We start from the raw sequence: 72,089 nt of genomic DNA, 5'->3' as shown, positions 1-72,089 counted from the left end.
CTAAATGCCAGGAAGCTCTAACAGTTTCTTCCCTCGAACAGCTAGACTTTGGAATTCCCTTCCTGCTACCTGCTTTCCTGGTCGTACTGATATGCAGAAGTTTAAATGTAACATAAACCAACATCTTATTAATCTTTCCTAGGCATGGTCCCAAATACGTTAACGTGGCAATATACTTTGTTAACGTGAGTATATAAAAAAAAAAAAAGGGAAGAAATGTGCCTGACAATGTAAGTGAATAATTTCCCTGAGACTCAGTCTGTCTCTCAGCCATTTTAATGCTAAGTGTTTAATAATAACAGACACTTGATCTCAGCCAACCATATAAATTAGGATAAACTAGAAAGAGAAGGATCAGAAGAGGTCATCCCCCATAAGATTTTGGAGTCGATTTTAAACTCTATTTACATGCATGGAAGCATGCCCTGGGTGCAGTCTCTTCAAATGTGGCAGCAGTACTCCATCTTGGAATGTATCTGACTCTTATACAGTTTTCTTCTTCTTTTTTTTTTTTAGCAGTAAATGACATAAATTGGGTTCATATACCATAGAGCAGACAACGTAAGCATACCACTTATTTTCTCTACCTCATTCCTCTCTCATCTTATCTGCAATTCAATTCAATTAATTTGACAAAAAATAAAACAAGCATGCTTCGATTGCCATCTAGGGAAAAGGGTGGTAGAAATTTACACAGAAGAGGCTACAGTAAGTCACAAATTTTGTCTTGAATTGTTGCATTTTCTTGGTCTTTTTACTACATCTCCTAGAAGATCATTCCAAAGTTCAGAGATCCAGATCAACAAAGTGTCCTTCCTCTGATTCAATTAAAATCAGCGGTGAAATAGTTTCTCGTAACGCCCGTGTAGATCAGTTTCGGGTGCGAGAGTGAATGAGAGGATCGTCATAGCCATCAGTGTTGGGACGATTAATTGGGAATCGGAAAAATCGGAACTTTTTTTTATTGAAAACATGCGTCTATTTTCCGATACTAAAAACGATTCCTTTAATTATCTTTTTTTTTAATTTGATTTTGTTTAAGACAAAATGATTCACTGCTGGTAGTAATAATGGTATAAAAAAATAAATATTTATTGATTTTGAACCACAAGTAAAACCAAAATCTATAGATTACTCCCACAAATGTGCATATATTTTCCCAAACTTTACGTTTGAGAAAATATATGCACATATAACATGGTTTTTTTAATGGTGATCAGGAAAAAACAACAATTTTATAGTTAAATATTTGGAGATTTATAAAGAATCGGAATTGGAATCGGTAATTGTATCAGAATCAGGAAAAATATTGGAATCGTCCCATCACTAATAGCCATTGAGAAGATTGTAGGCCGAAATGAGATCACCACTTAATCATTAGCACTCAATTATCTGGAACATACTAACTCATACAAAGTTTGAAAAAAGCATGAGAAAAGAAAAAATTGTTAGCAGCAGCAATGAATGTTGTTGTATGTATAGATTCTTGATTGGATAAAAGCTTAAGTTAAGTTTCTTTCAACTAATCGGTTTATATTACAACTGTTATCTTTTCAAGGGAAACATTTAAACATGGCTATATTTAAAATTATTTGTGACCAGCAATAATTCTTCAGATGGGCAACTTTGGGCGAATACTGCTAATTTATTGAATAAATGAATATTTCATAAAATTGGATAATTTTCAGCTTTTTAGTGATTATTTGATATACATGTGTTTACTATAGATTTAATATAGTACCTATTTACTATGCTTCCCCACGGGACAGAGTTAGACACCAGGGTCGTTTTTTAACGTGGAGAAAAGGTACAAAAATAAAAATTGTCTCAGTCGTGAAGGATTTCTCCTCCACCGAAAGAGAACAAGAAATATAAGTGCAGCAATCTGAAGAACAGATACTACACTTTGATCTTGTCCCGAAGGCCAAGTTCCAATAGTAGATTATAGTATTATTGTTAATTGTTAAAAAAAAAAAAAATGAATGCAAGAAATTGTTATTGAATTACTCTGTGGTCAAAGGGAAGTAACTGCTACGTTGAATTGAACTTTTTTTGATTATCTGATCTTCGTGTCGTCTGAGCTGATCAAAGCTTTCCTGAAACGTTTGGCCGAAGCAGCTTTTGCTCTTTTTAGTAATAGGAGTTTATTATAAAATACACGATTAGGCGTATCTTCACAGCGTTTCTCAGGATTTATTTTACTTTTGTTTGTTTTCTTATGTTTTTCCCCATTTAACCAAAATAATTTGGTTAAAAAAAAAAACAGTAAAAGAAACAAAAAACAAAAACAAAAAAAAACAAACAAAACAAACAAACAAAACAAAGCTAAAAAAAAAGCAAACATATACACAAACAAATAATAAACAAACAAACAAAAAATACAACAAAACAAAAACAAAAGTAACATAAATCCTGGTTAATGCTGGGTAGGTATGGTGGTGGGAGTGGTCGTCGTCGTCGTCGTCGTCGTCGTCGTCGTCGTCGTCGTCGTCATCATCATCATCATCATCATCATCATCATCATTATCATCATCATCATCATCATTCCCTTCATAACCGAGGACTACTCCCAGAGGAACAGAAGGGATGCCAAAAAAGAAAAAGAGGAATACATGATCTATTAGACATAGACTAAAGAATACTGAAGGAGGTTAAAAGTGGAAAAAAGAACTTAGCCATGGCATGGAGAGACTATTAGAAAGCATATGATAGAATCCCACAAGCATGGATAATAAAATGCCTGAGAATGTACAAAATATCAGGTAAGATAATCAATTTGATAGAAAATACAATGAGAACATGGAGACTTGAAATGACAGCTGATGGGCAACACACAGCTGAAATCAAAATACAAAGAGGAATCTTACAAGGTGATTCTCTACCACCATTACTGTTCATTATAGCCATGATGCCCCTGAACAATATATTAAGAAAATGCCAAGCCGGATACAAGTTCACTAACAAAGAAGAAAGAATGAACCACCTAATGTACATGAATGACTTGAAACTGTTTACAAAAACAAAAACAGAACTAGAAACACTAATAAACATGACCAAAATCTTTAGCCCGGGGTATACGTGTGGAATTTGGTATGTGCATTGCTGACCATGAGTAGGGGAAAACTAGAAGCAACAGAAGGTATGGTACTACCCAATAAAACAGAAATGAGGGCACTAGGTGAACATGATAGCTACAAATACTTAGGAATGCTGGAAACAGAAAGAGAAAATTGGAAAGGAATACCCCAGAAGGACAAGAAAACTCCTTGAAACTAAACTATTTAGTAGAAACCTAATTAAAGGAATAAACACTTGAGCAGTGTCACTAGATACTCTGGACCGTTTATAAGCTGGACCAAAGAAGAACTAAGGAATCTCGACTAGAAGACTAGAAAACTCATGACGATGCAAAATGCAGTACACCCAAAGGATGATACTGATCGACTATATGTGAAAAGAAAAAACGGTGGAAGAGGGCTGGTCTGTATAGAAGACTGTGCAAATAAGACAAAAAAAGAGTTAGAAAAATACATAATGCAGAACCCCAAAAGATTAATTACTGCAGCAAGAGACACGGAAGAAACAAACAAGATCCTTATTAGATGAGGAAAGAAACATGGGAAGAGATACAGCTACATGGATGATTCATAAGGATTACAAAAAAGGAGACTAACAAAAACACTTGAAATGGCTACAAAAAGGAAACTGAATCACTAATAACAAGATAACATAGTTAGAACCAACCACATCAAAGCAAGGATTGGCAAGACACAAGAAAACAGCAAATGTAAACTCTGTGGACAAAGAAACAAAACAATAAATGACATAATAACTGAATGCAACAAACTAGCCCAAAAAGAATATAAAAATAGACACAACCAATTGGGGAAGACAGTACATTGGCAATTATGCAAACAATTGCATCTTGAACAAACAGACAAATGGTACAAGCACAAACCGGCAGCAGTACAGGAAAATGAAAGTCACAAGATCCCATGGGACATGGATTACAAACAGATAAACCCATCCAAACAAGAAGACCAGATGTCATAATTGTTAACAAGGAGGAAAAGTCCTGTCAGATTGTAGATTTTGTCATTCCAGCAGACCAGAGAGTGAAGATCAAGGAGACTGAGAAGTGGAGAAAATACATGGAACTGGCTAGAGAGCTCAGAGTGATCTGGAAAATGAAGAAAGTCAAGATAACACCACTAACAGTAGGGGCTCTAGGAACAATACCAAAAAAACTTTGAAAAAAGAATGGGCAAAATTGGAATTAGAGGGATGACTAAGAAGATACAACAAATTTCAATAATGAAAACTGCAGAAATATTAAGGAAAACCCTTGAATGTGGAGACTAACACAACACATAAACTACACACAAACTGGACACAGAAACGGCTACAGATACAAAACACAAAGGAACATCACATGGAATCATGAAAACTGAAACTGTATAATTGTAAGATACTGCCCCCCCCCCCGCCTCTTTGTTTTTTTTTAGTGACACTATAAGCAGACACCACACCAAATGATAAAAGTCAAGGAGGATGGAAAGACCGAGGAGAGAAAGCACTAGCCAGACCTCTGCTGGCTGGGTTCAAAGAGGACTAGTACTTTGAGGAGACTTATTGCCACCCAAATTACAGTGAAGACTAATAGCCGCCAATGAGAAGTTATTGCGCTTAACATAAATTTTAACGACGTTTGAAAAAGGGTCACCATTTTGTTCGGTCCCCTTTTTGGGACACCTCCGAAATTAGAGAGAGAACAAGAGTGCTGAAAAAGAATGATTGGGGAAAAGAAAACATCGGTTATAATTAAGTGCAACGCGACTTTAGGATTGATGATGTTTTATAAAGGTTTCCCTGATATAAGGGTACAAAGAGGATGGTACATTTCTTCGATAAAAGTCTTTACCCAGGGAAACTGGTCCGTCGCATGTTGACGCTTCTATCGTTTCCGCATTTCTGAGAGAGATTTCTTCTTTGTATCTCCCTCCAAGACAGTCCTCTATTCCGATTGGCTGAAACCTCTGGTGACGTTGAGAGAAGAAAGTAAGGGAAAAGTAGAAGAGTTAGGAGAAAGAGAGAAATAAGGGAAGCATACTATAGCAGCATCATAGTAGTAGTTCACTACACGAGTCCCCCTCCAAATAACAGAGTTAAGTACCCTCCACAGAATTATTAAATATGTGTATTGCCTAAATTTGTTTAAAAATAAAATACTCATTTTTCTTTTTCCATGTTACTTTCCTACCAGATCTAGACTTATATATGTCAGCAATTTTATCTTCAACTTTATCGGTATCATCTGTCTTAATAAGTTTATCATTAGTAGTACCGTCATTTGTTTGTGCCTTCTCAGTCGGTCTAATTTTATTAGTACTAGTTGGTTCTATGTACGGCTTTAATCTATCTATTGATGAGTGCATGAGTACTGTTGTTCATATCGATCTGATAATGCTTATCTGATCGAGTCAAAACTTTATAAGGACCTGAGTACGGTGCTTCTAATGGTTTCTCGATCAACTCTGAGGCATACTTTTTCACAGGAAAATAAACCTTTCGGTATAAATGTTTTGGGACTGTCATGGATATATCCTTTTCCGTTGTTGAGCACATCAAATTGAGACATCCATTCACACAAATTACGTTTGTACTGGTTATTAACTGGAGTTTCTCCTACTCTCTACTCGTGTATCAACTGCTGAGGAATCAATATCGGAGCTCCAGTAACAGACGTAAAAGGGGAAAAGCCTGATTCATTAGGGGTGCTACGTATACCCAGCAGAATCACTGGTATCACTTTCATCCATGATTTTTTTCGAGCCATTATTGCCACTTTAAGGGTACGGTTTGCTCTTTCAATCATCCCTTTACTTTGAGGGTGATACGAAGTTGTCCTCAATCGGTAAAAACCTACTACCTTGGCTAATTCCTGGAACAATTCGCTCTCAAACTGACTACCTCTGTCAGTTACAACATGCAGTGGGACTCCAAATCGAGATATCTATGCATTGATAAACGCTTCTGCAGTTATCTCAGTTATAGGCTGTACTTCAATCCAGCGAGTTGCATGATCGATGCAGGTAAGCAAATATTTGTAAGGGCTCAGGTAAGGGTCGAACTCATTGCGCGTTAAGGGCAAGGGGCCCACGATATCGATATGTACCGTCTGGAAACGTGCAGATGGTAACTCAAATTCTTGGACTGCAGACTTTGTGTGTCTGTGAACTTTTGATTGTTGACACACTACACATTCTGCGCAGAATTGTTTAATCGTTTTATCTAAACTAGGCCAAAAGTATCTGGACTTAACCAGTTTTATAGATGCTCCCGTACCAGGATGCGCCAAGCTATGTAAACTGTTGAAAATAGCTTGACGAAATTCTTTTGGGATAAACGGTCTGGGGTACTTAGTTGAAGTATCGCATAGGACTGAGCCGACTTCGCTTGACACACAGTATTCTTTCAAATTAGTGTATGACTTTATTTCGTCATCACCTTTTTGTGCCTGGGCTATTTCAGCCAAGTCACATGCATCAATCTGCACAGCTAATGCAGACCGAGACATACAGTCTGCAACTATATTCTCAGCTCCTTTAATGTACTCCACGTTAGCAATATATTCGGCAAGCACTGATAAGTGTCGCTGTTGTCGATCTAACTTTGCTGGTGTCTGACTATAAAAGGCTCCGCATAATGGCTTATGATCAGTGAATAATATCACGTGACGACCTTCTATGAGGTGGCGGAAATGTATCACTGAAAAATAAGCTGCTAGTAGCTCTCTGTCAAACGTGGAATACTTGGCTTGGTTTTGAGAAAATTTCTTGGAAAAGAAACCTATAGGTACTGGTTTCTTATCTATCAATTGGTGTAATGCAGCACCAGTGGCGTATTGACTAACATCTGTAACTAAGTGGTATTCTGTAGCTGAAGACTGTGGTGAGCTAACGCCGTAATTTCCGATAATTTGCTTATTATTGTTTTGAAGGCGTTAGTTTCTTACTCATTAAGCTCGATCTTTGCTTCAGGATCCAACCTCATCCATTCGGATAGTGGTAAAATTATGGATGCATAATTAGGGACTAATTTGCGGTAAAAACCTGTCATCCCCAGAAATCTATGTAAGCTTTTTGAGTCCTTAGGTATCGGAAAATTTTCAAAGTGTTTGATTTTCTTTAAAGTAGGCAACAAGCCTTCTTTGCTTACGTGAAAACCTAAGAAATCTAACTCTGGTACTCTGAATACACACTTATCTAAGGAAATCTTTAAATTGTTATCACTAAGGATCCTAAATACTCTATCTAAATCTTCCTTGTGCTGTTGCTCACTTTCGCTAAAAACTAGTATGTCGTCTAAAAATATAAATATGCAATTTAATTTTAAAAATATTTTATCCATAAATGCTGAAATGTAGCCGCAGCATTCTTTAAACCAAACGGCATGTAATTAAACTCAAACAAACCAAAAGGTGTCACTACTGCTGTCTTAGGCACATCTTCAGGGTCTACCTTAATCTGATGACATGCTGCAGTTAAATCTATTTTGGAAAAATATTGTTTATTAGCTAACTGTGTGCAGAAGGAATTTATATTTGGTACCGGGTAGCAGTCTGTTTTGGTAATGCTATTTAACGCACAGAAATCACTGCATGCTCGATATGACCCATCCGGCTTCTTCACCAAGTGCAAAGGGGTTGCCCACTCGCTACTGGAAGGCTGGATGACTCCCATATTTAGTAACTTTTAAAATTCTGCCTGTGCTGCGTCTAACTTAGGACCAGAAAGTTGTCTGGCTTTAGCAAAGACTGGTACATGGCTGCCTGTATCAATCCTGTGATACACTCCACCATAGTCTTTGTTTGTGTCGCTATGTGGTGAAAGCACATTATTATATTTACCTATTACTTCGGTAACATAATCTGCTAGGTCTATTTTGTTAATCACTACAGCCTCAGTTCCCATTACTGCATTGACTGTAATTTCACGCTCCGTTATGTTATCACGGATGGATCTATTTTTACAATCCACTATAATGTTAAATTTGTTTAAGAGGTCAAATCCTAACAAAGGGTTAGTGACATCTGCGATGACGAAACTCTATTGAAAAGATCTTCTCAAACGGGATATCTTAACTTCAAGGTTTGTCTGACCATAGCATTTTATGGTTTAACCGTTAGCGGTAGAGATATGAACAGGAGTTGGCTCCAGACTAATTCCATTTACTACAGAATAAAATAAGGTAAAATGGAAACACTGGCTCCTGTATCTATGATAAAAATGACTTTAGACGCTCCTATTTTAGCAGAAACTTCTAATAACCGCAGCACTACTGGAGCAAACGCAGTCCACCTTTCTAGTTTTCCAAATCACTAGGGGCGAGAGAGGAAGGGCGTGAGTTAGGCAGAGTCTGTAAGCTACTCTTTTTCTTTGGCCACTTACACCATGGCTTACATGTACGAGCCTCCTCCACGAAATATATATGGGCTCTACATATCTTTGGCCGCTGTTTCCTTCTATATGAACATAGGCCAGCTGGAATGGTTTCACTAGACTGTCTGGTGATCGTTTGTCTGAGCTCGACTCTCAACCGCCTGAAATACTGACGTATTTTCTATTAACGGCATCAAGTTGTCGGATAGTCGACCCAACTCTGTTAACGGCATTTAAGTGTGCGCTGCTATTACTGGGGCGATTTGCTTCGGAAGTGCATGTATGAATTTATGGTGCACTATCTCGTCACTTGCCCCTATTCTATGTGCTACCGTTACCATCTCCTGGAGGTATAATGACGGACGACCAGCTAATGTAGTGGTCCTCATCAACTTCTCCAGGAGTTCAGGTCTGGTCTTTTCATATGCAGACAACACAGACTCCTTTAACTTCGCATAGTTTAGCGACTGCAGAATTGCTGGAGGTATATTTGTTACCACGTCAGGCGGCAATGCACTGATAACCGTATAGAACTTAGTATCATCGTTCATAATGTGTCTGAGATGGAATTGAGCTTCTATTATCCAAAACCATCCCTCGACACTCGTCTCCATAAATTGTGGAGGTTTTACGCTAACCTGTTGTGCATTCATTATTATTATTATTATTACTAATTATTATTACTATTTATTATTATTACTATTATTACTACTATTAATTATTATTATTATTATTAATTATTATTATTCCTATGATTATTATTAGTTACTATTATTATTATTATTATTATTTTTTATTATTATTTATTTGTAGTTGCGACTAAAGGAAATGGCTGGAGTGTGATAAGCAAGAAGAGAGAAAAGTGAGTACTCACCAGAGGTTAATTTCAGCAGGTGCTTGGAGAAATAGCGTCAATTAAAATTTATTTATTTTTTTTTTTATATATATATAAATATATATATATGTGTGTGTGTGTGTGTGTGTGTGAATATATAGTCAATGTTCTTAAAGAAAAAAAAACTGAGTTCGTCGATGCACACATGTGTTCCAAAATTAGCTTCACACACATGCGTCTGGAAGGTTCCTTTTTTTTTGTGTGTGCGGGTGTGTGACCACACGTGTTCCAAAATTGGCTTCACACGTGTGCATCTGGAAGGTTCCTTTTTTTTGTTGTTACAGAATAGTTTTAAGACCAGATTTTATTTTAGTCATTTATCTGGTGAGAATCACGTAAAAAAGTTTTATTTTTCTTTCTTTTTTTTTTTACTGCTTATTTTTTGTTTGTTTGTTCGTTTTTGCCTTATTTAGCATAAACCGTTTCACAAAAATAGCAAAAATATATAGATTATCAGCATTTCTTGGAAAGCGGATTTATATATACTTTTTTTGTAAAGTTCTACTGTAGTTTTAGAAAAGCCTTTTCTTTTCTTGTTTTACTCTGTCACGTTCTCATCATTTTCGTTTTTTTGTTTGTTTTTGTTCATTGAAGATTGCGTGTATATATGCACATCGGGCGTTCACCAAATTATGGCCGTTATCATAAATTTTAATGACGTTCGAAAAAGGATCACGATTTCGGTTGGTCCCCTTTTTGGGGCACCTCCGACATTAGAGAGAGAACAAGAGTGCTGAAAAAGAAAGGTTATGGAAAAGAAAACATCGGTTATAATTAAGTGCGACGAGACTTTAGGATTGATGATCTTTTATAAAGGTTTCCCAGATATAGGGATACAAAGAGGATGGTACAGTTCTTCGATAAAAGTCTTTATCCAGGGAAACTGGTCCGTCGCATGTTGACGCTTCTATCGTTTCCGCATGTCTGAGACAGATTTCTTCTTTATATCTCCCTCCAAGACAGTCTTCTATTCCGATTGGCTGAAACCTCTGGTGACGTTGAGAGAAGAAAGGAAGGCAAAAGTAGAAAAGTAGGGAAAAAGAGAGAAATAAGGGAAGCATACCGTAGCAGCATCATAGTAGTAGTTCACTACAAAGTCAATGGTGAGCTACTGTTGCGATAATGCAAATTCTTTTGCAAAGGTTATCAAAAGAGGTGGAGAGTATTAGAAGTCTGGGGAGATTTGTTGTCACTCAGACTCCAGGGAACACCACAAGTTGTTCTCAAAGAGCAATCTTTGATGATGGCTTGCGTGATTACTCCTAGTGAGTAAATGATGTTAATAATAATAATAATAATAATAATAATAATAATAATAATTTTTGTTAATTAAATGTAATTATTTATCATAAAGTATTGTTTGATCATTAAATTATTAATTTAACAAAATTATAACTAATTGTTGTTAAACGTAAAACCTATTTAATCTCTATTTATAAAAAAAAATATTAAATGTAAATAGATTTCAGAAAATACATGAGCATTTGCTAAGAATTTTAAAGCCAGAAATTACTCCCTATTCGACAATTCAAATGCTTCCAAATTCTTTTTCAATTTTGAAGGGCCAAAAAGTAATTCATTCTCAACAAAATATTAAAAATCTCGAAATTAATTACTTTTTATTGGGGCTATTAAAAGTTATTTTTGGTAGTCTTGCATCTTTCATTTAAATAAATAATCGATTAAATATTAAATAAATAAAATAATTTGCGGGGTCATTATGAAGGGAGAAGAGTAGAAAGATGTTTGTTAACATTACACTTGAACTTCTGCATATCATTGCAGTTGGGAAAGCAGAATCCCGGAAGGGAGTTCCAAAGACCCGCAGTTCTGGGGAAGAAACTATTGGAGTAAAAGGCTTTCTTGCACCTAGGGATCTCCACTGTAAAGGGATGAGACTTAGTAGCTTGTCGGGTTTGTCGGGGGTAGTTACGTCGGGAGGTACAAGTGTTTGCAGTTCGTCAGAGCATTCACCATTAAAGTATTTGTAGAACAGGCAGAGGGATGCAACATCTCGTCGATGGGACAGAGGTTGAAGCCTAGATGACAGTTCAGGACCTATCAGGTTGGCGACTCTTTTTTGAACCCTGTCCAGGAGCGAGAGACAAGCAGCAGATGCACCAGCCCAGATGTGACAACAGTACTCCATACATGGGCGAATTGTTGCCTTATAGAGGTATAGGATACTGGCAGGCGTAAGTAGTTTTCTAGCACGGTAGAGGGAGCCAACCTTCCTTGCAGCAGCCTTGGCAATGCTCTCAATGTATCTATTCCAGTTCATATTCCCTGTAAACGTTAGGCCGAGGAGTTTAAAAGAAGTACTTTCAGATATTGTGAATTTATTTATCAAATTAAAAAAAGAATGATAAATTGGTTCATATCAAATCTGTCTGTATTTATTATTATTATTATTATTATTATTATTGATTGATTGATTATTGATTTATTAAAAAATACCATGTAAAACAAAAAAATTACAATTACCTCAATTTGTCAAGGGGAGGCAACCGTTTCTTGTTTTTAAATCTGAGGAGTTGATCTGGCAAATCTGTGAACAATGGACACGATAAGTTTTCTTTGATTGTGAACATTCACACATACATTACCAAACAATCATCATGATTATTAAACAAAACCTAATAATGAAACAAAAATAGCAAATATTCATAAAATGTCGGTTTTTTTTTTTTTTTTTTTTTTTGCGTTTTTGGATAGATCGTTAATTAGTGTAAGGGAGATAACTCCATTTTTCTAAAAAAATACATTCAGTTTTTTCTTACTAACATTTGCGACGCTTATCAATGAAAAACATTTAAAATTACAAAAACATTAATAACAAAAAAAAAAAAAAAAAAAAGCTGACATTTGGGCTTGACGATGAATGCGCTGGAGAAGTCACTTCTGATTAATTACAAAAATGCCCGGGAAAAGTCACTTCCGATTAATGTTAAGAAAAAAATTATTATTTTTTTTTTTTAACTACTTTATTTAATGTAACAAAGTTTTACCGTTACAAAAATGCTTGGAAAAGTAATTTCTGATTAATTACAAAAATGCCTTGAAAGACTCACTTCTGATTAATTTGAAAAATGATGTGTTTTTAACTACTTTATTTAATGTAACAAAGTTTTAAAGTAGTTAAAAAAGCAAATCATTTTCAAAATTCATTTTTCAAATTAATCAGACATGACTTTTCCAGGGCATTTTTGTAATTAATCAGAAGTGACGTTTCCAGCACATTCATCGTCAAGCCCAAATATCAGCTTCTTTTTGTTGTTAACAAATATCAACTGCTAGCTAAGAACTGCGACTTCACTGCCGACAAAGTAAACAAACACCTCGCTGAGTTATTAATTGCCAACATGTCCATACCTGAACTACAAAAGGAAGTATTGAACAAACCAGAGGATTACAAAATCAAAGCGTCTGTTAAACTAGCCCTTTCACATAAGGCATCAGCAGTATAAGTCAGCCTGCTCCAACAGCTACAGGGCTCACCACAGATAGTCACAATAAACTGTAGTACATACCAATGACAAGGGAGTGATAGAAAACATGGACAGGATTGCAAAAATTGTGGATACAGTTACAGTTTTGGCAAAGAACACTGCTTTGTCAAGAATAACACATGCAACACATGTAGCAAAATAGACCACTAGGCTACAGTCTGCATCTTAAGGAAGCACAAGACTAAGAGACAAAAAAGGCCCAACATTTGTAACCAATTGAGACACTCACAATGGGAGCTTAGCATGAAAGTCAACAATGTCGCCAAACATGATAACATAAACACAGCAATAGAAAACCTCACCTTTAGCTTCATCAAAACCAACAGAGAAATATTAATAAATATGAGCGGCCCTTTAAATGAGGCATTTATTGATTTAAGCACCAAGTTGATGGACCACCCACTTCAACTTGAAGATAGATACAGAGACACAAGCAAGCACACTGCCTATTCACATATGCAAGATGTACCTCACCTGTATAGACGAAGCTGGGAACCCAATGCCCGGATCACTCACCTCAATACAATGCCTACTAATAACCTACAACAACACCAAGATAAACTGTTATGACACCACAGATATTAGGTTCAAATACAAAAACTCTCCATGGCTAGATACCCAATTCTATGTAGTCGATGTACTAGACACAGCCATATTGGGCCTGCCAACATCAGTAGCTCTTAGAGTAGTAACAATGAACTCTGCTATCTCAGTCCAACACAAAGTCATCAACAGTGTAGCTGACCTAATGCACTTCTACCCTAAAAAATTAAAGCGTATTGGTGAATTTCAGAGGACTCACAAGCTTGTTGTTAATCTCAATGTATTATGTCACATAGATCCACCGAAAAGAACACTCATAGCCATGCGTGAAAAAATCAAAGCAGAACTTGACAAGATGGAATCACAAAGAGTCATTCGCCGCATTCAACAACTTAAAAACTGGGAAAGCTCTCTTACTTATGTTACCAAATGTAACAACACAATAAGAGTTTTCCTAGATCCACAAGCACTAAACAAAACTTTCATACAACCATACCACCAAATTCTGACTGTCAAAAAGCTCAATCATTGATTTGTAATAGCAAAATTCTTTTCAAAGTTGGACGGTAAGTCTGGATACTGGTCTATAAAAGTCGTCTGTGAAAGTCAGCCACTAACAACTTTCCAAACGCCATTTGGAAGGTATTGTTTTGAATGACTGCCATTCGGTTTGAGTGTCAGTCAGGATATCGACTGACTCAAGATTGACAGGATACTCGAAAAGTGCACTGAAGAGGATATCACCATATATGGGTCGACAGAACATGACCACGATGAAAACCTAAGACATTTTATGGAGGTTCCTACTGAAGAAGGCCTCACCTTGAACTTGGAGAAATACAAGATCAAACACCAGGAAATCTTTGGAAACCTGTATACACAAATCTAGCAAAAGTACATAACCTACAGGAGATGTCAGAACCGTATAACAAAACAGAATTACAACAATTTTGGGGTGTGATGACATACCTATCTCCCTTCCTCAAGGACTTCAGTTCCAAAACTGCCATGTTGCATGATCTATTACATAAGGACTCTGATTTCCAGTGAGAACCCCACCACCAGAAAGTTTTCAAAGAACTAAAGAGTGAAGTATCTGAAACATCCCTGAATCACTATTTTGACCCTAAATTTCCAATCTACATGGACTGTGACGTGAGTATATGGGGAATAGATGCAGCTCTGCTACAACTGAATGCAGATTGCAATCTATCGTCTGTCACATATGTTAGTAAAAGCCTTACACAAACGGAACAAAGATATGCATGCATCGAGTGTGAGATACTGGGCATCATATTCAGCACACGCCGATTTCACACATACCTCTATGGTCACAATTTCCAAGTTGTCATCGACCACAAACTCCTCACTATGATTATTGACAAACCACTCACATCGGCCCGATATGTCTGCAATGAATGCTAATACAACTCCAGAGATACAATTTCAAGCTCAGCTATAACAAGGGATCTGACAACATCTTGGCTGATTGACTATCATACTTATCACCACTTCATAATGTGGAAATAAAAAATAGACAAAATACTGTTAGAAACTCGCTCAATATATGTTACTGTGACATGGGCTGACATATATTCGGTGGGTTTTTAACAGTATTTTGTATATTTTTTATTTTTAACTCATTTTCCCAAACTTACCATGTTCAGCAGAGAGTTCGGCACCATTTTAAAGTTTCCAATACTCGGTAAACACTATATGTTTTTCGAGCTGAATAAATATGTTACATTGAATAAAAATACAAAAAATTATCCAGTTAGGTAGAAAAGTAACTTATCTTGTCTTTGATAACATTTATTTGTTATATATTTGTTTTTTTGACAACTTTTCGAATCTATGTGTACAGTAATACAAACCCAATTATTATTATCTTTTTAAAATATTTTTTTTGTACTTGTACAACATTTGAAACTAGATCGATTAGGTTACGCTTTGGGTGACACACACACACACACACACACACACACACACACACACAAACAATTGTTTCATACACTTTTTTTTAATAGTTGGAGTTTAGTTTCATACATGTTTTTTTTTTTAAATTAGTGTTTTTGAGAATCCTTTTATTTTTTCTCGATTTTCCAGAATTTTGCAGACGAATTTTATAATTTACTCAAATCATAATCGAAAATTGTTGCTGGCAGTCTTGCAATTTGATTGGTTAAACACTTCGCCAGTTTTCGGCTATTTACGTAAACATTAAAAAAATGCCAATGATGAATTGGTTTTAGCATTGTTCACCAGTTGTATTATTACCATTTTTTTTTTTTAAGTTATGTTTTTTTCCTTTTAAAAGCGAGAGTGGGTGTTTATGCATTTATTATACCACACTATTTTTAAATAGCGTTTTCAAGTTAAATTCAAGTTTATGATATCTTTTCTTATTAAATTGTTAGGTGAATATACAGAATAGTTACAAAAACACCTTCCCCTCTCCATGTTAACGTTATTATTTAAGCACGCTACAATAAGCGCATAAGTACAGAGTTTAATTTTGTGTGATCGCCTCTCAGCTCTTGTAAATTGTTAATGTATTTTACTCATGCAATATGGACAGTGGACACCATATTTTTTTCCTTTACTGGTTTCCGGAAGAAAAACAGAAGAGGAATGATTTTGAGATTTACACCGGCAGTGTATTAAACCGGTGTCAAGTACGTACGAGCACTAAGACAACATGTCCTTTCTCTCAGGTAACATTTTAAAGTTATTACATAATGATAATAATTAAGATATAGATATTTCTTATAAACAGAGGAACTCAAAGCTTTATACGCGACGAGTATACTGTTATTGTGGTTATCATCCTTGATCATTATATCTGTCTTTCTCTTATCGCTCTTTTTTCATCCTTGAGAGTTTCTCTTTTTAGCAGATGTATACTACAAAACAGGAAACTGCCTCACTCTCTCTAAGTGACCCTATATCTTCAGCAACTCATAAAAAAAAAAAAAAAAAAAAAAAAGCTGATCGACTGTTTGACCTAGTTTCAGTGTTGTTTTTGAAACAACTACCAGTAACAAAAAATCTGAATAATAATTAAGTAATGGCAATCTTGACTAAAGCCGAATGCAAGATAGCTGTCGCGACTGATGTAAAAAATGGAACTGAGTGCAAATTTTAGCGAAACGAAAGCGTGTTTTAATTTTTAACTACTTGTACTTATGAATATGTTAATGTAATGAAATAACTAAGAATTTTTTTTTGTTTCAACTAGACTGTAATTTCACATAACATTTTAATAAACAAAATATACCGTAAAAATTGAATTTCATCGTCAATTCTCCGCATAATTACCAAAACAAAATGAAATGAAAAAAAAACTAAGCTCTTGTTCTTTTTTTTTTCAAATAGGACTGTAGTCTCACATAACAATTTCATAAACAAAAGATACCGTAAAAGTTGAATTTCATGGTCCTTTCTCTGCGTAATTATCAAAAAACAAAAAAACAAAAAAAACAATGAAATAAAAAATAAAACAAAAACAACGAAATCAAATAACGTCAGTATTGAATTATGACCGCATATAGGTCAAGGGAGATAACTCAGCATGACGGTGTTATTTTCAGTTATCGCCTGACTCTTCCATTTTTGTTTATGTTTTGAGTTTTTTTTTTTTGAGTTTCGTTCTGTACGCTCTAGAATAAAGTCTCTCCGTTCGTTCAAACGGTTTCGTGTGATACACCTTATTTACTGGCGTGGTGGCAGCAGTTTATTTACCCTCATTCGCTATTCCGAAGGAATACAAAAAAAAAAAAAAAATTCCTTTTTTCTTTGAATAAGGACTATATTACCCACCAACTAATTGGGCGACCGCCTGAAGGAATTATCGTGACGAGACTGCAATGTTGAAGCGTCTTTTATCCATATATACCAGTTGTTCAAATATATCTCAGTCAGTATGCCTGCACACGCCCCTAAGCAGTAGTGCCTAGGAAATAATGAGGCTATCTTTTCCTTTGAAGTGTGGAGAAGTAACTTCGCATATGCCCCATTCCTTGAGACGAACTGGGAAAAGAAGTCCCATGATCATCCACACCAGGGGACTTCACAAATGATGGTATGGAAATACCTGATGTCAACAGACTCACCTCTATCCAAAAGAAAATATTGTAGAGATGCTGTTGAGACAGGGGGCAAATTACTGCCCCAGCATATCATGGAGTGCCATTGTTAAGAACGCAACGTCATTAACAAATGTTTGGCAAACCATAAAACAATATTATGGCTTCCAGACTAGTGGCTATCACTTCCTGGACTTTGGTTGCATGAGGCTTGAACCAGACGAACGCTCAGAAAGGTTATTTCAGAGACTTGCAGCCTTCATTGATGACTCCTTACTAAACACTGACACCAATATACTCCATCTTGACAGTGTTCCCATAGAAGACAAAGAAGTAATCCCTACATTAAAGAATCTAATAGTCCTCACTTGGTCACACCTACTTCATCCAGTCCTCCCTAAATTAGTCAAGCAATGTTATGGAACAAAGTTGAGATCACGCACATTGGCATTAATCAAGCTTGAGATCTCCCTGGGCATTGGATCCTCTACTTGAGCAGTTGGGAAATGAGGCGTCTGTGAGCCGGACATTTACTATTCTACTTCGATATATTAGGAAGCCTCAACCAAAGAAGACTTGTCCATCGTGTAGTCAGGTTAAGTGACCGAACACAAACCACTTTTTGAGTGAATACATCTACCTTCCTGAATCAGATCATAGATATATGACCAAGGCTTGCTAGATCCTTCATATCTTCAATGATGAGGAACCCATTTGTCCATAGACCTTAAGCAATTTACATATAGAGAATGAAAATATGACAACCTCACAGTGAGTGAAAACTAAACGACCCCCCTACATTGACATGTTCTTAAATTATCATTCCGTACGGATCATTGTGGACAGTGGTGCCACCGGGAATATGATTCAACACTCAACAACCAAGCACCTGGGCACTAAAATCACAAAAACTTCCCAGTCTGCCAGACAAGCAGACAGATCCTCTCTCCTCAATCTGGTTCGAGAGATCAGACTTATTCTGGAGAGAGGGGACACAATGTGCTTTTTTGAAGGCTTGGTTATTGAGGATCTTGACACTGAGATAGTTGGCAGTGTCGCATCCATGCACAGTAATGACCTGTCAGTGAGACTCGCTAGATTTGGCATATGGATTGGCGACACACAATTCAGGTATGGCTCGACTACATCCCCTCCCGACACGAGACTGGTCAAACGTGCTTATATTTTATGTACTCCACCCCAACAAACCATAGTGTGGCCTGGCAAGTACTTGGAACTTTCCATGCCCAATGATGAGGATGACGATTTGCTATTGAACCTCATTAGGATTCAGGCCGTGTAGTATCAGTTAAACCTTAGCTTCTACCCATAATCACAAGGAATGTAAGAGGAAAAGTGCGAACCATAAAAAATACGTAGACCGCAACACATTTGTCAGGCTATATCCCTGTTCATTTCAATAACAACAACAACAACAACAACATCTTCGGGCATGGTGAGTACCTACCCAACTTCAAGCAAACACCATGACAACATCGCTTCCTGTGTGGTCATCGACCCAGATGACATGTTATCCTCTGCAGAGAAGCTGAAATTTCAACAGATCAATTCCGAGTTTTATGAAGTTTTCGGAGAGGATCTACCTGGGTATAACGGCTCATTTGGTCACTTCAAGGCTTGCATTAACATGGATCCTACTCAGCCACTCCAGCTTTGAGGCCAGTTCTCAACCAGCCCCAGATTAATGTCATTTCTGTCAACTATTTGCCATTTTCAGGTGTCTGACCAACATCTTGCGCGCAGAGCGAACTTGCTTGCTGATTTTGCCAGCCGTAATGTTCTTGAGTGCAAGCACCCAACATGTCAGGTCTGCTCTTTCTTATGGGTGCAGGAGAAGGTCGCTGTGTTTAAGACTTCTCTTATGGAGATAATTAAGGGGTCATTAAACCTCCCGTATGCCAGCCGTCTTGCATGGAAAGAAATTCAAATACCAGTACCACTGATTCTCATGAAATTTGTACACATAAATATTTGTATACAATTGCTAAGTTCAATGAAAAGTAAGTAGGGTTAGTGTTAGCATTAGTTCATACAAATCAGTAGTACTGTTATTCATTTATTTTACATTAATAAAATTATGATATTAATCATTACGTCCCTTCTGGAATTTTCGATTTTATTCTGTCTTTGGTATTTAAAAACACCTTGATTGTTTTGCGAGTGTCTTAACAGACAACCAAAATGGTGACCCTTGAAGACCATTAAAGAATACATTGGATACTAAAGGTTTTAATATCATAAAAACTACTTGTCAAGGATAATTTTAAATGTTGTATTCGTTTAAAACAGACCTGAATATTCCTAAAAAAATCAGCTTTTGAAAAGTGAGAGTTTAGTTGATGCACATCGGCAATTTAACCATATTTTTTGGTACTTATGCAGAATATAGACTATGCTGAAATAATAATGTTATTATTTAGAAACCTATTCTTAATATAGGGAGGAGACAGCATTTTGTAACTATTCCATACAATTCATTAAACAAAAATTTAACTTGAAAATCCTATTTTAAAAAAATAGCATGGTCCGTATTCTGCTTAAGTATCTTCTTTCTTTTAACCGGTCAAAGTTGTACTGAATCCAATGTAAAGTTTCTGTTTTTTTTAGCCAAACCCATGCACACAATTACGATTTCCTTTTATATAATAACTAGCAAGGAGACCCGACGTTGCCCAGGATTGAATGATGATCAACGGATATTTCACACTGCTATATTTTTATTGTCATTGAAATCCATGAAATCGCCCAGGAGGAAGTTTCACATGTCTCCATGCAGTAACTTAGTCCAAAATATGTTATTCTACATTGCACTCTAGAGAACGTACTGTTTCTTTTATAAAATTATTTCATATAAACTTCTTTCCAGTTAACGAAAAAAGACATTAAGAAATTTATGTGCAGTGTTTAAATCTACAGACCACGTCATGCAAAAAAAAAAAAAATGTACATGTTCAAGTCTTATAAAATTCTTTGCAGTTAATGTAAAAAAAAAATTAAGAAATTTACATGCAGAGTTTGAACCTACAGACCACGTCATGCAAAAAATAAAAACACACACTATTAACTTGCCCACAGTAGAATTTTCACAGCCCGTTGTTCTATTATTGTTGCTAAGTGACGACATGGAAAAAATGGCTTTACCGATGATAGATGAATTAAAATAACTGTTTTGATTATCGGTAATTATTGAGGGAGTTATTCTGAGACAAAACTTAAGATTACTCCCAGACTTATACACTAAAGTTCTGTAAACTTTAAAGAAAATCTGTTCAGCCGTACCGAAGTCTATAAGGAACAAACTCACACACACAGACAGTTGCATTTATATAATTGTAGAGATAATAATGATAATAATAATAAAAAGATAACTAAATAGAAATTCAGGGTTTGTTTCACAATCCACAGAGATTCAAAAAAGTGATAAAAAAAAAAAATCAAATATATAACAAATGTTACCAAAGGCAAGATAAGTTACTCTTCTACCTAACTGGGTAGGTTTTTAGTGTTTTTACTTAATATAAAATGTTTCTTCGGCTCAAAAAATGAGCAATGTCAACAGGTATGTGACTATAATAAAAAATTGCCACAATGCATTTGTTACGCGGCCATTTTTTCTTGTGGTCGCATAACAATTTACATAGGCACGGCCAAAATGGAAAGAGGGAGTAAGTATTTTTTGAGAGTCTTTCTTTAAAAATTTACCAAAAATCAAGTAATTATTCAATCAATATAAAATTTTTGCCGATTATTAAGTGAAGAATGAACTTTATAATGGTGTAATTTTTTTTCATAATCGATATTTATATATATATTTTTTGCCTACAAAACCCCCCTTCTTTATTTGTGGGTACAAATATGCTTAAAATAATCAGCCGAAACTGAACAAAATATATTGTATTGTGGGGAGGTTGAGGATTGTAGACAAAACAAACAAACACAAAAAATAACTGTGCACATATCAAATTTTAAGGTTGAAAATCCAAATTTTGAATGTGTTTTATTTTGAATGTGTTTTATTTTTCATCTTTTGTGTTTTGAAGTGTGAAATTCATTGAATATGTTAATAATAATTATCTTTCAGATTTTCATTATTTTTGCGAAAAACACTACTTTTTAAGTCTGTGCAATCTTTAGAAAATAAATGAATAATTTTCTTTCAGTGAACGTAATATTGCTAATATACCATTAAATAGGAAATGCTTTGAAGAATCGATACCAAAACCAAAAAAGAAAAAAATTGATAAATAACTGCTCATTTTGCTAAAAATATGATAATTTCTTTCTGCAGTTTCTTGTTAATTGACCTATGGTGGACCAAGAGTGATACTAGATGCAGAAGTTGTTTTCAACACATACAATGCCTAGCATTCCCAAAATGGTCACCCATCTGGTACTGGCCAGCCTCATCATTGCTTAACTTCGGGGGTTATGTAGGTAACAAATATATAATATATAATATATATATATATATCACTTATGGAAAAGAACTAAACCTTTCACTTAATTGTCAAATCAAACATTAAAAATACATGGCTAAAATAAAGTTTTAGTCCTATCCAGGCCTTCGTAGTTTATTTTAAACTATCATTAAATTTTTTTTTTTTTTTTGATTTTGCTACGCAAATTTATAGAGTTATATAAAAAATTGAAATTCAGGTACTTATATCATAATATTTTTACATATTCTTATAGCAAATCATCCTAAATTTTATTTAGATAAAAAAAATTATTTTGAGACAAAAATGGTGGTGAATGGTGTGGTTTTGGAAAATTTAAAATTCTATTAAAAATAGAAGAAAAAGTTTTGTATTATTCTGCTTTTCATATGATAAAATTCAGGCTTTTATCTTTCAGGAAAAAAAAATTGCTCAAGTATAATGGATTTTAATAGATTTTAATTTGTTAAAAAAAAACCCAAAAGTACATGTTTATTTTTCCATTTTTTGGTTGTGCCTAATTTTATATTAAGTGAAAACACTAAAAAGCTACTCATTTTACATTAAGTGAATAGAACCATTTATTTAATCTATGGGGTAGCGTGCTCTCATTTTATCAGCCATGATCGGGTAGAATTCCTAAGTAATTCGCAGTTGTATTCTTACTATCGCCTGCACTAAAGATTGAACCTTCAACTCCTAGAAAAGTTTCACTTAGAATTGAATTCTACCTAGTACCTTATCTGTTACACCACAGGTTCCTGTGCAAGGGTCTGAGTTTGACAAGATACATATGAAGAAAGTCGGAGGTTACATTGGCTGAAAACATTGTGAAAATAACACTCGAGATGAGAACTGTAGTGCTCATAATATAAATTGTTATTTTTGTTTTTATTTGATTCTTAGTGTATTCTGTATTAAACATTGACAAACTTTAGAGGGTTATTAGTTAGAACTGGTTGTTAACACGTGTACCTGTTATGTCATGTTTCCAGATATAGATAATTCTGGTATGGATTTTGGGAAACTTCAAAATACTTTATTTTTTACAAAAAGTAATTTTATTGTTTTTTCGTTTCTCTTTCTCTATTTTTTTCCAGGAAGATTATGGGCTTTTCTGACAGTTGCATCCAAGAACTGGTTACATGTGTCATCAAGTTTCTTAAGACAACAAGGTACGGTGAGTAATAAATGTTCTGCATTTTGTTTGGTTTTACATTAATCCTACTTATGTTAATAATTTTAATTGTTTTATGGATTCTTTTGCAAGAAATCAACCTTTTTGCTAAGAATTTTAATTGGTTTACAACAAGTCAGCCTTTTTTGGTAAGAATTTTAATTGATTTATAACAAATCAACCTTTTTTGGTAAGAATTTTAATTGATTTACAACAAATCAATCTTTTTTGGTAAGAATTTTAATTGATTTACAACAAATCAACCTTTTTTGGTAAGAATTTTAATTGATTTACAACAAATCAACCTTTTTTGGTAAGAATTTTAATTGATTTACAACAAATCAATCTTTTTTGGTAAGAATTTTAATTGATTTACAACAAATCAACCTTTTTTGGTAAGAATTTTAATTGATTTATAACAAATCAACCTTTTTTGGTAAGAATTTTAATTGATTTACAACAAATCAACCTTTTTTGGTAAGAATTTTAATTGATTTACAACAAATCAATCTTTTTTAGTAAGAATTTTAATTGTTTTATAACATAACGTTTTTTGGTAAGAATTTTAATTGTTTTACAACATATCAACCTTTTTTTGGTAAGAATTTTAATTGTTTTACAACAAATCAACCTTTTTGGTAAGAATTTTAATTGTTTTATGAATTCTTTTACAACAAATCAACCTTTTTTGGTAAGAATTTTAATTGCTTTATAACATATCAATCTTTTCTTGCTAAGAATTTTAATTGTTTTACGACATATCTACTATTTTTTGCTAAAAATGTTATTTGCTTTATGACACGTAAGCCTATTTTTTTGGGAGGGTGGAAGGGGTTAAGCATTTTAAAACCAGTTCAAATGACTTTATTAAACAGATTTATAAAATAATACATTTAAATTAAAAAAAAAATACAAAAACTTTTGGTCTCCCAAGAAAGAGGCACTTTGAATTGATACAAAAATTGAAATTATCTCAGTCTATATTTAAATTTTTTTAAAAACATCAATTTTACTGACAAAACATATTTCAAAATATTTTTTTTTTAAATATTTAATTAAAATTTAATTTCATGATATATGTGAAGAGTGGAAAATCATATAGCACGATAGAGAACGATTTAGGATTTTCCCACAATATTGTAAACGTTAGTTTGTGAATCCTATAAATCAAATTCATACGCAGACAATAAAAAGCTATTGAAAACGCCATGAACGGTTTATTAAGTCAATGCTCGATTGTAGAAGATTTCACTTAGATTCCTATGTGAAGGAATTTCTGTGGCATGAAAGATACTCAGAAAATAACTTTTAGGCAAGTAAATATAATATTTTTTTAAATAAAAGTCAGAAAAAGATTTGTAAATAAATTTATGTATTTTTTAAAATCTTATTGCGTTTGCTTATACTTTTGTTTACAGAAAAAAATGAAAAATTTTGTAAACTGATCTTTGCAATGTTTCGTTTGTTTAGTAAAAGCTTTGTAAATTAAAGTAAAAATTTAATATTTGATGCATAAAAATTGCCTAAGTCTAGAAGGATTTCTCATTCACTCACTGGAGACAATAAAGTAAAGCATGCAAAATTCTCATTTAAAAAGTCCATGTTTGTTTATTAAAATGTTTTGTTAAAAAAGACCCCTCCCCCAAGAAAAAATGCACTCAACATAAATATATATATATATATATATATATATATATATATATATATATATATATATATATATATATATATTCTCTTTCATTTTTGTTTAAATAAATCTTTCCTTTATCTTAAAAATCAACAGACCACTCAGGTTGTGTATGTTTGTTCCATCTCTCGGTTTCCATGGTCCTTATTCCATGTTCCACCCAAATATTTAATAGAATATATAAGCATGGCCGTATATATTGGTTTTGAATAAAATAATCGGAAGTAAGGTACCGGACCCCAAATTACTTTACTGCCAACCACTATTTATGGCAACTTAAATGCTTTCATCTTATATTAAAATTGTTTGAACGCAATTTTTTTTTTACTAATTTTCTAACTGTATCCTTTTTAAAAATAATTTATTTTGCCAATGTTTATCGTAACCAGTGAAAATAAGGGAGACAACTCAATTATTTTTTAGTTATCTCCCTTGTGATAGTTATAAATTGTAAGAATGACTTCAATCAATGTTTGATTTATAGACGAGTGGTCATGCAAAATTCGCAATATTTTAATTTTTATGAAGCTTCAGATGGAAAAATAACACATTAGAAAACATATTATGTCTGGTGTATATCTTCAACATTTTATGTAATCTTAAAATAAACAGAAGTACACAAATGTGATATCATTCAGCCACGGCATAATTTAATAGTTGTTACTGAATAGTTTCTAACCATTAATGTTGATTACTAGTTACTGAATAGTTTAATGATCTAATTTTCTACAAACATGATATAGCAGTGGAGAAAGACATATAATGCAGTTTTAGAAGTGAAATGTGAATTACACCAGTTGGTTCTCAACTTCCAGCTAATGCGTAGCAAAACATTACGACCATAAAATTGTAAGCAGCCACAACCAAAAGAACAATGCCCAAGTAGTTGAGCAGGAGGAATCTGACTCGAATGGAATTAATTTTGGTTAAATTTTTAATCTAATGTTTCTGAATTTTTGAAATGTGGATTGATGATTTCTATTTAGATTATTCAGACTACTGTTCTCATCTTGAGTGTTATTCGCCTAATGCTTCAGCCAATGTAACCTCCAACCTTCTTCAGATGTATCTTGTTGAACTTGGGATTTTTCTGTTGAACTCGGAGAGCTGCATGGAATTTCAAACAACACCATTTATTTAGTCCATGGAGGTAGCATGGTCTCCTTTTGGATAGACCTGGTCATCACTGACAGAATGACTGACATGCTACTCTGTGGATTAAATAAAGAGTGCTGTTTGAAATTTCATGCAGATTCTCGAGTTCAACAGAAAGATTCCTGGATTGGACAAGATACACCTGAAGAAGGTTGGAGGCTACATTAGCTGAAACGTTGTGTGAATAACACTCAAGATGAGAACAGTAGTTCGAATAATCCAAATAATACTAAATTTTTAATATGATAAATAATTGGTTTAATGTTGAAATTACCTTTTTCTTTCTGAATTTATTTTAATGGTTTGCTAAATGTAAGATTATATATTTAGAGTGCATGAAGTTAAAAAGGTTGATGGTTGTTGTTTGAGACAATCTCTATTTAAGTGTCTCACAATTTTTTTAATCCTTTATTTTAATCTGTCTTTATCTATCAGCTTAGTTGGCACTTACTTTTCGGCTGGTATAAAAAAGCAAAACAAAAGTATTAAAAATACTTTCAATTCTAACTTGTTTATAACCCCCCCCCCAAAAAAAAAAAAAACTGGATATTTTTCTCATTATGTTTTCTGATAGAATTTAGATGTGGAGATTACTGAGGTTGTCCAGAAATTTTGTTATCTTGATGATACCATTAGAGCACCAAGAGAAGCTGGTATTGGTGTGAAAGAAAAAGTTAGGAGTGGATGGAGCAAGTTCATGAAATTTCTGTCATTACTAACTAGCATAGTGTCACTGCTGTTGACTAAAGGAAGAGTTTATCACTGCATGCAGTGTAATGAGGTATGGGAGGAAGGGTTGGGGACATGTGTTGCATGGAGAGAAATGATATGAGAATGATACGATGGACGTGTCATGTGAATCTTAAAAGCAGGCTTAGATCTGATGACCTCAAAGGAAGATTAAATCTTAGAAACTATTGAACAGAGAGTGGTGTCATCAGCATGTGTATTAATCTTCTGTATATTTGTTTCAATTGTAAGATAAAAATGGTATCATTTTTACATTAAGTTTTTGTATTGCCAATGATTTTTTTTTCATATATTTTTTCATATCTACTAGTGGCGTTTACTCAACCAGAAAAAAAAAACTCATCCTGGTGTTCACAAAAAACTGAACTGTGAACACTTGTTCAGCATACATTTCTCACACAATTCCGAAAATAGGCAACAGAAACAAAGTCTATGTTAAGATAGCATAGAAAACGCATGAAAGATAAGTATTTATACCTACCTAAGAAAACGTCAGGTAAAATACCAGGTTAAGAAACTGGCGCGGTCTATCCTTCTCTCAAGGGTAGATGGGGCTCTCTTAAACCATGATAAGCACCCCATCTAATGATGGCATCACGATAAAAAATACCCTTCATAGCCCTGGCGAAACATCAAGTATTCAGCTACTAACAAGATTTGAATTACACTACAAGATTCATATAGTGAGTTCAATCTTGGCTACGCTGGATGGAAGAAAACGGGATGTCTCTCAGCTTAAGATGATATAGTTGACTGAACTGCTTTCAAACAGGGCCCTCATAAATCAATCAGAAGAGACAGTAAGGAACTTCAGCTTCCTTTAACAACTGTTTGGCATGTCTTTAAAAAAGTTTGTTACAAAAGACTTAATGAATTCAGCTCTAAAATGGTACCAGAATCATTTTAGTACCATTCATAGTTCATAAAAATATGTTTACGACTTCTGGAATACCCTGTATATCTACAGGCCTCCTTTAGTCTTTGACAGACTATGGATACCCACGAAGAGGTGCCTGCGCATGAAATTTTTGTGGCAGGAGGTGTGCAATCTCCAACCACAATTCTCCTGAGTCGACCTTGTTAAATACCAGTGGCAAGTGAAGTATCTGTATAGGACGACTGGAAATAAATGCAGAAATAAGCGAAGAGCACATACAGCGCCTAGAATTTCCAAATGGTCACCCATCTGGTACTAACCAGGCTCAACATTGCTTAACTTTGGTGATCTGACGAGAACGGGTGTGTCAACACGATTATGCCGTATATATGATATATATCTAGCATGTCGTATATAGCTCCTATGGTAGACAATCAAACTGAAGATCTGTTTACGATCTTGGGTCTTAGCATCCACATTTTTTTTCTTTATCTGTATTACTATTAATATGTGCAGCATAATCATGTTGATATACAAGTTCTCGACAGATTACCAAAGTTAAGCAACGATGAGCCTGGCCAGTACCACATGGGTGATTATTTGGGAATGCTAGGTGCTGTATGTATTGTGCCGGGATGTAGAAATTTCCAGGTTGGTATCTGGGTGTGCGTTTAATCCTCTGAAAGAGAGGCACTCTGAGGAAAACTCTAATGTAAAACCTAAGGTTTACTGTCTGCTCTGTCTTGTGGCAGCCATTACACTGACTGAGATTAGCAGTTATACACGAGGGTGGTTGGTTCTGCATAAAGCCTTCACTACTATAAACAAATCATCTGTGTAGATTTCTAAACAACTTAGTTGTTGTGACGGACTTCTTATGTCGAAATCGATGGGAGTATCATTATTACTATTAATAGATATTTAAAACAAAAGATGCACTAGCATTAATTTCTGAAGCCAATGTATTTTGATATAAAGATTTCTTCCGTCTGTTAATCCATCCGTCTGTCAGTCATATTTTTTAAAACATAATAAATACATTGTGGCATTTATCTCATTTTGAAATATCAAAGATGAACTACTTTTACAAATAGAAGATATTGCATTAATTGTAGCTAATAAATTCCCAACAAATAAAGCGGATGTTGCGACCATAATTGAGATCTTTTTCCTGACTTTCTATCAATTGAGCTAATCGATAAACATTATCAATAGCTTTGGAAATTATTTTAATTCTCCAAAACAATTTCTTTTGTTTTAACTACATATTAGCATTAATACAATTAAATATTTAATAAGAACTGCAAATAAAAATTCTATCAGAAAACATAATGAGAAAAATATCCATGTTTTTTTTTTTTTTCATTATGAAAAAGTTAGAAGTGAAAATATTTTTAATCATAAAGTCAGGAACGAGAGTATTATTTAAAAGCGTTTTTGAAGTAAAAACGCTTTAAAATAATACTCTCGTTCCTGTATTACAATGAGATATCAAAACTGAATTGATGGAGAGCAGTAGACAAACAAGCTGGAACAAAGGAAGCAAGGAATAGATTAAATAATTCCGAAGAACATATACCAGAATAGTATTTTTAACATCATGTCTCTGAGAGAGAGAAGGTGAGAAAAGAAAGAGTGGAGCCATGAACTTAGAGAAAAAAAAATCTGTTAACAGTCCTTAATAGAATTGAGAATAGACATCAACTACTGTAAGAGCTTAATCATGTAACATGATACACAATTTAGTTGTGTAGAGAAGTTGCCATGTTGAAATGACTAGTTGCCTAAGAGAAGGTGGGGTGGGGGGTGCTCGGTGTCCAGAAGCTATTTCCATCTAGATGATGGAGAGCCGTGTAACCATGTATAAATGAAATGGATGAGATGCATCTAGACAACTCCAGCCCAATGCTCATCCGTTTTGATTTCTTTTTTTTCACTCCGTATCTGTAAGTCCTTTTCGTACCTAAGATTCATTTCTCACTCTGGCCAGTATAGATCAAGGCCAATAATTTGAAACTAGCAGGACCTGTGGAAATTCTATCAAACGAGAAAAGTATTTAATCAATTATATATTATTTTATTTTTATTTTTTGAAATCCTTTGAGATGAGCCTTCATAATTGGGATATTCATTTTTTTTTTTTTTTTTTTTTTTGCATAATTCATTTTTGTGGTTAACCGTGACAGGATAGGAATGCTGAGTCTTGTAACTGCATCCCCAGTAATTACTGCCTTCCATAGTTGTTGTTGTCCTGCTATGTTTTAAACAACTAATCCTCTGGCGTGCTTTGGATAGGATTGAAACCATTATCTTCAGACAATGCTCATATCTGGAACCATAGAGACTCAATGTTTGTATCCATTGCACCACGGACCCAGAAGGGCAATCAAGGTTGAATTTTATGGTTATATAAATCCAAGTTTGTGTTCTCGTCTGGTCTTTCATTGCCGGGTCTGTACTGAATAGTATTATATATTTTATTTTTATTTTGTTGGAATCGTTTGAGATGAGGCTTCATCATTTGTATATTCATTCAAACGTGGTAAGACAGCAACAACTATGGATACAGTTACAAGACTCAGCATTTCTATCCCGTCATAGTTAACCACCTGAAAAAGATTAGAGGATGAGTTTGCAAACAACAACTATAAAAATAACAATCCGAAAAAAATAAATATACCAATATTTAATCAACAAATATATTTTGGATGGAAAAATTAATAACACATAATATGAGTTAATTAATATTTCTATAAAAATAGTGTCCATTGTATTCTAAATATAAAACTGACCGAAATGAGATAAATTAATAAGTACTAATAAATACTCAGAAAGTAATATTGTGCTACATAGTTCAATACAAGTAATAAAATCACATTGTAAGAAACAATCTTAAATTTACTCCTTCAGTTCAGCATCTCTTGGCAGACAATGTTCTTTTTTTTGTTTTGTTTCTTTTGAATATTGCCTTTTTTAAATAACATTTTCTTGACTTCTTTCTTCAATGAGGAACCGCTGCATGCTGAAATTACTATGAGTTCCTTTCTTACACCATTACAACAATAATCATACATTATTAATGATATTTGAAAACAAGGCTGTATCAAAGGGGAGGCTGCTCTCATTCTTGTACAGAGTTGCCAGAGTGGCCTTTTTATAGCCAAATTTTACGAATTTGGCCATTTTTGAAGAAATTTGTCTTTCAAAAATTGTATTTAGCCTTATTCAAAGTGCAACCTACAAACTTACTAAGGAAGGAACAAGCAAAATATATAGATTGATCCAAGGGAAGTAACTCTAAATAAACTAGAACAAGGCTTTCTCATCCTGCTAGTTGAGTAAATCTGTTTAATTTAGCTATGGAAGATAAAACAAGCAAACATTTTTTTTTAAATTTCAGATTGAAAGAACAATTCAGCAAAAACTACTTGACCTTTTTCAGGTGAGTTAAAAATAAAATTCCTTTATTTTATATTTGACTAGTAGAGCTACTCAGCTTTGCCTGGGGCAGAAGTATAACATATATTACTATTAAAACTTCTATTTCTCCCTATTTTTCTCTTTCGTTTTCATCCTCCCTCTATCCTCTTCCCTCGTTCTTCTATGTCCAGTCTATTCCTCTCTCTGGATATACGCACACATACATACACACACAACTCATTTTTATAGATTCTTTGAGGAATGAGTTGGCATAAGCGAATTAACTCCTTGATTAAAAAATTAGAGTTACTTTCCTTTAGTTAGTACATCATATGGCTGGAGAACCGACCTCATCCCTAATAAAATTTGCGCCAGTTTAAGGTCAAAGAATGAATAAGTTTTTCTAAATTTTAGATATTATTTCTCTAGTGAAATGCTGCTGAAAAAATATTTTGTGTAGGTTTTTGTATTTTTTTTTTTAGTTTTAGCCAGACATACAAATATACACACATATAACAGCCTTTTATATTATAGATTATTGATAGTAAATATATTCAGATTTGAAACAGTTAATAATCGTTTTATAAACTTAAGAATAATAATAGTGTTTGTGGCCTTTATATTATTACTAGCGAGGGGTACCCGGCGTTGCCCGGGTGTTTGTAGGTGCGTGTGAAAAAAACCCCGAAATGTGAAAAAAACCAGGTGCCCATGAAAAAAAAATGAAGCCTTGACGACACGCAGTTGGAAAATAGTAAAGTGAGAAAAAAAAAAAACAAGTGCGCGTTTTTGATTGACGTGACGGCGATAGCTATTCAGTAGTTAGCATTTTGTGTGGGACAGTTTTTAATGAGGTCAATAAATCGGTTTGTTTGTTTTTTAAAACCCGCTCCGTCGTCTCGAAATGAAAGCTACCGTCTGATATGACGAAGTCGACATCGACGAAACGTTACTTAGCTCTCTAGAGACCACTGGCTCTGGGCCTGTGATTAGAGTCAAGTTTCGCTTTTTTTTATACCGAAAACCGAATGTAACGCGTTCCGATGCGGGAAATGTGGAATAATTAACGTTTGAAAGTCAATAAAATTAAATAGACAGGCGAGCTCCGTGGTTAACTGTGAGATATTACAATTTATAGATGATATAAAAAGTTTTAAGAAGTTGTGAAGCGAGCGAGCGCTTCTCTGAAAGAAGCCTTTTGTGGACATCGAGGAAAAGCATACATACATGCATACATACATACATACATTTTCGCCTTTATAGATATCAATTTATTCTAATATCTATCCATATTGAGCACACAGCATGTGAAAATGACAATTTTATTCAATAAAGATGCATTCTTAAATATAATCCGACAATGGTAAAGTCATTGCGTACAATGCTCAGGTGTGTTACACTCAGCAAAAATGCACATACAATTATGCTATGTCTGATGATACATCTTATTGGTTAAATAATCACTTGATAATGATCAATAGACGTAGTATAATATTTAACAACTACAGATTAAACATTTACAGATTAAATGGTAATGTAAAAACCGCTGGGTGCATGGCGATTTAAAGTCTGTGATGGCTACCACACTTTTAGTTACCTCTCAAACTCTTATGACTGATATCTTCTCCTCAAGGGCAATAATAACTCTGTCTTCTTAGATCCAAGAGAAATAACCCTATTGTTTCTTTTTAGGTGTACCTAACAAAGTGAACAGTGTACGAGTCATTATGTGCATGTGTATAGAGAGGAATAGGCATCAGATGTATTTTTTGAGGAATTTCTGGATGTATGAATTAAGAGAAAGCAGTGCCTCGGCAGCTTACAACTTAAAAAAAAATAATTGAAAATTTTATGTCTATATCATTAATTACTAGATGAAAGATAATGTTTTTAAATTGCAACATAATGTACATTACATAAAATAAATCCAAGGTAATTTTTTGATTCAATTTAAATTAAATTTTTATACCTTACTTTGTAAAATGTATAAAAGTGCACTTTGAAGATAAATAAATTTCAAATTGAATTTTGTGCCTTTATTTTTATTTTTAAGCTTATAGTAAAAACATTTTGTTTAACAATTTTCATACCTTGGATGAAATGCTTTTCTAACTTGTATCTTATCTTTTTAAGATTATATTTTAAAACTCTTCTTCTTTCTATTTCAGTTTGTATTTCTCCTCACACCACAACTCATTTTTTGCAACCCCCTCTTTGTAATACAGGTCTGAATAATGAGAAAATCTGAATTTTTTTTTAACAAAAACTTTAAAATAACTTTTTTAGATTAAATTTTTTAAAACTTCTTTCAGAATAGAAAATCTTTAAAATTTAATAAGGAACATATTTCATATAGGTTTCATTAACAAATATTCAGTACATAACGAGAAAAATAGAGATGAAAATTTCAAAAGGAATGTATAACTGGTTACGGTCAATAGTAGTCCTTGCCAGCGAAAGTCTTTGTTATTGTTATTCTATTATTATTATTATTATTATTATTATTTAAAACATTTTGTGTCTTGCTCTTTTGCGCAAGGACTAATATATATAAGAATATCAATAAAACTACATTCCAAATTCCAAATATTTTTCTTATCAGACAGTTCTTTCAGCATATCAAAACTTTAGTACTTTTTTTTACAGATCTGATTCGTTATGCAAGAACTTGGAATGTAGCTATATTGTTATTCTTTTGTATATGCTCTGTTGTTATAATTAACAAACATTGAGCTTCTAAACTAAAAACTCTGTTCCGTCTGCCTGCTTCCCTCCTGACTACAACTTGGATGTCTTCAAGTCCAACGTAAACAAATTCCTGATGAACCGCCCCCCCCCCTTAAGTGGACACTTATCCACACTAACGTACTGTACTTACAATAACCCTTATCCCTGAGTGGCTTCCAGACCTTGATAAGTGGTGACCACCTTGTAAAAAAAAACAAAAAAACTAAAAAGGATTTGTATACACATAGTGTGAAATATAATGAAAAAACATATTTTACCAAAAACACACACACACACACACACACACACACACATATATAAATTAATGTTTCTGATGACTTAAAAAAAAAAAAAAATTAAACATCAGCCATTGACATTTTATCATAGTGTAGGATTTCTTTCAAGAATTCATTTCAACGACGACAGGTTGCCTGGAGTGGTTGTGAAACTTGTTATGTGCTTCCTTATTTCTCCTCATTGCTTGAAATGGTTTCGTCTGGGGATTAGAAAAAAAAACGTGTTGTACTTTTTTTTTTATTTTTACTCATATTCTCTCCTAGGCATATCGTCACTTGGACGTAAGGGGCTACTATTTGTGATCATGCCTAGGAAAGACTACTATTTGTGATCATGCCTAGGAAAGACTACTATTTGTGATCATGCCTAAGAAAGACTACTATTTGTGATCATGCCTAGGAAAGACTACTATTTGTGATCATGCCTAGGAAAGACTACTATTTGTGATCATGCCTAAGAAAGACTACTATTTGTGATCATGCCTAGGAAAGACTACTATTTGTGATCATGCCTAGGAAAGACTACTATTTGTGATCATGCCTAAGAAAGACTACTATTTGTGATCATGCCTAAGAAAGACTACTATTTGTGATCATGCCTAGGAAAGACTACTATTTGTGATCATGCCTAGGAAAGACTACTATTTGTGATCATGCCTAAGAAAGACTACTATTTGTGATCATGCCTAGGAAAGACTAACAAGATGTTAGTTCACATTACATTTAAACTTCTGCATATCAGTACAGTCAGGGAAGCAGGTAGCAGGAAGAGAATTCCAAAATCTAGCTGTCTGAAGGATGAAACTATTAGGATAGAAAGCTTTCTGGCATTTAGAGACCTCATCAGAGAAAGGGTGTGTTTTTGTTGCTAATTTAGTTTATCGGGGACGAGGGGGCACAAATGCTACGAGTTCATCAGCGCATATTCCATTAAAGTACTTGTAAAACAGGCACAAGGATGCAACATTGCGGTGATGAGACAGGGGTTGGAGTTTAGTTGACAAAGTGGGACCTAGCTTTTTTTACCCTATCCAAGAGAGAGAGACTAGTGGTAGATGCCCCAGCCCAGGTGAGGATGCTCTCAGGTGTGAGTAGTCTTCTAGCATGATAGAGGGAACCCACCTTCTTTGCAGCAGCCTTTACAATGTCCTCAATGTATTCCAGTTCATATTGCCCGTGAATGTGAAGCTGAGGCATTTGAAGGAAGAATTCTCTAGTAGGGTGTTATTTGTCATGGATATTGGTGGTTGGAGAGGCTTCTTGTAATTGTTAAAGGAGATCAGCTTAGTCTTATTAACATTAAATGTTACCATCCATTTGCGGCCCCATTCCATTACGTTCTGGAGATCATTACAATGGTTGTCCCTCTCCTACATCAATGGTCATATTAATACCTATCTGAAAACAGATGGAAATAGTCTGTTATAACTTTGGAGTGATGGGCTAGAAGTACATATTTTTATTTATATCCAAATAAATACACATTGATCTTTATTATAGACTAGAGAATACTGTGATGATATCCACTATTGTTTATAACGGACTATTTCCATCTGTTTTTAGATAGGTATCAATATGACCATTGATGTATGATAGAGACAACCATTGTAATATTTCCATGTACGAATGAACGAGCAAGATTTGCCCTATTTGTATTGTTTCCTTAAAAAGTCTGATTTCATCATCTTTTAGGGATGTTGAATAAAAGATGAAGAAACTACACTTGCCTTATGTCATCATTCCAGAAAAGTTATTGTACATAGTTATGATGGAAGCAAGCAACACATCTTCTGTTTTATAATTAGTTTTATTACTTTTGCGGTACTTGTACAGTTTAATCAAGACATTAAAAAAATGAAAATATTGAAAAAAGGTTATATTGTATGTATCCGTTTTGGACTGAAGATCTCCGAAAAAAAATTTAATTTAATTTGATCGAGTAGTTTCTTTTTTTTTTTTACAGTGGAAAAACACGTTTTTATGAGAATGGTTGAAGTCAGTTATTATGGAAATTTTTAACACAACACGGGGAGATAACTCCAGTTAAAGCGCCAACACTCCCTCCCCATCTTTATTACTAGCTTTTCTTCCTAAAAATCGAACGTTTTGCTCGGTATCATAACAAATTGTTGTTTTTTGTTGTAAAAAAAACAAACTACTTGATGAAATTAAGTGAATATTTTTCGGAGAACTTCGTTTCATAACGGATACGTACAATATAACCTTTTTTCAATATTTTCATTTTTTAATGTTTTGATTAAACTGTACAAGTACCACTTTTGCTAATAAACACAGAGAGAGAGAGAGAGAGAGAGAGAGAGAGAGAGAGAGAGAGAGAGAGAGAGAGAGAGAGAGAGAGCATGACAAAAGTGAAAGTGGTTAGACATAGTATAAAATAAGAGTGGGTGGTGAAGCAGTGAGAGAGGCTGAGAGTAATAGACAGAAACTTGGTAAAAGATAAGTGACTTGGTGACTAAATTGCAAATTACAGCTAATTAGATAATTAAAATGGATTGAAAAACGTAACTCAATCCCTAAATCAAGAAATATTTTAACATGTACATTTGTGTGATTAAAAAATATATAAAAAACACTTTGGGGAAACAAATACTATCATCACAATGAACTACTTTGCATTATTCAGATAATATAAACTATCAATCCTCATTTAAAAAAAAAAAAAAAAAAATTGATAAAATAAATTCCATCAACTTCGTTCTGACTTCTTTTGTTTTTTTTTCTCCAAATTTATTTCAGCCGGAACATTTAGAAATTATTAATGAAAGTTTCATGCACAATGTCCCGAAAGGTTTGTTTCAATTTTTCTCATTTTTATTGATTTACATGAATTGATTTTGTCTTCTCCTTTTATATTATTTACAGAAGTTTTGTTACTATTAGAGCACAGGGTGGGTGGGGGGAGCTGGTGCGAGTGTGATTGTAAGAATTAGGAATAGATGGAGTAATTTCAATGAATTTCTGTCATTACTGACCAGCAGTCTATCAGGCATGTGTATGCAGTGTGATGATATACGGAAATGAAACAGGGTCAGCAACCGTTGTGTATGGGCTGCCATGGCTTGGAATATGATGGAGACCAGGGAGAATCTGGCTAAACATGACAAAATTGAATGTCACTGTGATAAAAATCACAACAAAAATCTCTGGCTCTTGTTTGTTGTTTTGTACCCGTGTATAAATGATGATCTCATCCATCAATTCAAAGGGTCCTGGATATGACCTAAAACTATATCCGATGGTGAGGCCCCACCTTGCGGGCCTCGGGGAGTGTGGAGCCACCCTTTAATTGCCATTGCTCCCAGGTCCACTCTGACCCAGAGTGGTAGTACCTGTTAGGGTCCCAACTATGGGTTAAATAGAATCCAACTTAAAAAACAAATATACTCCATTAAAAATCGTTCCTCAAAATAACTAGATTCGGCATTAAATAACCTGAAAAGGGTTGATATGCCGTAAAACAAAAACAAACAACCATCAACTCAAAGAGAGATAGAAAAGATCCTTTATCTATATGCTACTAAAACTATGAAATTGGCTTATCTTATTTTTTTTTTAATGGAAATCACTTCCAAGCAAGTCATGAAGCCACTTGATGTAAGGAGCTAACAAGAATAAAGGATGATTATTGCAAAAACAGGAAATGCCTATTAATTAACCTTAGTCTTAAAACGACCAGAGCTAGGAGGAAAACAGCAAAAAGAGAATTCCACAAGCTTGCAATTCTTGGAATTGTTTGCTTTGCATGTCTTTGATGGTTTGGACATGTACAAGGTGAAACGATAAAATTGTCACCCTAAAGAAAACAACACCACAGCTTTATTTTTAAACTTTTATTGAAAAAATCAATTCAGATAACTTGATTATGTAGTAGAGCTGACATCTATTCAATGTAGCCATCTTCAGCCTCAATCACCGCCTCAATACAGGTCCGGAACTGGGGAGCATGCCTTTTCCACAGGTGCTGGTGGAAGCTCAGCGAATACTCAGTGGATGGCGACGATCAGGCTGGCTTTGATGTTGTGGGAGGTCATCGTTCTCGATGTATGGCCAAAAAAAGTAGTTCCGCGGGTTCAGGTTAGGAGAGGAGGTGGGATAATTGAGAGAAGGGTACAAAATCATAGCACTCCTGATGCCAAGCCTGAGACTCTTTGGACTTGTGGGCTGGCATCGAGTCTTGCTGCCACACCGAGGATCTGCCATTTGCCATCTGATTGCATCAGGGGATCACTACACTCTTCAGCACGTCTAGGAACACTTTGGTGTTGACTTTCAAGCCAACTTCAAAAATGTGAGTTGGCATAATGTGGTCCTCACTTGAAACCATACCAAAGATCATAACCGTGGCTGGAAACTTTGTTTTCATCACCCTAGGCATGTCCCTGTTGATCCAGTGATGCATTTTTAGGGTGCTGTCAATTGTCCTGTTGTCATAACTTGGATTGGTAGCATGAGTTGAACAGTGGCGCATCTCCAATCTTGCTTGTTGAACATTGTGTCACTTTCAGACATGATAGAAGGCTCCTATCACTCTTGGAATTTGTACACAACTGGCCAACTAGTAGATGGTCTGCAACAAAAAAAAGAAAACCGGTTTTCATCAAACAGAAATGAAATCATGTTGTCTTTTCTAGTGTGACAATTTTATCGTTCCACCCTGTAGTTCATTGCTAAAAAAGTGAATTAATTCATGATGTAATCCTTTCTGCTTGTGTGGTGCAAGCGTATCTGTTAACAACTGAGGACCTGGACAACGATTATCAAGACTTGGCTGAGCACTCAGGTCCACAGGTGATTGGGCATCGACAGTGGAATCGCGATTGGTCAGCCATCTGAGGACCGCCATGCATAAGCTGCCATGGTCGTGTATCATATGTATCAGCCAGGGAGAAGCTTCTTTAACATGATGAGAGTGAATGCCATTCTTACAGCGGCATCAAAACTCTGTGGATCTTGTTTGTGTACATTAGATGTTGGCATCAAAATGATAACGTCATCAACATAGGTGATAATCAGACACAGTGGACAATGTCACAAAATGATGATATTAGACACGGAGAAAGAGGGGAAAAGATCCCTTATCTATATACTATTAAAACTATGAAACTTGCTTGTTGTTTTATCTTTCTTTTACTGGAAATCAATCCAGACAAGGCATGAAACCACTTGATATAAGGAGCTAAAAAGAATAAAAGACGATTATTGCAAAGACAGGGGATACCTATCAACCTTAGTCTTAAAAAGACCAAATGTATATGTAGGAGGAAAACAACAGAGAGAAAGTTTCAGTTCTCAGGGAAGAATATGCTGGAATTGGAAGTTGTATTATATCGGAGTATGAACACAGTGAATTTGCGAAGAGCACTAGACAGAGTGAAACGAGTTAGAACAAAGGAAGCAGGAAATAGATCAGACAATTCTGAAGTATGCATGCCATGATAGTCTCAGTCTTTTCTATAAATACTATCAACATCACGTCTGTGAGGGAGATGATGTAGACAAAAAGAAAAAGTGGGTCCAACCAAGTTACAGGTACGTTTCTGCACCTTATTAAAAGCCCTCAAATAAAAGGAGGGGGGAAGAGATCCTTTATCTAACCGGGTCATGGGTCATCTACTAGACAAACGTCTACAATTCTAGGCCTCTAATTTGTATCACAACAGAGACCAAGCATATTATTGTTGCTGTTGATAACATTTGTAAGATGATAACCAAAGATAAGAATTTATAAATTGCTAAATGTAAACAACAAAACGATTTCTGTAAAAGTTTTGTCCTTGGCGTATTTTTATTTAGATTTAATTTATTTTTGTTGACCAGTAAATGTGGTTATTTTGTTTTCTGGAGTTGTTCTCAGATAAATAAACCAAAAAAAATACTGAACAAAATATTATTTGAATAACAAATATTTTTTTTCCTTTCCTTGAAGATAAATAGGATTAAAATTCTGTGGAACATTTCATTGAATCTTTTTAACTATATTAATGTTTCCTTTGTTTAGCCATAATGTGAGTTATCCCCCTTGGTTTTTAATTCCTTATTGTTTGATTTTTTTTTTTTATTGAATTACCAACCATATTTGTTCAGGATTGCAGACCGGAAATAATTTCAAATATAGTCATGTTTACAGTTTTATCTTTGAAAGAAAAGTTAAAATAACATTTGGAATATGAGGTCAAGTAATAAAAAAATTAAAAAAACAAACTTCTAGCACAGTGATATTTTCTCAAAACTTCAGCACTACATTGGTTCCATAATGTTTCTATAAAACAGCAAAGGGTTTCAATGCAAAGGGCTTCTTCTTTAATTATTTTAAACCTTCAAAATCCCAATAAAAATAATTATTGAACTTGTAGGCTGATGCTGAGTCCTGCTGTCATACTCAGGGTCGGCCAGCGGCCACCTGATTACACCAGGGGACCACCACACTCTTCAGCACATCCAGGTACACTTTGGTGTTGACTTTCAAGCCGACTTTGAACATGTGAGGTGACATGATGTGGGCCTCACTTGAAACCACACCAAAGATCATAAAAGATGATCATCCGGTGCATTGAGCTGTGTCCTCAAGCATTGAACTGTCCGGATTTGCATTTTGAGTAGTCCTTGGATCAGTAGAGAGCATGAATTGTACAGTGGTGCATCTCCAATTTCACTTGTTGAACATTGTATCACTGTCAGTCATGATAGAAAGCTTCTATCACTCTTGGGATTTGTAAACAACTGGCCAACTAGTAGATCGTCTGCAACAAAAAAGAAAACCAGTTTTCATCTAACAGAAATGGAATCATGTTGTCTTTTCTAGTGCAACAATTTTATCATTCCACCCTGTGTGTGTGTATGTGTGTATATATATATATATATATATATATATATATATATATATATATATATAAGCACACCTTGCTCTTTATAAGAGAGGATTAGCACAAAGACCCTGCATGGAATGAGGAACCGTATAATTAGCTGCCCCAATGCATGCAATCTTATTACCTTTTTTATTCTTATTTTTTTTCATCTAAATGAATAAATGCAAAAAGTTTTTTTTCCATCTATCCTAAGTATATCAAGATGAAAACATCTTTTGCTTTTTTAATTCTATGATACAACATAATATTTTGTAATACAGTATATATACATGTGTATATACATTGCAAACGCCCACAAACAATTATTCTGTAATATGTTGTAATTTTGCATTGTCATATTTTCTTATACAGTAGAACCCTAGGATATGGCATTAAAGATTAGTAACAAAATACAGTATAGTATATAATGCACATGTATATAATGCACATGTATATAATGCACATAACATTATGAATAACACTGTAAAGTGGGGCAAATACCGTAATCAGGGCCAGAAAAACATTGTATTCCACATCGTAACCTGGAAAAAATGTATCCTAGGGTTCTACTGTACATACAAAATACTTCTGTTGATAGTAAAACGTCTGATGTTGCTGGGATGCTGTGAACAGATACTACACTTTAGTATTTCTGCAAAATTTAACATTTACAACAAATTAGACCATTCAAAAGTGTGGAGGAGGGAAGAAAATGGTCATCACTGGTCAAGAATACTATCAAATGCCTATCCTACTCCTGACTAGAATCATCTCAGTTATCACAATACCACATTCACACTAAAGGCCGTCCAACCCCAAATTGTTTTGAGATTTTATTGTTTATCATACTACACTTTGATCTTAGGCAAAAAGCCAAAGAACCATAAAAATAATATTTTTGTGGCTGCACATATTTAAATGGATGAAAAAACAAAAACGAACACTGTCTTACCTTTTAATAAGGGTGGGCAGTGTAGTGTCAGTCATGTTGTCATTAGATTGTCCTTCCAGGAATTACCTCCCTCTTTCTTAAGTAGGTGGGTGTAATCCTCCCAAGTATTACATCCTCCTTGGGTGCAGGAGTAATGATCTCTTCTCTTGTCATGAGACCATCTTCCTAGGGATTGCTTTTTTCTTTATTTTTGGTGAAAGTGGAGGAGTAGTGACGTATCTGTCCTGTTGCCATGATACCTTATTCACAGGTATTACCATCTTCTTTTTCTGGCATGATACCTTCCGAGATATTCCACCTTTTTTGGAAGTCAGTATATGTTAATTCCTCATGATACCACCCTTCAATGATTATATTTTTGGGTGTAGTGGTTAGTGTACTGTTTGTTCTGTTGTTGTCATGATATCATCCTCCAAGGCATTAACTCCTCCTTTTTTAGAAGTGGGGGAAGTGAGGAAGCCTTCGTCATGATGCCATGGTCTCAATCATTACCTCCTCTTTTGGGAGTCAGTGTAGTATACGTTCATTAACCATGATACTTTACCAAGGTAGAAAAAATATGTGCTATGATGAAAGTTTTTTGGTTAGTAGATAGCAGGTCGAGTTTACAAGGGAAGACCAAGGAAAATAAGAAATGATAAAAAAGGGCCTGAGGGATAATAGGTTATTTTGGAAGTCAATTTCTTAAAGCTGTCCAATGCATGCCAGACGTTAAACTCAATATGATGATATTGATTCTTTGGAAATTAAAAAGTCCATCTCCGACTTTGATTTTTAGCATTATTACAAATCTGACTCATTAATCTTACTGTCTAGCGCTACTAATTTCAATAAGTTTCCAGACTTTTTTCATATGGTCACTTTGATAGTAAATACATGAAACTATCGTCCCACTACGAAGTAATCTCCTCTGGCTGTAATCCACTTGTTGTACCATTCCAACAAATTCTGGAAAGCCCCATAGAAGTCCTTTTGTGTGAGCATGTCAATGACCCTTGTCATAGCCTCTTTCATCTCCTCAATTGTCTCATAATGACAGCCTCTAAGGTTTTCCTTGAGCTTAGGGAATAACCAAAAGTCACAGGGAGCAAGATCTGAACTATAGGGAGGGTGAGGAACTGTCTTGATGCCCATCTTAGTCAAATAATCTCTGACAAGGATGGAGTTGTGAACTTGTGCATTGTCCTGGTGGAAATACCACTGACCTGATTTGAAGAGTGCTGGCCTCTTCCAACGGAATCTCTTCCTGAACTCCCTTAAAACCTCAACATAGTATTCCTTGTTGACTGTCTGTCCAGTGAGAACCCAGTGCATGTAGATCATACCCATGTTGTCAAAAATAAGGGATCATCAAATGTTTCTGGGTAGATTTGCTCTGCTGGCCTTCTTAGATCTGGGAGAGCCAGCATGCTTCCACTGGGAACTCTGTCTCTTGTTCACTGAGTCAAAGCAGTAGATCCAGCTTTCATCGCAGAGCATCAAGAACTGTGGAATCTGAATTGTACTGTTACATAAGTTCAACACAATTTTATATTTTCTTTTTTACATTGTAATTTAATCTTGATATTTTATAGTTTATAACATGTGAGGCAAACTGTTTATATTTTTCAAATTGTTAACTTCAACAAAAAACTTTTTTATTTTATTTTCAGGATCAGAGACACATTTCAAAATTATTCTTGTATCAAAGGATTTCGAAGGCAAAAACCTTTTACAGGTAATGATCAAAGATGAAATTGAGTGAAAAATAATTGTTGGACATATTAAAACTATCATTTGGATTATTCAAATTACTATTCTCATCTTGAATGTTATTTTCACAACATTTTAGTCAGTCTAACTTTCAGACTTCGTCAGGTGTATCTTGTTGAATTAGGAAATTTTTATGTTGGACTCGAACATGTGGTGCAATAGATAAAGGTTTTATGTGACAGTGTTCTGGAAGTTGAAGGTTCAATCTTTATTAAAGGTCACACTAATAATGAAATAAAAATTAGTTTAGACTTCTACTCGATCATATGTGATAAAATGAGAACCATGTACCCCCCCCCCCACACCATGAATTAAATAAAAGGTTCAGTTCAAAATTCCATATAGATTTCTAAGTTGGACAAGATGCACTTAGAGGTTATAGACATTGACCTAAACATTGTGAGAATAACAGCCTCGATAAGAACAGTAGTTCAAATAATTTAAATAATACAAATTATTAATCCTCATCTAAAAAATTCTGAAACATAGTAAAACAATTAAATGTCATCTTACATTTAATCAGACGTACAATCCTGTATGATTTCTGCTAATTTCTGCATGCCATAAACATATACAGTGTTTGAAATATGAACAGTTGAATTATTAAACAATGTTTCTGAACTTTTCATATGAGGATCGATATTTTGTATTATCAGGTTGACAAGAAAATTCTTGAGGTTTTTAACTTTTAAATTCAGACGAACATATCTTTGCTCAAACAAAAATTTATTGATCAAAATAAGCAGCAGCAGAATCAACACCCTTTTGCGAACACAAAACAAGTGTATTTATTGCCAGTAATGTAAAAATCTTGCGTTCTGGTGGCGATGAAGTCGCTGAAGGCGTTTTTGATATTGCTTAGGTTTTTGAAGCATTTCTCATGTCGGGATGCTTGAAAAAGTGGTTGTCGGTAGATGAGAGGTTTGAAAAGTATGGCGGATGAGGCAAAGTTTCAGAGCCCAATTCGTTCAGCTTGTACAAGATCGGTTTAGCAACATGTGGTTGGACATTGTCGTGGAAGAGAATTGGCCCAAATCTGTTGATTAATGCTAGGTGTTGTCAAAGTTTCTGATGCATTTCATCCATTTGTTGACAGTACTTTTCCGCCATAATGGTTTCACCTGCATTCAAAAAGCTATAATGAATGAAACTGGCTGCAAACCACCAAACAGTCAGCATGATCTTCTTTTAGTGCAATTCTGGCTTTGGGAAGAGTCGTGGAGCTTTGTTGGTGTCTAACCACTGAGCTGAGTGTCACCGGTTGTCATAAAGAAACCACTTTTCATCGCAAGTCACAACCCGGTTGAGAAAATGGTCATTCTTGTTGTGTAAAAGAAGGGAAGATGACACTTCATAACAGCATTTCTTTTGGTTGTCGTTCAATTTGTAAGGCACCCATTTATCAAGTTTTTTGTCTTTTCAATTTCTCTCATGTGGTTGGAAATCATTGCATTATTATGTCTAATTCAGAAGCAAGTTTTCAAACTGTTGTGCATGGATTGGCTTCGACTAAGGCTCTTAATTGATCGTTGTCAACATCTGATGGCTGATCACTATGCTCATCATCTTCAAGACTCTTGTCGCCGCCACAAAATTTCTGAAACCACCATTGTGCTGTGCATTCAGTAGTGGTTCCTGGGCCAAATACTTTGTTGATATCGCGAGCTGTTTCAGCAGTTTTCCAACCTAGCTTGAATTGAAATAAAAAAAATTGGTACATGTGCACACTTTGAACCAGATGTAACTTAACGTCTAATCAGCTTAACTCATAATAAACACTACTCCAAAAAATATTGAAGGCAACATTTGCATATAATAAAATTAAGAGGAAAACAAAAACAAGAAAATAAAAAAAAAACAATTACCTTCCATTACAATTTCTGTTTTATTTTTTGTAATAAATATTTTTTTGCTGGGAAAAACAAAAACCCATTAAGTTGTATTTTTTTTTTTTTTTTTGGTTCAACAAAATTGAAAACAATTAAACAGATAAGCAATTTTTTTTTTGGTTTTGTCATTTTTTTTCAACAAAAGTTTTAAATCAAACAATTTTTTGTTTTACTGTATTTTATTTTGGGATCCTACAAAATTGCAAAAAAGTAAACAGATAACCATTTTTAACAAACAATTTTTTTTTTTCAACAAAAGGGTTTTATAAATAAACATTTTTTTTTTTTGTCTTTTTATGTAATTATTAATTTTTTTTTTCAGTAGGGTGGGGCTAGACAACCATTTTTTTTTTTTTTCCGAGATATCCCCTTAGGCTTAGATAGACTTTTCTACGGTTGTAAGTGAGGTGAAAAATTTCTTTCTCCACATAAACTCAAAAAGATAACTGTTGAGAAGCTCCCGGCTAGTCCTGCATTCTTTTTTATTCCATTGTTTGGCTTCCTTCCATATCCGCTCCACATGATTAGTGGTTGCTTTGGTGTCAGGGTCGACGAAGTAAAGACTGTGGTTCACTGTTAAATGGTGCAATTCTTCTCTTCCCACTCTGCTATATGCTTTCCAGCAGTTTGACATAACTGCAGTCCCTGGCAGAATATACTGTTTTAGAATAGGAAGGATGGTTTCAGTATTCCTATTTGGGACTGTGACAAGGAAACCCTCCTTCTCAGCAGAGTCATAACCACTGAACACCTAGAGTGGCTTGAGTAGTCAGCCGACGTTGTGTTTCTGGTGGTTAAATACAGACTCGTCTATTTCTACATTATGCCTCGAGCCACCAATCTGCTAGGGATGTCTGAGGAAATAATCCTGGCATATAAAATTCTTCTAGTCTGCTATGGTATACGAAGATCCAATCCCCACATTCTCGCATAAGATTTTTTGAGTTGCCATATCGTAGGCCAACAGGTAAATGAACCTTATTATGGTGGCGATTTGGAGCTTTGGTTGCTGAAAAATATGTGCCTGTCCTTATGGAGGTCCACTGCCGGCATTGTGTGTGTGTGTGTGCATTTTCACCCACATCCATCTTTGACTGATCTTCTATTGATGATGACGTACTTCTCGCTACAGGAAGCACATTTTTTTTTGTTGCAACAATTAACTTCTTCTCCTCACAGTAGGATACAACTTGTCTGGATGTCATCAACAACTTTTTCCAACTTGAGATATTCATTTTTGTAGACAGTTGTCAGAAAAGGGCTGTTTGAGGTGTGTGTTGCTTAGTGAATTTATTGCTTTTTTTTTTCTTCCAATTTTTTTTGCCAAAAGTTGATCTGCTACTTTGTGGCACATTGATTGGCTGACCGGCATTTTATGTCAGATTACAATCAAACCTGAGTGCATGACATTATGGTCCAAGCAAAGCCAATCAGACGTTGAGCTATGTCTGATTCAAATTGTGTACAAGTATTGAAAATTGTGCAAATTTGCTTTTTTTCCATCTTGTATTTAACGTTCTGAAAAGAAGACATTGTTTTAAAATGATTGTAATTTAAATGATTAGATAGTTTTTTTTTTTTTTTTTTTTTTTTTTTTTTACAAAGGCATCACCACATTATCAAGGCCCAGAGGCCACTCAAGGATAAGGGTTAAAGAGTGTACAGTAGAAGTTGGTCAATATAGTAATCATTAGTAATGAAAATTTGGTAAATTTAATAACTTATATGGAACGGCTCATCAAGAACTTATTTACTTTAGACTTGAACAAAACCATATTGTAGTCAGCCGGAAAGCAGGAAAACGGAAGACAATTCCACAGGCGTGCAGTTCTAAGAAAGAAGCTTTGTTCATGGAATCTACGTTTAGGTTTAGGCACAGATAAAGAGTGGGGGAAATTATTGATAGTGTTTACAGCTAGACGAGTGTTTCTTGTGAAAGTTTGGCGAGGGGGGACCATAGATTGAAGCTCAGTTGAACACTTTCCATGAAAATAACGATACATCAGAGACAAACTCGCAACATCTCTTCTGTGAGATAGAGGTTGCAAGGAGGAGAAAAGGACATCTCCTACGAGGCTACGAAGTCTATTTTGAACTCTATCAAGGCAGGACAAGTTCTTTCTAGCAGCTCCTGCCCAGATGTGGCAACAGTATTCCATCCTTGGACGTATCTGGCTCTTATATAGATAGAGAACAGCATCAGCAGTGAGATATCTACTGGATCGATAGAAAGATCCCACCATTTTTCCAGCGGCCTTGGCAACAGATTTGATATACGTGTTCCATTTAAGATCAGGAGTAATGGTCAAGCCCAGAAGCTTGTCAAAACTTGAGGCCTCCTGAAGACGAGAGCCATTCATTTCAATTGATGACAAATGTGGATTAGAATGTTGATGATGTAAAGAGAGAAGCTTAGTTTTAGATGCATTAAAAGTAACCAGCCACTCCTTTCCCCATTGTACTACGTGCTCAAGATCAGAGGAGAGAGAATTGGAGAGAACTTGCTCGTTTACTGTCTTAGATGTGCTACCATAAATGGTAGTGTCGTCAGCATAAATGTCTACAAATGATGTAAGGATATGATTTGGAAGATCATTAATGTAGATCAGGAAAAGAGTTGGGCCCAGGATGGATCCCTGAGGGACACCGGCATTAATATTGTGAGCTTCTGATTTTTGCCCCTCAACTACTACTCTTATGAATCTATCAGAAAGAAATGATTTAATAATTGAGAAGACTTTTCCAGCTATACCATAGCTAGCGATCTTATGAAGTAAACCTTTATGCCATACCCTATCAAAGGCTTTAGATATGTCAAGAGCAATTGCCCTAGAAAAATTGCCACCGTCGAGAGATTTGCTAATCCTATGCGATATAACTGTAAGGACATCTGCTGTAGATCTAGCAGAACGGAAACCATATTGAGTGTCACTAAGAAGGTTATTTTTGTTGAGATGTTTGATTACTTCTGTATTTAATACAGATTCTAGCAACTTACTCATGACGCACAGGAGACTTATTGGCCTGTACTGAGAGGGGGATGAGCGATCACCTGAATTCTTAAATACAGGGCATACTGATGAGATTTTCCAGGGAGATGGGAAACTATTCTCCTTAAGACAACGTTTAAACAGTTTTGTAAGTATGGGCGCTAGTTCAGGTTGAAGTTTTTTGAGTACTATAATTGGAATACCATCAGGGCCAGTTGCTTTACTGGAATCAAGGTTTTTGATTAGCTTGGCAACATCACGTACAGATATACGTATATCACATAGCGTGTTTTCTGATACAAGAGGAAATATTGGGGGTTGGCGGTCTTGGTCGCAAAGGGTAGAATTAGCTGCAAAGTTCTTGACAAAGAGTTTGGCTTTGTCTGATGCTGACGAGATTACCTCAGATCCATTGATAATAGTTGGGATGGAGCACACGCTTCTGTTCAGGATTCTGTTTGCTATTTGCCAAAACTGGTGGGAACCAAGCCGCTGCTCAGCTACTTTGGACTTAACAGATTGAGCATACAACTCTCTTGCGTTCCTTATTACTTTCTTACAATGGTTGCTGGCAGTCCTGAAAACGGCTTTAGTTTCCATACATCTATTACGTTTGAAGCAGTGGAAAAAGTGATTTCTGTGCGCAATGGCAGCAGCACATTCTGGAGAGAACCATGGCTGGCTGTTAGGTTTTTGCTGAAATTTTTTAGAGGGTATGAAATGGTCAATACCTACAATTAACCATTCAGTTAGGTCTAATACTATAGAGGACACATCCTTTTTAAACATGGAATGCAGAGGTAGATCAGATATAAATGTACGGAAGCTATCCCAGTCAGCCTTAGTGTATCGATATACTGTACGATGAAGAGGTACGTCTGGGGACTTATTACATTTCATTTTTATCTTAATTGATACAACAGAGTGGTCGGAAGATCCAAGAGGCGACAGAACAGAAACTGAACATAGTTCAGGGCAAGTTGTGAGAAAAAGGTCTAGTAGGCTCGCATACTGGCCGTCATTATCGGGCACACGGGTAGGTTCCTGAACAATCTGAGTGAGGTCATAGGCAATGGAGAAATCATGACAGAACCTCCCCTCATCATCGGTCTTGTTTGAGTGGGTCAACCATTCGACGTTGTGAACATTGAAGTCTCTACATACGTGAATGTTAGCTGAAGGATAAGTAGAAAGGACTTGGTCAATTTTCTCAGATATGCTTTGAAAGATAGTAACTCCGCTGTTGTGGGGGCGATAGAGAGTAAATATAAATGCAGTAGTGTGAGCTAAAGCAACCCGGAAGCACATATAAGGTAAGTTAGGATCTTCCCTGGAGATGTCCCTCCCACATGGAAAGCTATCTTTAATATAGGCACATATTCCATGCCCATGGCGATCTTGGGGGTCAGATTTAGAAGTTAAGTTAGAGTATCCTGTAATTGCAAACTCATCAAGGGAAATAGCCTGTCCAATGCCAGTTTCACTTAAAAATAAAAGGTCTGGTTTAGTCTCCTGTAATTGGGTTTCAACCTCTGGAAGGTTAGAACGTAGACCCCTGATGTTGGAGAAGGAGACATGGTAGTAGGGGTCTACGTTGGAAGTTGGAGAACCGGGTTTAATCGTGTATTTTTTCTTGATAGATAGTGAAAAAACGCCCTTTAACATGCTATATAAAGTAAAAATATTATAATGAAAACTTATTTGAAATCAAAAAATGTCATTTGAAATCAAATTAAAAATTCTGTAAAAAGCTTCTCATCAACCTAATATTTGGAGTACTGTTCTCATCTTGAGTGTTATTTGCACAACGTTTCAGCCAAGGTAGCCTCCAACCTTCTTCAGGTGGATCTTATCAAACTCGGAAATGTTTCTGTTGAACTCTTGAATCTGCACAGAATTTTGAACTGAATCCTTTATTCAATCTGCAGGGGTGGCATGCTCCTGTTCCATTCGCTATGGCTGGGTAGAAGTCTCTAATAATTTGCAAGGACCTGTAGTGTAATATACAAGATAAATTCAGTTGTAACACTCTTCTGAATGTTGAAGGTTCAATCCTTAGTGCGAACTGTACTACCGAGTCAGGATTCAAAATTTTGTAGAGATTTTCAAATTTGAGAGAAACATTCCCGAGTTCGACAAGATACACTTAAAGAAGGTTGGAAGTTACATTGTCTGAAACGCTGTGTGACTACCACTCAAGATGAGAACAATAGTTCAAATACTCCAGATAATAAAATATAATACAATGATTCTTAACCCTAAGGTTGGAAATATTTTCAATTCATTGTGTACCTCCTCCCCCTCTCTTCTGGTCAAGCATCAATCATCTACAACAACATCTGCCATTCGTATGCATCTCCAAGACACATCACATATTTACACTAGGACATAAATAATTTCATCTGAAGGATATGTTTCATTCTTTCTTTTTTTTACATGGGAGGTCACCACTTATCAAGGCCTGGAGTCCACTCTAGGATAAGGGTAAATGGTGAAAAAAATTAGTTCAAGTGGAACTTGGATAAGGCAAGATTATCTGAGAGGATGGCTCAACAGGAATTTATTCACATTGGATTTGAAGATGACAATGTTATTGTTAGTCGGGAAGCAGACCCACTGTATTGGATTCCACAGATGGACAGTTCTAGGGAAGAAACTTTACTCATAGAGTTTCTGTTTAGTTTTAGGCACAGATAGAGAGTGCAGGAAGTTGTTGGCAATTGTTGCAGCTAGTCATATTTTGTAAAAAAAAAAAAAAAATGAGTTAAGTTATTTTGATTCATTGTTTTATTTCTTGTTTTCAGCGTCACCGACAAATAAACAAATGTTTATGGGATGAACTGCAGACAGGAGTACACGCACTTTCAATTGTTGTGAGTATTTAATCACTTTAAATGGCAAAGATGAGTTGCCTTTCAAATGTTTAGAGTCAATAGTACATGACTGTCATCTATCTTCATCTTCATTACTACTCTGGAATTTCTGAAATCACCTTAGTATTGAACAATCACTTGTAGACCTGAATGTTTGTTGGTACTGGTGAGTGTTTAGGAAACATTATGATGTAGTTTGAATAGATTCAAGAAAAATATAAGCATTTATTTTTAAAAACATTTCAGGTAAATTTTAGATTCTGTTCAACAATTAGTTCCAAACATCCATTACCAGGAGTGCACGGTTGTCATCAACTATAAGTGTTTCGGTGTCACTACAGAATTTCTGAAACCGCCTTTGTACTATCTGATCAATTGTGAACACTTAATGTTCTGTTGACAATCGCGGCTGTTTGGGAAATATGACCAAATTTCAATTTCCTGCAAGAATACACATTTCTTCATTTTTCATTTTCAGTATTAAAGGCTTATATGCTTGAAAATTGTAAATTTATTAAAGTGTATACGCCAATTTTATAAAAAAAAACATTGCAGAAATAGCAATTGAAATCAGCGAGTTGGAAAATCGGTCAGTATTTTCCAAAGAAATATTTGGAATGAAGAAACAGTCATATGATTTGAAAAATGTGATATATAATGTAAAGTTAGTGGAACTGAATACCATTAGAGTGCTCAATCATTAAGAAAAATAAAAAAATAAGAGCGCAATATTTATATGTCTATTACAGAAGATCAGGACAACATTGTTATCGTCAGTTTCAAATCAATACAAAACAGACTAAAACAGGTTGATGATTGTCTGACATAGGAGACCAAATATAGCCCCCTTTACTGGATAGCTGGAGGAGAGTATATAATGAGTATATATATATATGTGTCTTATATATATATATATATATATATATATATATACACACACACATTTTCAATTTGTTTTTACATAAGCAGTAATGTGTTGCTACACAGTCATGAGCATGTTTTGGTCAGCTAGTTTTTAGTAACTAGAAACCTCTTCAGGCAATGCAGCTTATATGAAAACAAATGAAACCTGCTCATGACTGTAGCAACACATTACTGCTTATGTAAAAACAAATTGAAAATAAACCTTACTCTATTTCAGTATTGAGCACTCTTGTATTAACCTTGTTATATTTAACTGGTTACTTACCTCTGAAAACTAATAACCTCAGATTATATATATATACTAGCCTAGGTGGCCGGCATTGCCTGGGTGTTTGGAGGTGTGAAGCAAAAAAAAAAAAAAAAGTGGTAGTAGGCAGGTAGGCTCGAACCCATGATGTGAAAGCAGAAAAGAAAGTGAAAGAAAATCTGACATCTTATCTACTACTATTACCTACTATTTATTTTCAATGACGTGACCAGAAGTTCGGAATGTTAAAATTAGGCAAAATCAATCAAACCGATATGATGACTTTGAAAAATGGTTTGCAAAAAATCGACTCCTCCTTATAGAAAACTGCCCAATTGAGGGTGAAGCAATTAATGTTTTTGGCCAATTTTTCGAAAATTGTTCGTCCGAGATGTCGAGCTTCAAAATGATACCAATCTCGTGAAAATCCGTCGCCTCTGTCGAAAGTTTTAGGCAGACATACATACAAACATACATGCATACATACAAATAAGTGAGATTTATATAATAGAAGATAGATGTATATATGTGCATTGTCTTTAATGAGTCTCCATTCTCAAAATCTATCTTTTCCATTACATCATGACTACACAAAGCCTAAACATCTTTGCTGGGTTTTAGTCATGTATCTTTGTTTATATTATTGTTAGCTTAAATTCCATCTATCAAGTTAACATTTTTGTCTGTGCTAGATATGAAAACTAACATTCATTTATATCCAAACATTTTAACATAAATAATTTTATCTGTAAATATTAATAACGATCATAATAATAATCGTCAACCAACATATCTTTCAGCATTGCCCGCTCAATATCTAACACCCTTTATTTTGATTTGAAACCTATGGTATCAATATTGTGCCTATGAGAGGTGGTCCAAAAATAATGCCTTGTATTTTTAATTCTGTCTGAATGGATCCAAAGGGATTGCAAATTGTATTGTTATAGTGATTGAACATGCATCCATGACCTGGAACTTATGCATTCATGACCTGAAAGTTTCATTTCTCTGTTGCAGGTATTGACGGTGTGAAACTCTAAGAAAGCAAGTTCTGTCATAGACATGTATCAGAAGTAGAGATGCGTCATTGAATTCTTGGCAAAAGTGCATTCAGAATGGTGGTGACTATGTAGAAAAATAAATTTTAGAGCACAAATGGTTGCTTGTTTTAATAGTGCCCTCCTGTCTTCGTAGCTCTTCAACTTTTGGAGTAAAAAAAGTAGAAGGCTTTATGTTTGGAACAATCCTTGTATATATATATATATATATATATATATATATATATATGTCATCCACATACAGTAATGTTTCGTTGTATCACAACTCATCAGTGCGGCTAAACATATACCTTTCTCCAGCCGTGTTACGAACTTACATCGCATTGACAGTTGGCAGCTCTCACCATATATATATATATATATATATTATAGTTATAATAATTTATGAAATAATCATTATTTATGTACACTTCAAGAAGTCAACACTCTTGAGGAGGGCTATGAGGATATAATCCCCTTAAAACTTCAAATCTGTCCTATTTTTATGAAATTTAAATCATTTGTATAAAATCTTTTGGGGAAGATAATGAAAGTGTCCTCATAAACTAAGGGAGCTTTGGGAACTGAACCTCATTTTGAACTTCAAATATATCCTATTTTGATGAAATTTGTATAGTATGTATAAAATGAAATAGGTCCCAAATCTCTGCGTTACTCTCTGTTCTGAATATCTATGTGCTCTCACTTCTACGCAACCCATAAGAACACAACGCCTTTAAAAATTTGGTGCTTCTGCATTTATCAACTCGCAGCTTTCACAAAGTTTCTCAGGTGTGCTCAACCGCTGATGAGGATAACCGGAAGTGGCCGATCGCAAAATTTATAATGAAAAATCATAATTAAAAACATGGAAATACAATAAATAAAATTACAAACATCTAACTCAATCCTAACCCTAAACCTAACTGACGCGATTATAATTAACTTTTTAATTTTTTTCCAATTCATCAAAAAGTAACCTTCATATCGTATTAGCTAAAAATGCAGCGCGTTCGTTAAAAGTTGAGAAATACTCGGCCGACCTCTTTCAGTTATTTCCGTTAGCTGCCAAGCGAGCCTGAGCTAATTTCGTGGAAATCGCAGGTTGGTAACTGCAGAAGCACCCCAAAATTTAAATGTTTATCCGATTTTAGTGAACTTTAATCCATATGAATAAAAAAACTCATTCAGAGTTATTTTTTATACATTTCAGCTTCTTCCGAAGAAGGCGGGGCGGGGGGGGGGGAATAAAAACTAATGAAGTAACATGATGTTGAGCACAATTACTCAATCCTGAGCAACGTTTGGTCTTTGTACTAGTATCTTTATAAAGTTAGCTGCTAGGCATAAGGTGTCCAAATGTATGCTATATTTAGTTTTACTTTCATGTAAAAAAAGGTGGAAACCCTTTTTATACCTCTGATTTGTTTTTGTAAAATTTTAGCAATACATATTTAGGAATCAATTAATAAATATTCTCTAAATTTCATCTTATTTTAAAGAATTTTTAAAGAGATTTTGGAGGACATGATATGAGCACAAACCTCTGATTTGAAAATTCAAATATATCAGATTTGCATTGAAGTTGATCCAGCCGTTAGATACAAATGAAGCAAGATTTCTTGTATTTCAATTTTTTCTTAAGGATCCCTTAAGCTTAAGACACTGTACATCATAAAGACGGTTCTTTCAAACTGCTATGTTTTTGGTGTGTGTTTCCAGTTTCTTTGACATCTTTGAAAATGGACTCAGACGCAATTTCAGATGGCTATACTGAGTTGATGTCCATTGTTGTCAAGCGCTGGGTAGAGGGTGGCTACGGGGAGGCCATATGTTTAGTAGCAGAACTCCGCTTCATGTCACACCTGAAGTGGTTGTCTGAGAACTTTCGCAACTTCACAAATTTCAAATATCTAGACTCCCAACTTGCCAGATTGTAACTTCATGGAATATTGTGTGAGGCACGGTTGAGAAAGCCATCAATTGTACCGATTGCATCACTAAGAATGAGTTGATTGTTAGGATCAAACTGCATTAGCATATAATAAAAATACTAATGAATAACTAATTATACACTCTTTAAAACACCCAAATTGGAGCCTGTCCACTGGATATATTTTAATGTCATTTCCATGACAATGTGTACCAATATGACCAGACTATTTGTCTTTTTTCTTTTCTAAATTTTATTTTTTAAATTTCTATGCTTGTTTAAATAATCTAAATAGTAAAAAAGTGCATAAAATAAATAAAAAAAACTATATTCTAAAAAGTAAAAAAAGAAATGTGCGCAGAGGCGAAACAAATAAAAACCTACTTAACATTTCTTTCTTTTTGTTTCTTATTTAATCAGAGACAGGAAACGGCCAGGTGAACTTTTTGACATCAAGTGAAGGAGGACTCATAGCACCACCTACTCTTGTCATTAGTTCCTAGAATTTTTATCTATCTATCTATCTATCTATCTATATACATTTCTATCTGTTTCTTGGTTCCCTGACAAAGGAAGGATTGGACCTAGTAATTCACTCCCATTTGTCTGTACTTTTCTCAATAATCATGCCTTGGATTTTTTTGAAATTTTGCACAAACATTAGTCATGGTGAAAGTAAATTTTTGGCAAAACAGATTTTCCAGGATAATTCTGATTGCCTCGCTAGGAGGTATTACCATGGTAAAATTGCCCCCAAATCGTTCATCTGTTTATTTGTTTGCACTTTTCTCAATAACCAGGTCTTGGATTTAAAAAAAAAATTGCACAAACATTAGTCATGGTGAAAGTAAATTTTTGCCAGAATGGATTTTCCGGGATAATTCTGGTTGGCTCGTCGGGGGGGCATTATCGTGGTAAAATTGCCCCCAAATCATTCATCTGTTTATTTGCTTGCACTTTTCTCAATAACCACGCCTTAGATTTTTTTTGAAATTTTACACAAACATTAGTCATTGTGAAAGTTAATTTTTTACTCGTGGAGGGAGGGGGCTGTTTGCTTGGTTTGTTTTTATAGAAATTGCTCCAGACAAGGCATGAAGCCACCTGATGTAAGGAACTAAAAAAATACTTCTTGAAGGTCGGAACTAGTCAACTATAAATGTTATATGGGCAAATTCTGACCCCCAAAACAGCAATTCTCCCTCCTTTGTCAGAAATATCGCTCATTGAATGAAAAGGAAAAAAATAAGGAAAGCAAAAATTAATGAGGTTGCTTAAAGTGAATGCCAGGTTCACTTTTTACTCTCTGTCTATATGAATTTCTATCTATATCTCTGACTATATCTCTGTGGATTGTGCTTGTCATGTTGTTATCTGGTTTGTTTGTCCCCAGACACAGTGGATAACATTATCAAAATGATGATCTCATCCATTAAAGCAAAGATGGTGAGTAACCAGGCTCAGTGGACTTTTTTTTTTTTGTGATTTGTTCCAATTGTACACAACCATTTTGCACTATGCAGAACTGTAATAATATACAACCGGAAGTAAACCAAGCACAAAAAATTGTGCTAGACTCCTCTGATCAATCACTCATAGCATGAAACTAACAATCAAGATAGATACTTTATTCATCTATTATATACACGATAATGGAGATGGATATGAACTCAGATGTGGAGAAAGTATATTTGGATGATGAGGGTGGTCGGGAGGTTTGTTTACCATTGGAGCATAGGGTGTAGCAGGTGGTAGTATGATTGCAAGAGTTCAGAGTGGATGAAATAAGTTCAAGGAACTTCTGCTATTACTAACCAGCAAAGCTTTTCCAATGTTGACTAAAAGAAGAGGCTATCAGGTATGTGTATGCAGTATCATGGTGTAAGTGAAACCTGGCCAGTGAGGATTGAAGACATGCGTTGCATGGAGAGAAATGATATGAGAATGATATGACGGATGTGAGTCAGACTTTGTTCTGATGAGCTTAGAGTAAGATTAAGTCTGGACCGTATAAGGAGATGTGTATAGAACAGGGGCTTTTGAAAGAATGAATGGTCGTTCTTGGATTAATAAATGTAGAGCAGTTGAATTGACAGGTTCAGCTCACAGGGGAAGGTCGAGGAAAATACAGGAGGATGTGATAAAACATGTCTTGAGGAAATGAGGGATAAAAACCAGGCTAAAGATAACTTAGCTTGGAAATCGATGCCTTAAAGCTGTTCACTAGATTCCAGCCTGTAAAATTGACATTGAATCAATTATGATGATGATGATGATGATGATTTGAATCATCCCTCGATTGTTCTATTATTGAACTTCATTATAATCTAATATTTGATTATTAGGGCTATGACAACAGCATATTCTTTTCATTGTTTTGACTCTCAAGTATATATTTGACACAGTTAATCAATTGAGAACCACATCACTCTATATAAAAGCATATAAGATATTAACGGATACACACTCAAGAGTCAAAACAATGAAAAGAATATGCTATTGTCCTAGCCCTATTGATTATAAATATGGCATGCCAAATCTGCATATAGTTTGTGGTACTCTACTAACTGGAGCAGTTATGACTTCACATAACTAGCAAAGCTGTCTGGCATTGGCCAAGGTAAAAATGTAACATCTTTCTGTTAAAACTTCTGTCTCTCCTTTTCCCTCCTTCTTCCCACTTCTGTCTTTCTTTCAGCCCATTTCTCTCTCTAGACACACAAACACATGCACGCACAAGGAATGAGTCTGCGTAAGATGATTAACTCTGTAAAAATAATCAAAGTTACCTCCCTTTAATTGTTGACTTGAAAACACCCTTTTTTTTTTCCCTGACCAAATCGTCAGTTTAGTGTTAAAAAATGAATATTTTTTATAAATTTTAAATATTATTCATTCAGGGCAATGTTGGTTAAGAATATACTAACTTTGTGAGTCTATTTTTTTGCAGTTTTGAACTTTTAGCTGAACATACGCACACAAACAACTGCTCTTTATTTATTAGACTAGCCTGAGTGCTCGGCATTGCCCTGGTGTTTGGAAAAGTGTGTTGAGCAAAAAGAAAAAAACGTGGTAGTAGGCAGACAGGCTTGAACCCGTATCGCAACGGAGGAAAAGAATGTGGGGGGGGGGGGGGAAAAAACGTGATGTCTTTCCTGTTGCGCCCATCACCAAACCGGAAGTGACAAATGTTTAAATTAAGGCTAGTCAATTGAAAAGAGGGGATGAATTCCGAAAATATCAATAAAAAAAGTGACCCCTCCCTGTAGAAAAGTTCCCAGTTGAGGGTGAAGGAATTAATGTTTTTAACCAATTTTTCGATATTTGTTGTCCGAATGGTTTCACATTAAAACAATATTGATCTTATTAAAATCCGTCACCTCTGTCGAAAGTTTTAGGCCAACATACATACATACATACATTTAAACAGACAGGTGAGATTTATATTATAAAAGAGGACTAGCACAACTACCTGCCGTTGCCTTGTGGCAAAAGCAACATATTTTTAGTAAAACTTCTATCACTTTCTATCTTCTCTCTTTCCCCTTCCTATATTTTCACCATTCCTCGCCTTTCTCTGCCCACCCCATTCCTCTCTCTGGATATACACATGCAAATACACACACATACACGGGCAACTCTTTTTTTATAGATTTCTTGAGGAATGAGTTAGCATAAAAGAATTAACTCCTTGATTAAAAGATCAGAATTACTTCTCTTTAGTGAGTACATAATCTTGCTGGAAAATCGACCACCTTTCCTTAGTAAATCTGTGCCAGTTTAAGCGTTAAAGGATGAATAATTGCTTTCTAAATTTTAGATAATATTCATCCAGGCCAATCAAGAAAATACTTTGTTGGTATTTGTTTTGTCGTTTGTTTTTTTTTTTTTAGTTCTATCCTGATATATAGACAAACACATATGCAACTGTCCTTCCTGTTCTGAGAATCAGATCATCAATTTGTTGAGGAATGTAACTGAAATTAATGGTATCCATTAGTGTTGGGATGATTAATCGGAGTCAGGAATCAGAAAAACATCAGAACTTTTTGGGTATCGGAATTGAAAATTTGTGCCTATTTTCCAATGCCAAAAACGATTCCTTTTAACTATCTTTTTTTTATTTGATTTTGTTTTAAAAAACAAATCTTCCACTGCTGGTATTAATAATTAACTAATAAATATTTATTGATTTGAACTTCCAGTAAGACTAAAATCTATAGATTACTCCACCACACAAGTGTGTTTTTACGTTTGAGAAACAATATTCACATTAAATGTGTTTTTATTATAATAAGGATAAAATAACGATTTTATAGTTAAATATTTAGAAATTTATAAAGAATCAGAATCGGTAATTGTATTGGAATCAGGAATATTTAGTAATTATATTGAATCGTCCCATCACTATTATCCATGGAATATCAGGATTTGTGATCAAGATTTACTCCTCTAGATCTATCTTGTTCTATCTGTATCCATGCGTATTAATTTGGTAACCCCAAGTAAGATATGGTTCCTCATCATGCATGAACCATCATTCACTATGGAGAAGCTATATTTTGTGTTTTGCATAGTGCTGAACTGCATGGAAACCAGTTAAGTCTTGGAGACTAATTTGGAAAGCTAATATAATAAAGTTAGCCATTCATAAAAAATCATATCTCCAAGTTTTGTGATATTTTAATGTGTTTTATTTGGATTAATCAGGTAATAATTCTCATCTGAAGTGTTATCTGTACAATGTTTCAGTCGATGTAACCTCATACCTTCTTCAGGTGTATAAGTCACCATGTTTGGCAAAGGAGAAAAGGGGAGTTAACTCTACAGTACAGGTGTTAGGCATCAATTAATAATTATTACTAAAATTTCAGTTTCTTTGGAATTTTTAAAGAGTTTTAGGAAGTATAATATGGACACAACTATATCCTCATCAACATCATCTGATTTTTGTATTTTAGGAGTTGCAGTTGTCCCGGAATTCAGGGTGAGCAATACCAGAGAATGTCTCACACCCTCTATCCATAGGGTTCATACCAGTCATGCTACAAGCAGTCAAGTCACTTCATATGCATTCAAACCAAATTTCTCTTAGTCTTCTACGTATTTTCATGCCTAGGATATCTACATATGTTATTGAGTTGATTCAGGAGATGGCACATTGTACATAACCAAAGCAGCTGTGATGTTGAGTGCGTAAGATATTTTAAATCCCACTAATATCAAGGTTCTGATAGAGTATGGTTGAAGGAATTCTCTCCTCTAGTTTGCTGCTGCACAATTGCTTGATCATGGTGTGGTTATTTTGCTGAAGCTGTTGTAACCTACTCCCTGCTTCGTTTGTTCCAGCTCATTTGACTCATTGATCTAGTGGTCTCCATCAATTCGCTTTTTGAATGCCTCATTGTAATACAATTTCCTGTTCCAGTAGCTTCTTTCCAAAAACTTCAAGCTTGTGGAACTTTCTACTTGCTGATTTTCTTTCTCCTACCTATAGCCTTGTTTTTTTTTTTCAAAACTAAGGCCAACAGGCATCTCTTGTCTTTGCAATAATCATCTTTTGTTCTTGTTTACTCTTTACATCAAGTGGTTTCATGCCTTGTCTGGAGCGATTTTCATTAAAAAAAAAACCCTAAAAAAATCCTCCTATTTGAAAATTCAAATATTTAAAATTTTCATTAAATTTGATTCATAGTCATTAGACACCAATTAAGCAAGATTCCCTGAATTTCTTAGGATCTTTTAAGCTTAGGCCTTAAGGATTCTAGACATAAGTTTTAGTATCATGATTTTAATTTTTGTAAGGGGATACAAAAGTGATTAAAAATTGTTCTTTTTCAGGGAATTACTTTTACCCATTTAGGTGCTGCTATTTTTGTAGTATTTTTATTTTATTTATTTTTTTACAAGGGAGTCACCACTTATCAAGACTTGAAGGCTATTCATGAATAATGTATAAGGAGTGTAAGTTTGTAACTTGATTATTTAAGGGGCCGGCACAACAAGAACTTGTTTACATTAGACTTGAAGATGACTGTGTTGTAGTCAGCTGGAAAGCAGGCCAGCGGAACAGAGTTCTATAGGCTGGCAGTTTTAAGAAAGAAGTTTTGTTAATGGAATTTGCGTTTAGATTTAGGCACAGATAGAAAGTGGGGGAAATTTTAATCAAGCAAACATTGTAAAACATAACAGAATTCTTCCACTTGATTATATCTGTTTTTTTATTATTTTTTTCGATTTTTCTAATCATTTCTGTTTCAAGATCAATAGAAATGAATGTTCCATAAGTATTATTAGCATTTTTTTATTTTTTTTTATTGATCATATGTTTTTTATGTTCATTTGTATTTTATAACCTGAAGATGATTCAACAAGGATCGAAAATGTTAGTGATACTGATAGAACATTTGATATTTTTTTGATTTTGGCACAAAATAGATTAGTTGAAAAAATAAAATATATAATCCAACAGATGAATTGTGTTATGTTTAACAATGTTGTCTTAAATGCTATATATTTATATACACAGATTTTTATGGGTACATAATTTTATAATACTTTTAAAGAACACCGAACGTAGTGCCATAATTAATTACTGAGGGTTCAAAAATTCTCGAGGCTGTATACATTAATTTGCGCCAACCATCTCTGTGTAAGCAAAGAGAGTATACCCATAATTTAGAACTTATGCGTATTTGCTGAGATTGTTTCTCTGTCTTTTTTTCTCTTATTCCCTGTACAATTTATTTTATTTTTTATTTTTTTTTTACCCTCACTGTTAATTTATGGTCTTTTGACTACATTTTTTTTTCTCCCCCCGCTGCCAATGTATATCTTGAAAAAGGGTTGGCTGAAAGACGTCTTGATGAGGTTTTCTTCTGCTCCACTCCTTATTTATCCTCTTTATCTAATGTAGGCTTGGGAGAAATATATTTTAGAAGTGTATTTTGGTCTTTTTGAAAGTTTCTTTTTAATGGTTTATGTTTAAACTAAAAAAAAAAAAAAAAAAAAAAACCCTCAGTAATTAATTATGACACTATGTTCGGTGTTCTTTAAAACTATATATATATATATATATATATATATATATATATATATATATATATATTAGCAGGGAGACCTGACGTTGCTCGGGATTGACTGATGATCAATGAATGTTTCACACTCCCATATTTTTAATGTCATCAAAATCGGTTAATTTTTTTTTCAATCAAATCAATTTTTATGAAAGTGCTCTAATTGGGAACTAATCGTGCCTCCCCACAGTGACTTATGTCACAAGTAGTCTACATTGCACTGTAGAGAACCTATTGTTGATTTTATAAAATTATTTTTTTTTTATATATGTAATGGCTTGAATTAAAGTTTAAACTTCAAAAAGCCAAGTATCATGCTTCAAATGTGCTCTAAACAGAAACTTTCATTTTGAACGCATGCCTGTCATATTAAAGAACCCGCTGTTGATTTTATAATTGCTTGAATTTAAGTTTAAAATGAAAAAGTCAAGTATTATGGTGCAATTGTGCAGAAATATTTATTTTGAATGCGCCCCTGCCATATCAAAGAACCTACTGTTGATTCAATATGCTGGGTTTGTCGGCCTGTGTGGTAATAAAACTTCTCAAATGCATTTGTGATGTTAAGCTGTGTAAGGTGTTAACTTTGATCAAACGGTTGGTATTAACTTTAGTCCTTCTTTCATTGAATTATTTTGATTATCGATTATTCATACTTCTTGAATACAAAATAAGAACAAAGCCAGGCACATAAAGTATATTTGTGTGAAATTTCATAAAAATCAGCCCAGCCGTTTTTGAGTCCATAGGGAACGAAATCACACACACCCAAACACATGCAAAGTTCCTTTTATATAATAGTAGTATATATATATATATATATATATATATATATATATATATATAGTCCAGGTTAAGAATGTATTTGTAGAATAAAAATCCAGAGGATATCCACTGGGTTTATATAGAGCTATTTATATTAATATTTATATTAATAATTATTCATATGGACTTGTCTGTATACGTAATTATTGATATATCTATATATATATATAAAAGCGAAAATGTATGTATGTATGTATGTGTGTTCACTTTTTCTGTATGTCTATGGCTTTTTTCAGAGAAGCGGTCGGTTGGTTCACAACTTTTTAAAACTTTTTATATCACATATAAATTGTAATATCTCAGAGTTAACAACGAAGCTCGCTTGTCTATTTAATTTGCTCGATTTCGGGAAGATAAATATTCAACATTTGTCGCTCGCCGCATGTGGGTTAGTCTTTTTCCTATAACATCTTGGGGGAAAAAAAAAAAAAAAAAAAAAAACGTTCCGCAGTAAATGAAATACTATCCCGCAGTCAAACTTGACCTCATTAACTCATTAAAACGGGCACCTGCCAAATCCAAGTAATTAAATAAATTCAAATGTGTTTCCCTTAGCATCTCGCGGTGGGGCAATGGTTAACGTTGCACTCTTTTTTTTTTCACACTTTAATTTACAACTTTGCCTCAACGGTTCGGGTTTGATCCTCGTACTTACTTTTTTTTTTACCCCCAGAGTTTCCACACACACCTCAAAAATACCCGGGCAACGCCGAGTCCCCTCGCTAGTATATATATATAAAAAGCAAAAAGATAAGTTAATAGAGGTCAAACGTTAGACAATTGTTTCAATCTGTTATTGAGGAAATAAACATAGGCAATAAAGATAAGTACTGCGTTTTAATTTTTTTTTTTTTTTGTTAATGAGATTAAACCATCCTATTTTTTAACCATCTCCAATCTTATTTATTTTGTATAGAGTCACTCAAAAGTTATCATGACCTTTTAGAAAAAGTCATTCAGGAGTATAGACTTGTTGAGAGATCTCATCCTTAATATTAATCAAATACACAAGAAAAAGGGAAGATGAAAAGCAGATACAAACCAGGGTTGTGGAGTCAGAAAGGTCTAACTCTGACACTTAGAATTCCAAAATATCTCTGACTACTTATGTTAAAGTTTTCCAAAATTCAGATTGCCTCTTCATTTTTTTTGAAGATGAAAACTTCTGACTCTGATTATTAGCATTTTTTAATTTTTTATTTTTTACATAGGCATCACCACTTATCAAGGCCCAGAGGCCACTCGAGGATAAGGGTTAAAGAGTGAACAGTAGTCAATGGGACAATATCATAGTAATCGTATTTGAAATTTGGTAAATTGGATTATTTAAGGGGAACGGCTCATCAAGAACTTGTTTATGTTGGACTTGAAGACAACCATATTGTAGTCAGCTGGAAAGCAGGCAAACGGAAGACAGTTCCACAGGCATGCAGTTCTAAGAAAGTAACTTTGTTCATGGAATCTACATTATGTTTAAGCACAGATAAAGAGTAGGGGAAATTATTGATAGTGTTTTCTGCTAGACGAGTGTTTCTTGTGAAAGTTTGGCGAGGTGGGACCATGATAGATTGGAGCTCAGACGAGCACTTGCCATGAAAATAATGATAAAGCAGAGACAGGCTTGCAACGTCTCTTCTGTGAGAAAAAGGTTGCAGGGAAGAGAAAAGGGCATCCCTTACTAGGCTACGAAGTCTATTTTGAACTCTATCATGGCAGGATAGTAGCATTCTTAAAAAGTTCAACTCCAACTCCTTTCAAGACCTCCAATTCTTTCTAACTATAAGTTTTATATAGGAAGGTCATTCCAAAAGTAAAGCCTCCTATTTATTTTTAACTCAAAAAGTTGAAAAGCTACAAAGACGGGAGCGGTACCATTAAAACGAGTGGCCTTTTATGCCTCAGAATTTATTTTTCTACATATTCATCACAGTCCCCAATACACTTTTGCTAGTGATGAAAGATGGTTGTGCATAGGCATCTTGAGCGTGCTTTATCATACAAGGGTTGTTCCAAAAATAAAGCCTCTTATATTATTTTTTTTTTTTGTAATTCATAAAGTTGAAGAGCTATGAAAACAGGAGTGGTACCATTAAAATGAGAGGCCATTTTGTGCTCCAGAGTTTATTTTTCTACATAGTCACCAACATTCTCAGTGCACTTTTGCCAGGCATTCAATGATGCATCACTGCTTCTGATGCACATCCATGACAGAGATTGGCTTCTGAGCGTCTCACACCATCAATATCTGCAACAGAGAGAAGAAACTTTCAGGTCATGAATGCATAAGCTTGGTGCAATTAGTAATCCCCTCTGTGCTATTCAGGTGGAATATAAATATAGCAAGCATCACATTCAAACAAATATTCATGTATAATCTTGGAAGATGATAAGAGCATACTCTGCAGTAAAATCTTTATGAGGATGCAAGTTAAGTTTGCGTATGGTGGAATATAATAGGCAAGTGTGGCTGTCTATAGAAAGATATAAGTATGCTTGGCTGTGCATGTGAAAGGTGTAATAGGTACATATTCTTTGCTGAAGTAAGGAGATGAAGTAGGTAACCGCAACAAGTAAGCTGTTTAAAGTAAGAGGCTATGAATTTGTGAATAGACTGCAACAGTCGTACTAGTTTAACCTTTTTTGTACCAATATTCCTTAAATGGAACATAGTTTTCAACATACTATAGAAATTGTAATTTTGTTTTAAATTCAATTTTTATAAGTGATTTCTATTAAAATAGCTTCATTTTACTCCAGATTTATGAAAACATTTATAAATTATTCTTATAGTTATATTTAAAGCAACATTACAATTTCTATAGTATGTTGAAAACTATGTTCCATTTAAGGAACATTGGTACAAAAAAGGTTAATTAGTGTTTGTTTGTTTGTTTTTGTTTTACGGCATATCAACCCTTTTCAAGTTATTTAATGCCGAATCCAAAGATTTTTGAAGAACAATTTTTTAATAGAGTATATTTTTTTTTTAATAAGTCGGGTTCTATATAACCTATAGTTGGGACCCTAACAGGTACTACCACTCCGGGTCAGAGTGGACCTGGGAGCAATGGCAATTAAAAGGTGGCCCCACACTCTCCAAAGCCCGCAAGCTGGGCCTCACCATATCCAGGACCAGTTTAATTAGTGAAATATATATTTTTGCTAGTTAGTTCAAACATTGTTCACCCATACAGTAATACTTTGTCAAGTTGTAAAAATCCAATTTATTTTTATGTAAGTGTCACAAATTATATGATGTCATTTTTGACAACATGTTGTACAATGTCTATATCAGTAATTCATTATTTTGTTTTATCTTTAGGCACACACAAACTCAGAATGGAAAGAGAAAGGAGAAGTTGTGAATAGATCCCCACCGTGTATGGGTGGGGATGCTGGACGACATTGATTTTTGTTTTTCGAGATCCAAACTTCTGGAATCTAAAACGAAAATTGGCAAGCAAGGAAAAAAGATGAAGACATGTTTCTTATATATCTGTGATGAACTTTTCTGCCAACAAAAATATTAAATTAAAAAAAAACTGTAAATAAAAGGAAATAATAAATTAGAATAAAATTTACTGTTTTTTTTTTTGTTAAACTTGTTTTTGTATTTGTAAAATTTTTAATTTGACCCCCCCCCCCGAAATGAAGCTGTAACCATTTCTATCATTAGAATGTGCGATACTATCGATTCCCCTCCCACCAAAAAGATCTAGGAAGAAAAAATATGAGGGAATATGTTGATCAGCAGAACAAAGTTTAAGGAGAGTAGGCTTAGTAGAAAGATAATGGAGCGGAAGTTGTTTACCAAGGAACACAAAGGAAAGCTGAAATAGGATTGTTAATCAATGTGTGGGGACAAAAAACTGGACAATAAGGTCAATATTTAGAGTGAGTTTACCAACAGTTATATAAGTTTTGTGACAATTTACAACAGTTAGAAACACTTTACAGACCGTCTTGAGTTTGCGACGGTTAAGAACAGTTTTGAGTTGAGGACAGTTTCCATTTTGACACAATAGATACGAAGTTATGACTCAAAGCAGACATCAACCAACCACAAAGAGGCCTCGACAGACTATATAAGCATAGGCATGAACCCTTAGAGGGTTGTTTCCTGTGATAGTGTCACACACCCACCCAGAGTCCAATTGATAGATACAGAATGTGTTGAAAGCTTTTGTTTTTCTTAAGTTTGTTTTGAGTTGTTTTATTTTTGTTATACTTAATAGGCTATCGGTTATTAATCTCAATGACACTCAAGGGACTTACAGCCGATTTTAAGCCATTTACAACTATTATAACGCAAAAAGACAAACCCATAACTTTCAGTGAATTTAAAGTGGTGTCACAAAGAGACGAATCGGATACTCGTGGACAATAATAACTCCTGTTGAGATTGATATAAATAAAAATACAGAGAAATTATTGGAAGTTTAATCTATTTAATGACTACCACTAGGCCTGATATGTGTTACGCTGTAACAAAGCTATCTCAAAACTTATCAAAACCGACAATTAAGAACTTAACTTGTGAAAAAAAGTCGTTCGTTATCTAAAAGGAATCAAGGAACAATCTTAAGTATTTAAAAAGTCCACATATCCCCTAAAATTAGAGAGATTTTCAGATTCAGATTGGAGAAACTGAGGATCGAAAAAGTATAACAGGATACTGTTTTAGACTGTCAAAGACTGGGTCCATAAGTGTTAAGTAATTCTGTAGAACAGAGATGGTGGCAGTAGATCCAGTTGACAAAGAATCAATGTAGTCCCGATCAGCTGTGGTTCAGTTGTGTCGTATCAAGACAGAGACTGGTAACGAACTGACTGGAATCCAAAATTTGATATTTTTATAATGAGGTTGAAGGCTTCTCATTGGTTGATTTAGGACAATGCATAGTTATAAATAAGATCGTCCAAATTCTAGGAGTCATACCCTCAACATGTTGACGATGAGTCTCTTTGTTGCTTCAGTTGGTTGAAGATTGGATAGAAAGTACCAGTCAAGAATGCATTCTTGACAATCAGCATGACAGGTGCGGGGCTGGGAACTGGCCCAGTACCTGTCGGACTGAAGTATACTGCCTGGGTATCACCCAAGAGGTCCCCCCACCCCAAACTTTGCCACCCGGCTTTCGGGGGGAGTAAGTTCTTTGCTTACTGGCTGAGGCTCGCTGACCTGGGAATGTCAACAGGGATGCTCAGGCAATTTTTGGATTTGCAGGAGTCCGCTTCTTTAGGGGAGCTTGCTTGCTTCCCCACTTTCCAACCTTGTGTCACATAATGCATAATTAAATAACTACCCTTCACATTTAGCAAAAACATTTTAACACATATCTATATCTATCTATCTATCCATCTACATATATATATATATATATATATATATATATATATATATATATATATATATATATATATATATATATATATATATATTGTGACGACCCTATACCTGAACAACGCCGATAAGTCATATCGGCTGTTTGACTCGCGAGCGTGAGTTATTTTTAGAACTTACGTATAGAAACACATTAAAGAGTCTGGCGTCCTGACTAAGGAGTCTAGACTTCACAGGAGCTATTTTTTAGAAATGACACCTAGCAACAAATGCTACAATCTGATTTGACGGTCGATTTGTCGTGGCGAAATATGGTCAGGAGGTGTTCGAAGAATTAAGAAAAAAGAAATCAGTAAAAGTCAGTCTTCATTGCCGGACGGAGAGACTAGCTTCCGCTCCGGACGACACTCGATAATTGCGGGGAAATTTTATTCTTAATCGTCTCAGTCAGACATCAAACCAGTTTTTTTGAATAACGGAGAGAAAAATAGAAACTCTTTTACCGTTGGAGAAGGAAAAAGGAAAAGAAATGAATGGAAAAATGCCATTATTTTCGAATCAATCATCCGAAGAAAGCAAACTGCTTTTCTAATTGTCTTGAAAACCTGTTATATAATAACGAAGAAAAGTGGAGACTCTAAAAAGAGAAATAAAAAGATGAACAACACAAGGCCATCATTTGTGAATTGATCATCCTAGAAGCAAAAGATTACGATATATATATATATATATATATATATATATATATATATATATATATATATATATATATATATGAAGAGATGTTTTCGTGATAAAAGCGTTGTTTACGTGCAAATTCACAATATAGGTTTAGTAACCCAATTCAACGCAGATTTTTTTCATAAAATGAACAAACATCTATTTGTTTATAAATCGAAGTACTTTTCGACGTAATAACGTCTTCATCAGGATACACATTTTTCTTCATCTTATTCATCCCACGTGGCATAATGCCACTAAGAAAAAAAAGACCCGACTTGATTTATAAACAAATATATGTCTGCTTATTTTATATAAAAAAACTGCGTTGAATTGGGTTACTAAACTTATCTTTTGCATCTGCACTTAAACAACGTTTTTATCACGGAGAATACATATCTTCATATAGATCAGCTCAAGAGTGCTGGTAGCCCAACAAATACCTCAAGCCGGGATCGAAACTCGACCGCCCCAGCGACAGTCAGCGCTTCTCACCATTGCACTATTTGGCTGCTGTTGAGATAGTCGTGCGAAATTACAATATTTAAACATTGTCCAAACGCCTGAGCTCTATGTATTTACACAAAGAGCTTTGCTTTTTACGCAGTTTGTTATTTCGTTCTCCAATATGCTCACCGCAAGATAAGGAGCATTTATAGTCATCCACATACAGTACTATTTGGCTGTGTTACAGTTAATCAAATATCACGATATGAGAAATATAAAAACATATAGATATAAGTATATGATTATAAACGGAATGCATTTTAGTTTGATCATTATATTTATTAAAATAATGATATATTATAGAAAACGAGGGGCATGACAATTTTATTTTATTTTAATAATTCTCAGGCAATGCCTTGCAGGTACAGCGAGCCCCCCCCCCACATACAGACAAAGTTAGCGAAAAAGATCCCCAGCCTAGTGCTCGATTATCAGGAAAATTTAAAAATAAGAGAAAATTTTAAAATAAGTATTATGTGTTTCTATAGAGATGCACATAAACAGAGGCTGAACGAGAATCCGGTATAGGAGACAATATATAGGTCTCCTTTCTTTCAATTTGAAATTGACGGTGCCGATATTGTTCTGATCTTTTGTAATATATACATATACTAGCATGGGTGCCCGGCGTTTCCCGGGTGTTTGGAGGTGTATGCTGAGCAAAAAACAAAAACAAAAACAAAAAAAACAAAACGGTAAATTTTTTTTTAACTTTGACCCCTATTATGGATCCCTCAACATTTATTGTTTTGGGCTCAAATCAAGTTATTAAGTTAGAGCCATGTTCAACGAACCTATATCTAAAATTTCAAGTGTGTAGACCCAAAATTGTCGGAGGAGTTTGGTAGAGTTCTCAAAGGTCAAATCGTTGAACTTTGACCCCTTAACAGCCAAATTTCCGGTTGAAAACCAATCACATAGATTTTCTCAAATCTTGGTCCCCTGTATATCAAATTTTTAGTCTATAGACTAAAAATTGACAGAGTTATTGCGTAGGGAAATGTACACAGACACACACAGACACGTTCACTTTTATAGATATATTAGCATGGGTGCCCGGCGTTGCCCGGCGTTGCCCGGCGTTGCCCGGGTGTTAGAAGGTATATGCTGAGCAAAAAAAAACAAAAAAAAAAAACAAAACAAAAAAAAAAAGCGGTCAATTTTTTAAACTTTGACCCCTATTATGACCCCTTAAAATCTATTGTTTTGGGCTCTTCTTCAAGTTCTTAAGTTAGATCCATGTCCAAGGAACCTATATCTAAAATTTCAAGTGCGTAGACCCAAAATTGTCGGAGGAGTTTGGTAGAGTTCTCAAAGGTCAAATCGTTGAACTTTGACCCCTTAATCGCCAAATTTCTGGGCAAAAACCGATCACGTCGATTTTCCCAAATCTCAGTACTCTGTATATCAAATTTCGAGTCTGTAGACTAAAAATTGACAGAGTTATTGCGTAGGGAAATGTACACAGACAAACAGACACACAGTTACACAGACACTTCCACTTATATATATATAGATAGATAGATAGAAGATAGATAGATAGATAGATAGATAGATAGATAAATAAACTAAGCAAATTAACTTTTGACAGATAAAAAAATTACATTATTTATTGAATAATCAATGTTCAAAGAGTGTGGATACATCAGAAGTTATTAAGGAATTCGCTGTTTTTGAAAATTTGATGATTCAGTACTTCTACACTTTATCGCCGAAACTGGAGACGCCATTTTATTTCGTGCACCTGCCGTTAAAATCCAAGGGAGAAATTAGTATTTTAAACTATGGCCGAAGCATGAAATAAATAATAAAAAAAATTAAACTGGAGAACGATTGCTTCCGGAAATAATAAATTAACCTAAAATCAAATGAAAAACTTTCCTGTTTTTATTAATGAAATCGAAACATTTCAAATTAAACAATTATTGATATATGTTCTCTTTCACTTTCTTTATCTACTTTTTTTCATAGTTCTTTCTGGAAGTTTGTCTAGTTTAATTTTTTTGTTTATTTCTAACTTCGGCCATAGTTTAAAATACTGATATCTCCCTTGGATTTTAACGACAAGTGCGCAAAATAAAATGGCGTCTTCAGTTTCGACGATAAAGTGTGGAAACACCGATGATTCAATA

At 34.6% G+C, this 72,089-nt stretch overlaps 1 protein-coding gene across 2 annotated transcripts; it reads left to right on the top strand.

Annotated features, from left to right (window-relative positions):
• The first annotated feature begins 15,961 nt into the window (after positions 1-15,961).
• LOC145294088 (DNA-binding transcriptional regulator BolA-like) lies at positions 15,962-66,967 on the top strand. Of its 2 annotated transcripts, XM_080141152.1 has the most exons (7): positions 15,969-16,102; positions 23,031-23,110; positions 30,977-31,018; positions 36,777-36,828; positions 43,490-43,554; positions 51,273-51,341; positions 66,709-66,967. In XM_080141152.1, the coding sequence occupies exons 1-7, from the start codon at positions 16,087-16,089 to the stop codon at positions 66,793-66,795; spliced, it is 411 nt and encodes a 136-aa protein (XP_079997278.1). In that variant the 5' UTR covers positions 15,969-16,086; the 3' UTR covers positions 66,796-66,967. The 2 variants fall into 2 exon arrangements, with proteins under 2 accessions (XP_079997287.1, XP_079997278.1); XM_080141161.1 differs by lacking the exon at positions 51,273-51,341 and having other exon boundaries at positions 15,962-16,102.
• The last annotated feature ends 5,122 nt before the right edge of the window (positions 66,968-72,089 follow it).

This window comes from Euprymna scolopes, chromosome 2 (genome assembly GCF_053919585.1).
Source record: "Euprymna scolopes isolate OS-2025 chromosome 2, ASM5391958v1, whole genome shotgun sequence".
Taxonomy (NCBI): Eukaryota; Metazoa; Mollusca; class Cephalopoda; order Sepiida; family Sepiolidae; genus Euprymna; species Euprymna scolopes.
Note: the sequence above shows the minus strand (reverse complement) of the source record. Positions and strands in the feature narration are given on the sequence as shown.

What these genes read in the sequence shown, in the direction of transcription:
- LOC145294088 (XM_080141152.1), top strand. An exon ending in TCTTAAGACAACAAGGTACG is followed by an intron (nt 23,111 to 30,976) that starts GTGAGTAATAAA and finishes TTTAAATTTCAG; the next exon opens with ATTGAAAGAACAATTCAGCA. An exon ending in CATGCACAATGTCCCGAAAG is followed by an intron (nt 36,829 to 43,489) that starts GTTTGTTTCAAT and finishes TTTTATTTTCAG; the next exon opens with GATCAGAGACACATTTCAAA.